Raw genomic sequence first — 71255 nt, 5'->3', positions numbered from 1 at the left:
TCCAACATTGGCCAAGGGGTGCACTGCAGTGTGTTACTCCAACATTGGCCAAGAGGTGCACTCAGTGTGTCATACTCCAAACATTGGCCAAGGGGTGCACTAGCAGTGTGTTACTCGCAACATTGGCCAAGGGGTGCACTGCAGTGTGTTACTCCAACATTGGCCAAGGGGTGCACTGCAGTGTGTTACTCCAACATTGGCCAAGGGGTGCACTTGCAGTGTGTTACTCCAACATTGGCCAAGGGGTGCACTGCAGTGGTGTTACTCCAACATTGGCCAAGGGGTGCACTGCAGTGTGTTACTCCAACATTGGCCAAGGGGTGCACTGCAGTGTGTTACTCCAACATTGGCCAAGGGGTGCACTGCAGTGTGTTACTCCAACATTGGCCAAGGGGTGCACTGCAGTGTGTTACTCCAACATTGGCCAAGGGGTGCACTGCAGTGTCGTTACTCCAACATTGGAGGCCAAGGAGGTGCACTACAGTGTGTTACTCCAACATTGGCCAAGGGGTGCACTGCAGTGTGTTACTCCAACATTGGCCAAGGGGTGCACTGCAGTGTGTTACTCCAACATCTGGCCAAGGGGTGCACTGCAGTGTGTTACTCCAACATTGGCCAAGGGGTGCCACTGCAGTGTGTTACTCCAACATTGGCCAAGGGGTGCACTGCAGTGTGTTACTCCAACATTGGCCAAGGGGTGCACTGCAGTGTGTTACTCCACATTGGCCAAGGGGTGCACTGCAGTGTGTTACTCCAAACATTGGCCAAGGGGTGCACTGCAGTGTGTTACTCCAAACATTGGCCAAGGGGTGCACTGCAGTGTGTTACTCCAACATTGGCCAAGGGGTGGCACTGCAGTGTGTCACTCCAACATTGGCCAAGGGGTGCACTGCAGTGTGTTACTCCAACATTGGCCAAGGGGTGCAACTGCAGTGTGTGTTACTCCAACATTGGCCAAGGGGTGCACTGCAGTGTGTTACTCCAACATTGGCCAAGGGGTGCACTGCAGTGTGTTACTCCAACATTGGCCAAGGGAGGGTGCACTGCAGTGTGTTACTCCAACATTGGCCAAGGGGTGCACTGCAATGTGTTACTCCAACATTGGCCAAGGGGTGCACTGCAGTGGTGTTACTCCAACATTGGCCAAGGGGGGTGACACTGCAGGTGATGTTACTCCAACATTGGCCAAGGGGTGCACTGCAGTGTGTTACTCCAACATTGGCCAAGGGATGCACTGCAGTGTGTTACTCCAACATTGGCCAAGGGTGCACTGCAGGTGTGTTACTCCAACATTGGCCAAGGGGCCGCACTGCAGTGTGTTACTCCAACATTGGCCAAGGGATGCACTGCAGTGTGTTCACTCCAACATTGGCCAAGGGGTGCACTGCAGTGTGTTACTCCAACATTGGCCAAGGGGTGCACTGCAGTGTGTTACTCCAACATTGGCCAAGGGGTGCACTGCAGTGTGTTACTCCAACATTGGCCAAGAGGTGCACTACAGTGTGTTACTCCAACATTGGCCAAGGGGTGCACTGCAGTGTGTTACTCCAACATTGGCCAAGGGGTGCACTGCAGTGTGTCACTCCAACATTGGCCAAGGGGTGCACTGCAGTGTGTTACTCCAACATTGGCCAAGGGGTGCACTGCAGTGTGTTACTCCAACATTGGCCAAGGGGTGCACTGCAGTGTGTTACTCCAACATTGGCCAAGGGGTGCACTGCAGTGTGTCACTCCAACATTGGCCAAGGGGTGCACTGCAGTGTGTTACTCCAACATTGGCCAAGGGGTGCACTGCAGTGTGTTACTCCAACATTGGCCAAGGGGTGCACTGCAGTGTGTTACTCCAACATTGGCCAAGGGGTGCACTGCAGTGTGTTACTCCAACATTGGCCAAGGGGTGCACTGCAGTGTGTTACTCCAACATTGGCCAAGGGGTGCACTGCAATGTGTTACTCCAACATTGGCCAAGGGGTGCACTGCAGTGTGTTACTCCAACATTGGCCAAGGGGTGCACTGCAGTGTGTTACTCCAACATTGGCCAAGGGGTGCACTGCAGTGTGTTACTCCAACATTGGCCAAGGGATGCACTGCAGTGTGTTACTCCAACATTGGCCAAGGGGTGCACTGCAGTGTGTTACTCCAACATTGGCCAAGGGGTGCACTGCAGTGTGTTACTCCAACATTGGCCAAGGGATGCACTGCAGTGTGTTACTCCAACATTGGCCAAGGGGTGCACTGCAGTGTGTTACTCCAACATTGGCCAAGGGGTGCACTGCAGTGTGTTACAAAGCCCCAGACCACTGGGACACCGGTAACTCAGAGGACACCAGGCTTCACAAATGTGTGGATCTGAACCCAAACTTAATAAACAGCTGACACCTGTACCACCTCACCACCCTTTATACCAATCCATATCCTCAGAGCAGCCAATCTGTTTGTTTTTTAATTAAAATGTATCCATCTTTAAGTTTGTAAGGCACTAGTTTTTCAAGAGAACAGCCAGATTAGAATTAATCTGACCAAATTTGCAGCTACTTGCAATCATTTTTACGTACTGATCTCTCCTAAATGCTATCCTTTAGACACTATTCAAAAAGTAGGTTAATAAATCTTGTTCAAAATCTTTTCAAATATGTTCTTATGGATAATATCTGAAACTGAAGTTCGGAAAACGGATCTTTTGTTGCTAGTTTTTAGAAGATGTATGACAAGTGAGGCACTTCTGGAACAAAACAGGGTTAGAGTATACAGGGTTGCAAAAACAAGACATATATCCTTTCTGCTCTCTTCAAGGGCTGGGAAAACTATATTTGTTTGTTATTTGACACCGCACTCAGCAATATTCCAGCTACATGACGGCAGTCTGTAAATAATTGAGTGTGGACCAAACAATCGAGTGATTGACATCATGAGCATTGATCCACGCAATTGGGGTAAGATGACATGCATCAACCAAGCCAGCGAGTTCGACCCCATTAGTTACCTCTTACGACAAGCATAGTCTCCTCTTATGGCAAGCATGGGTTGCTGAAGTTCTATTCTATCCCGGATCTTCACGGGTCGTGAAAACGATGCATATAATACTAGTTCGCCCATGGCAAGGATATGGTGGAATCACTAAAACATGAACCACTCGGTTCTGAGTGTGAGTTTGAGTGGCAGTAACGTCTAGCAGGAACTATATCTCAGCACACAGACCTTGAGGAGGAGGTAGAGAGTGCGTGATTACACCTGCAGTCAGACCTATCATGACGGTTTTATTGCTTAATTGCACAATTTAGTCGAGGATAGATGACTATGACAAATCATTACATGATTGTCGTAAACTGTTCCAACCATAAATTGCTGAATCAAACTGAATTCAACGTACTTCAACTACATAAATTGTTTTTTATCGTTACTTACTGTAGTGGAATTATGACACTAAGGATATATGAATACAGCGCCATATACCTCTTAAGGTTGCAACATTGTTATATCCATCGGTCAACTGGCAGCAGTGAGTGAGTGAGTGAGTCAGGTTTTATGCCACTTTCAGCAACAATTTCATCAAAATCCGATCTTAGCTCTCGCTCCGCTAAACAAAGATCTGAGAACATCCCATAACAGGTCATGTCAGAACTACCTTTCATATGACCAATCAGAACACTGCTTACCCGATCTTAAAAGAGACTGCTTTCAACAATATTCCAGCAATACCATGGCAGGATCACCACAAATGGGCTTCACCCATTGTACTCCTGTTGGGAATCAAACCCAGCCCTTTGCCATGACAACTGAACACTTTATTTGTTTGTTTGTTGCCACACTCAATAATAATCCTGCTATATGATGGTTAGGTCTGTAAAAAGTCGAGTCTGGACCAGGCAATCCAGTGATTGGTATCATGAGCATCGATCCACACAAATGGGATACAATGACATGCATCAACCAAGTCAGCAAGTCTGACCACCCGATCCCGTTAGTCGCCACTTCAGTGAACTCTTTCAACACTTGGCAACTCCAGGACTCCAGCACCCCCATCCTGCCAACTTGCAACAATATATGATTAAGTTGTCACCATCCCCAAATGGGTCCAATTCATGAAACCATTTATAGCATTACTTGAAAATATAGCATAAAACATGACTCAACCACTCTCTCCCAGAGAACCTTAACTCACAGCAGAAATTTTCATACAAGCACAAGCACAAGCACAAGCACAAGCACCAAGATTTCCAAGACCCATCTTGTGACTAGATGGTATATCCTAATGTCAGGTGGGGCCCTGGGGTCCAGTTTAACATCAGAGTTATCACATGGACCACTTAACTTTCATGCTTTGTTTCAAACACTCTCCTGCCTTATCAGTTTACACATAGAATCTCACCTTCCTTGGCAATACTACATTTATCAACAAGTGCTCGATATGGGATATAAGGCCACACTTTTAAAATTTTGTTTCACGGATATATTCCAGCTTTCGCACTCAAGGTTGGTCGCAATATAAATAAAAATAAATAGTTATATCAATCACTTATTTATTTATTTATTTATTTATTCATTTATTTATTGATTTATTCCACTCAAGGTTGGTCGCAATATAAATAAAAATAAATAGCTATGTCAATCAGGGGCGGCGGGCCCCTGAAACAAAAAATATAAAATGTGTGGCATGAGGATGAACTAATTTTATTTCCCCAAATCATCATAATTTGACATTACATAATCATATATCATCGTCTAATTCATCATTAAAGGGCCAGTATGTGTGAAGCATTGTTGGCAAACAATAACTGATAACCCCAGAGCTTACTCAGCCCTACTTGCTTTATTCCATGAGAGAAGTTTCTGCTCCAGTGACCACACCACAGGTGTAGCCTTATCACATGAACTGACTCTTTGTTTAAACAGAAGTGTATATTCTGAAATAGGACCAGACCTAATGCAAGCCTTTTGGTGCACTTTACATATTGTGCATAATTACATAGATATGCTACAACAACTGTGACAGTGAGGTGCACGATAATATACATGCAGCTGTACACATCGGTATCACGTGCGAGCTCTCCGTACAGCTTCGATTAAAACACAAATGGAAATAGTTTATCAGGGTTTAGGATATTTTCTCAATGTAAGTTAAACAGTTAATGTGTAGACAGATGAAAAACATATGCAATATCTTGGATGGACTGTGTAAGGCTGGCCTTATGGAACTCTGGGTAGGAGAGTGTTCTGCAACGTGATTGGCTTCAAACAATCAAATCAAGCTGTCAGTTAGTATTTTGTAAGAGATCCGTAAGAAACACACACAAGTTCTCTCTTCAATTTCCCTCAATAAAAAATGGATGAAGCCAGTTATTCAGCGCAGCGCTTGGGTTGTCGACCTCTCTGTATGGAGTTCTATTGTTTTGGTTTGAGAATGGAATTGTGCATGTACTAAAGCTGTGACATCACTTGGAAATCATTTCATGCATGACTTAAGTACACCCACAACCATCGACATACAGACCCTTTAAGGCCATCTTGAAATTGTTCTGTCAAATGGCAGCAAAAGAAACGAAAATATCCGCACTTCCTTAACTTGCCTGGAACCACTGAGGCCTAACCATGCTTACCACGTTACTTATTTGCAATCATGTCTGATATTATTATAAAATTGTAGTCCTAACGTACACAGTCAGAAACTTCATCGATCACATGAGGGCTTGTAGCTCGCCTCCAGTTTTCTTCAATATTTGCACGATTTGATAAAACAGGCCATAACACAAGGGTTTAGATGATTATGGAAAACAAATAATGAACGCTTTATTAACTGACATGGTAATTGTATGTACATTAATCACAAAGAGACAGTAACTACAGACTGATAAGAAGGCTAAACAAACAATTTCAACATGTTTTCATGACAGCCGCATGTGAAGAGGGGGCAATGATTGGTTTTTGATATCACAATTAAAAGGTGACATCACGCTGTAATGTTGCTACAATGTGATATTACAGACACAAGGTTTGACCTTTCTCTGAAGTAATTTCTCTGAAACCAAAGAGTATTCAACCCCTTCGCACTGTCCTAGACAAGTCTTGGTCACACCTGCTATACAACCCCACGTACTGTCCTAGACAAGATTAAAGGTCACACCTGGTTTTCAACCCCACGTACTGTCCTAGACAAGACTTGGTCACACCTGGTATACAACCCCACATACTGTCCTAGATAAGACTTGGTCACACCTGGTATACAACCCTACGTACTGTCCTAGACAAGACTTGGTCACACCTGGTTTTTCAACCCCACGTACTGTCCTAGACAAGACTTGGTCATACCTGGTATACAACCCCACGTACTGTCCTAGACAAGACTTGGTCACACCTAGTATCCAACCCTATGTAATGTCCTAGACAAGACTTGGTCACACCTGGTATACAACCCAACATACTGTCCTAGACAAGACTTATTCACACCTTGTATACAACCCCACATACTGTCCTAGATAAGACTTAGTCACACCTGGTATACAACCCTACGTACTGTCCTAGACAAGACTTGGTCACACCTGGTTTTCAACCCCACGTACTGTCCTAGACAAGACTTGGTCATACCTGGTATACAACCCCACATACTGTCCTAGATAAGACTTGGTCACACCTGGTATACAACCCCACGTACTGTCCTAGACAAGACTTGGTCACACCTGGTATACAACCCCACATACTGTCCTAGACAAGACTTGGTCACACCTGGTATACAACCCTACGTACTGTCCTAGACTAGACTTGGTCACACCAAGTATCCAACCCCACATACTGTCCTAGACAAGACTTGGTCACACCTAGTATCCAAACCCCACGTACTGTCCTAGACAAGACTTGGTCATACCTGGTATCCAACCCCACGTACTGTCCTAGACAAGACTTGGTCACACCAAGTATCCAACCCCACATACTGTCCTAGACAAGACTTGGTCACACCTAGTATCCAACCCCACGTACTGTCCTAGATAAGACTTGGTCACACCTAGTATCCAACCCCACGTACTGTCCTAGACAAGACTTGGTCACACCTAGTATCCAACCCCACGTACTGTCCTAGACAAGACTTGGTCACACCTAAGATCCAACCCCATGTACTGTCCTAGACAAGACTTGGTCACACCTGGTATACAACCCCACGTACTGTCCTAGATAAGACTTGGTCATACCTTGTATACAACCCCACGTACTGTCCTAGACAAGACTTGGTCACACCTAGTATCCAACCCCACGTACTGTCCTAGACAAGACTTGGTCACACCTAGTATCCAACCCCACATACTGTCCTAGACAAGACTTGGTCACACCTAAGATCCAACCCCATGTACTGTCCTAGACAAGACTTGGTCACACCTGGTATACAACCCCACGCATTGTCCTAGACAAGACTTGGTCACACCTAGTATCCAACCCCATGTACTGTCTTAGACAAGACTTGGTTACACCTGGTATACAACCCCCACGTACTGTCCTAGAAAAGACTTGGTCACACCTAGTATCCAACCCCACGTACTGTCCTAGACAAGACTTGGTCATACCTGGTATACAACCCCACATGCGGTCCTAGACAAGACTTGGTCACACCTAGTATCCAACCCCACGTACTGTCCTAGACAAGACTTGATCATACCTGGTATACAACCCCACGTACTGTCCTAGACAAGACTTGGTCACACCTAGTATCCAACCCCATGTCCTGTCCTAGACAAGACTTGGTTATACCTGGTATACAACCCCACGTACTGTCCTAGACAAGACTTGGTCACACCTAGTATCCAACCCCACGTACTGTCCTAGACAAGACTTGGTCATACCTGGTATACAACCCCACGTACTATCCTAGACAAGACTTGGTCACACCTAGTATCCAACCCCATGTCCTGTCCTAGACAAGACTTGGTCACACCTGGTATACAACCCCACGTACTGTCCTAGACAAGACTTGGTCATACCTGGTAAACAACCCCACGCACTGTCCTAGACATGACTTGGTCACACCTGGTATCCAACGCCATGTCCTGTCGTGGACAAGACTTGGTCATACCAGAATTCACTTCCAAGTGACTACCCCTGAGATGGTCAGTCTTCTTGAGTTGGAAGTTACATCACGTTGCAACCACTTATGGTTGTGTTGTGTTCCCTTCAGTGTTCACATTCAATAAAACGGACTCTGCTGAATAACAACAACTGTATCTGAACAACGTCTCAGTATGGAGGTGTGATTATACATTTTTCACTTGTAAAACATTCTATATAAAAATGAATCTCTTTCACTTTTCAATAACCACATTGCAGAAAGTAAGTTGTTCTTTTGTTAAACATTCACAAATAACATTTGTCCAGTTTTGTCACATAGTTCTGAAGAGGACTGTTCTGCTCCAGATGTAGAAATACCTGCATCGGACAAAGCCATCAGATTCTCTAAACCAGCTTCTCAAACTGCACCTATCTACTCGCGTCACTATTTTCTTTATCACATTCTGAGACAGGTTCTACAAGTTCTGGATTTGGCCTGGATCGGGAAATATCAGTGGTGAGAGTCATCCCTGTTGTTAAAGCACTGGCTCCCCTGGAAAACTCTGTCCTGTTCCTGGCATAAGAAAATCTTAGTCTGGTCACAACAGCTTGCTCTGCCACAACAGCATCCATCACCGGATGAATTCGATTCTGGCAGCAACAGCAGCAAATCCTCTTGAAGGTCATCCAAAACCTTTTGTTGATGGCACAATATAAAAGGAAATTGCATGAGAAGTTTAATGCTATGAGAACAGTTGTTGTGACTTGAAACTTGGTGAAGACATCCGAACCAAACTGTATACTGTAGCCAATCAGCTGCATCACCGAACTTGGTACCATGGTTGAGAAAAATAACACAATAATACCTATAAGCAAGAAAATCATACGTGTCTGTTCAAGGTTGTATTTTTTTTTGGCAATCTGGGTCGGAGTTTGAAGGTCGCGCTGAACCAGACGATGTTTCCTGAGGTAGATTATTAGTATGATATTGAATATGAACAACACAATCATTGGAATAAACTGGAAGAGTACAGCATCAAGCCATCCATAAAAAGCAAAAAATGTTGAACTTGCAAAATCAGTCTGGACAATGGATCCATTTATGCTGATGTGATACATCCAGAATGTTGGAATGTTTTCCACTGTGCAAAAAAAACCAATAAGCGAAACGGTTACTATGGCCGACTTTGTCTTTTTAACCTCAAAACGGAAATGATTGTTGAAACAAATCATGAGACAGCGTTCGATGGTGAAGACAACCGTTGTCACAACACTGGCCTTGATAAATATGTCACCAACGGGAATATAGATGTACGCCTCGTAAACACTCCAGGAGCGCTCTGCCACAGAACACACTGGGCAACGGATTGCACAAATTGGCAGAATGAAAATCAAACTCAGCATGTCATAGAATGCCAAGCCTTTTAAGTACACATACGCAGCTCCAGAGAACGGTCCCTTGTGGAGGATCAGAATATTCACAATGTTACCAATTATGCCAAAAATGCAAATAAATGGCACAAGAATGAGATAGCCCACAACCCTGGCACTGTAGTCCATACTGTCAATATTCAATGCCACAGCGTCATTCAGGCCAACACGAACTATGTCTCCTTCCTCCCCCCTAGATCCGAGGTGCTCCAAATTCTCCAGAACTACCATCGTGAAGACCTGAATCTCACTATATCAGACCAAAAAGGAATCCGACAAGCCTGTTTCCACTTGGCACAGAAACACAAACAGCGTTATCACCCTCCTAAAGTCAAGATGCTGCAGATGCCTTCCATGATCCACTGGTGACTGGCTGTAGGACACTACCGTCATGGCAGCTTAGTAACATCGTAAAAGTCAATGTGACAGTGTCCTTGGCCACTTCATGGTCCTTGGTAAGGCTTAGTACTACTTTATCTGTTTATGATATAGCGTAACCCCAACAGGGGCACGAGTGAAAACACAGACCAAGAAACAATTGACGATATTCCTCCTGTAAAGGTTCAGTCTGTGGAATTGACAATATGTCATTGTTGAAACTCACCTGATAATATAAAGGATGCATGTCCTGTTCGATCATGAGCTATCTATGAAGGGTATTAACCCTAAGTGAGTCACGACTCCAAACACATTGTGTTATCTTCATGACGAGGAGAAATAGAGCTAAGTCACAACAATCTGAAACAAAGTTGCCTCAAAATCATGGAGGTGATGATCACTTGCACATCATAAGAAGTTGGAAATGGAAATGAGTAGTTTGAAATGATATGAATCTAAATTTGTTCCCTCACACATATTAAGTTATCCTGAAGATTAGCATAATTTCAGATTTTTTAGGGGTGTCCCAATATGTAATCACTATTCAGGCAAGTGAAAATTCAGGTCAAGTTGCAACCCTGGAAATATCCATCCTCTTGACTACCATAGTACATGTATATTCCATGAGCTATTAGTCGATAATGTTAATGTGTACTGAACCACAGGCTAGTCAAAAGGCCCAGAGCAAAATGCTTGACTAGTGGGGACGGTATCTTGACATCGGATAGTATTGAGTCATGTCTTTTCAGATTGCCTGGAATAGAGACCATAAACAGAGGGATGGGCCTTGAGACCAAACGATACTTTCGTGCGAGACTGTGCAAGATTTGAAGATTTACATGCGAGATTTTCTGGACTTGACTAATCAGTTGTCCAACCCTTATTTACAAATGTTCAGTTATGTAAGTTTTCTTGATTTGTTAATGGACATCTATAACATATAAGTAACTATATGTATTCGTAGACATTCTTGTGAATTAACGAATGGAAACGGAAAATTGTTCTATCGTACAAAAGGAATATAGCGGCCTGCAAGAAATTCACAGTATATCCACTTTCCAGTACAAATAACACCATTAAATATGAAACAAAGTCCTTAGTTACTGAGTCAATCAGAAGATTTATCATATTTACTTGTAGTGGCATAATTGTTTTCGTGTTTTATTTGGTTGTGTTGTAAAGGACGTCCATTAGAATGTATGACTTAAATTATTACCTTGTTACTTCTTGTCGGGATCCTGCTACAACTTATATTGTAGCAATACAATGTTTTTGCCAATGCACTGCCCTACAGACACCATTCCTGTTTAGTCTTGTTGACTGCTGATATGGATTCCCATTACTACTGTTGGATTTGTTCACAAACAAGTATTTCATTATGAACAACCCCCCTCCCCACCCCAAAAAAAAAAGAAAAAAGAAAAAAAAGTACGAGAATCTGTACTCAACTAAGAAAGTGTTTTCCCAAATATAACATTTATTATATGTATTATAGTATTGCCCTCTTTGTGAGTCCATAAGAAAGTCACACATGGCAAATGATCGGATTGTTTTTCTTTGCTCTGTATCACTGTGCGTATCAATGTATGTACCACCGTACATATCACCTTATGTACTACTGTATAGAATAAAATATGCAGCACTGTGTGTACCATTAGGCTTAAAAAATAAGTCTTGGTTCTCAGGCACCGCTGCATCATCATAAACTCCGCTGCACATTTTGCTTGTATTTCCATTTTTTTATATAAAAATATCTTTAAACATACCGCGTCTTGAACACACGACCCGGCAGTCACTTGCGACTAGATACAATTTAATGTTATGGTATATGATAAAATTGTTCTTATATGTCAGTTTTCGTATCATACCCATATCAACCCTCAACCCACCAATCTGGCCTCCGGGGTTTAAGGCTGATTTGGGGTATGACATGAAAACTGCCATGTAATAACCACTAAGTATTACTGCATGTACCACTATGTATCTGAACGTATTACAGAACGTATCACTGTACGTATCATTTATGTACCCTGATGCTCTTGGGCTGTCAATGTCTTACGTACATGTCTGAACTTTCCCAGACACCAAATTCAGCACAAAATAGATAGCTACTGGTACACATAAACAAAAAGAACATAATATTACTTGAATTTTTGTGTGCATGCATGCGTCCGTGTACATAATGCAGGTTTTATAGTGCTAGCCCACTGAGACACAGAGTTTAACATGCATACCCCACTCAAACAGAGCATACTGACTCCAAGCCGACCAGTCCTTTTTTTACCCTCTTGATACAGAGTGCCCGGCGCGGTAACAAGAAGTACTATCTTTTAATGTCTTTTGGTATGACATGGCCTGGGATTGAACCACCGACCCTCTGCTCTCCAGGCAAACGCTTTTTCCTCCTGTCCTCTAGACCACGCTGATAGATGCTTTCTCCTCTAGACCACGGATGCAGACGCTTTATCCTCTAGACCAGAGGCAGACGCTGTGTCCTCTAGACCAGGGAGGCAGAAGCTTTATTCTCTAGACCACGGAGATAGACACTCTATCCTCTAGACCACGGCAACAGATGCTTTATCCTCTAGACCACGGAGGCAGATGCTTTATCCTCTAGACCAGAGGCAGACGCTGTGTCCTCTAGACCAGGGAGGCAGAAGCTTTATCCTCTAGACCACGGCAACAGATGCTTTATCCTCTAGACCATGGAGGCAGACGCTTTATCCTCTAGACCATGGAGGCAGATGCTTTGTCCTCTTGGCCAAGGAGGCAGACGCATTATCCTCTAGACCAGGGAGGCAGAAGCTTTATCCTCTAGACCACAGAGACAGACACTTTATCCTCTAGACCATGGCGACTGACGCTCTATCATCTAGACCACGCTGATAGATGCTTTATCCTCTAGACCAAGGAGGCAGATGCTTTATCCTCTAGACCAGAGGCACACGCTGTGTCCTCTAGACCAGGGGGGCAGAAGCTTTATCCTCTAGACCACGGAGACAGACACTTTATCCTCTAGACCACGGCAACAGATGCTTTATCCTCTAGACCATGGAGGCAGACGCTTTGTCCTCTAGGCCAAGGAGGCAGATGCATTATCCTCTAGACCAGGGAGACAGACGCTTTGTCCTCTAGGCCAAGGAGGCAGATGCGTTATCCTCTAGACCAGGGAGGCAGACGCTTTGTCCTCTAGACCACAGAGGCAGATGCTTTATCCTCTAGACCACGGAGGCAGAGGCTTTATCCTCTAGACCACAGAGGCAGATGCATTATCCTCTAGACCACAGAGACAGACGCTTTGTCCTCTAGACCACAGAGGCAGATGCTTTATCCTCTAGACCACAGAGGCAGATGCTTTGTCCTCTAGACCACAGAGGCAGACGCTTTGTCCTCTAGACCACAGAGGCAGATGCTTTATCCTCTAGACCACGGAGACAGACACTTTATCCTCTAGACCACGTCAACAGATGCTTTATCCTCTAGACCAGGGAGGCAGACGCTTTATCCTCTAGACCACAGAGGCAGACACTTTATCCTCTAGACCATGGAGGCAGACGCTTTATCCTCTAGACCACGGACACAGATGCTTTATCCTCTAGACCACAGAGACAGAAGCTTTATCCTCTAGACCATAGAGACAGACGCTTTATCCTCTAGACCATGAAGACAGACGCTTTATCCTCTAGACCACAGAGGCAGATGCTTTATCCTCTGGACTATGGAGGCAGACGCTTTATTCTCTAGACAATGGAGGCAGACACTTTGTCCTCTAGACCACAAAGGTAGAAGCTTTATCCTCTAGACCACGGACACAGATGCTTTATCCTCTAGACCACAGAGACAGAAGCTTTATCCTCTAGACCATGGAGGCAGATGCTTTATCCTCTAGACCAGGGAGGCAGACTCTTTACCCTCTAGACCACAGAGGCAGACGCTTTGTCCTCTAGACCAGGGAGGCAGAAGCTTTATCCTCTAGACCATGGAGGCAGAAGCTTTATCCTCTAGACCACGGACACAGATGCTTTATCCTCTAGACAATGAAGACAGAAGCTTTATCCTCTAGACCACGGAGGCAGATGCTTTATCCTCTAGACCACGGAGGCAGACTCTTTACCCTCTAGACCACAGAGGCAGACGCTTTGTCCTCTAGACCAGGGAGGCAGAAGCTTTATCCTCTAGACCATGGAGGCAGAAGCTTTATCCTCTAGACCACAGAGGCAGACGCTTTGTCCTCTAGACCAGGGAGGCAGAAGCTTTATCCTCTAGACCACGGAGGCAGATGCTTTATCCTCTAGACCACAGAGGCAGATGCTTTATCCTCTAGACCAGGGAGGCAGAAGCTTTGTCCTCTAGACCACAGAGGCAGATGCTTTATCCTCTAGACCACAGAGGCAGATGCTTTATCCTCTGGACTATGGAGGCAGACGCTTTATTCTCTAGACAATGGAGGCAGACACTTTGTCCTCTAGACCACAAAGGTAGAAGCTTTATCCTCTAGACCATGGAGACAGACGCTTTATTTTCTAGACCATGGCGACAGACCCTTCATCGTCTGGACCACAGAGGCAGACGCTTTGTCCTCTAGATCACGGAGGCAAACGCTTTATCCTCTAGACCACGGAGACAGTCGATCACCACTGAGATAGGGTTAACAAAAACTACCCAGGAGCCCATAAAACCCACGAAGTACTTGAAAGATTTACAACACCTCTTGCCAGCCCAGAATGCTCAGCACAGATATTGATGTGAAGTGTTTTATAGCACATCATTACTGCTAGCTGCAAAACATCATTTATGGCATAATAACATCCAAACACATTCTATATGATCAGAAATCTCCTTTAGTAACCACGGATACAAGAAACACTTAGTGTCTAACTAGCAGTGGAGATATATTGAGACAGCTTGTATTATTGACATTGTCATTGTCACATTCATCTTAATTTACTGCACTCAGCCTACAAGTACAAGAAGTTGAGAGATGTTGAAATCTTTAAGTGCAAAATCAGCTTTCCTTGTAAAAAATGAAAATAAAATGTTTCCTTTTTTACAAAACAACATTTCTTAGCATCCTGAAAGTGTAAACCTAGTTTTATTCTCCACTAAAAGGTTATCTGATATGTTAACCAAGTGTTTTTTATCGGCATGAGTACTGATGCAATATCATGTCTCAGTGCACAGCTATAGATAAGCTTTTGGTTATTTGGGTATTTTACCCAGGGGTTTGATTTGGTTTGGGTATCCATACTTTTTAGAGGGTATTCAATTGTTTTTTACCCACCTGTTTCTTGACATTTGGGTATTTTAACTTGAAAACCTGTTTTGTAACAATCCCTGTAAATCATTTAAAACTAAATGAATTGGAGCATACCTGTCTGTCTGCTTGCAGCTCCTTCTCCGAGAAGCCATTTTTGTTTGCAAAACATAGTATTGTTGGAAAGGCGCTATTTTTTAAATCACCAATCAACGACTGTTTAAGATACATTGACTAGACACAATGTGCTTTTCAATTGGCATCTATCAGTATTTGAGTTTGTTTGTCTCACAAGCTTTTCTGAATGTAACTGTCATAAGCGAATTCATTTTATCTAACAGTTGTAATTTATGTAAACGTTGTATCTAATAATTGTAATATATGCATTAGTTTTATTTCAATAGCGTATTTATAGTTTTTGTTGCGGGTTTGATTTGGTGTGTCTGTGTATTTCAGTTTCTTTAATGAATATTTTACACAAATATGCAGCTTATATCGAATTCCGTTAGTGTCTTCCTTCACAAAAATGATACTAGATTTTGCAATGGTCAGTGAAATATTTCCTAACCTTATGAAGTGAAATCAGGCAGTTTACATGTATACTTAAGATAATGGCTTTTCACTGTGTACAGTACAGTCATGCCCCGCTAATACACTTCAGATATCCGGAAACCTCGGTTCCCGGACGATTTTCATTCAAAACAAAATAAGTACTATATAAATTTACCCGTATATACGGAAATTCAGTTTCCGGAACCGGATGGTCATTTTCATACACAAAACACTGAAATGCACACAAAATTGTCTCACTTACCCAGACAATACACTTCCGCTGGTGGTAATCCTTTGATTCATGAGAAGTCAATTAACCAAGTGACAGTGAGTATGTCTTGAATAAACATTGAGTGGATGTATCTGTTTCCTCTGTCATCTGTCATGAGTTGCATAATTGAAGGGAAGTAACTCTTCCAGTAAGAAGCTGGTTTCAGTTATACGGAAATTCGTTTATACGGACGAATTGTGAAATGGCGCAAGTGTCCGTATAAACGAGGCACGACTGTACTGGCTTTGCTGATGTTCTGTATATAACTGCCAGCAGAACAAAACATTGCCCCGTTCTCTGCTACATCTCAGAGTGCAAACAGAAGGCAAGGTCACACAGAGTAATATTCAACACAACATACTTGGCCGGACTTTGCTTAATCAAGTTGGCCAGATAGGAAGTCTGAAAGACCCTCAATAAAACCTATCTGGAGTCTATATGACTGATGATACATCTTCCTGATCTGAGTGGTCAAGAGGTCAAGGTCACATCAACAAACCCTCACTACAGCAACAAGAGTGCTCTGAGAGCACAACATCCCCCGCATGAATTCTTTTGAAACTGATAGCAATGGAACATCATCGTCATATGTTTACTAACAGCATACATGCATCCAATGTATTGTTTCCAAAAAAAATTCTGGATTTCATAGAATCTTACAGTTGACAAAAATGAGGATCATAAACCAGGGTAGTAACTCTGTTAAAATAAATCAATTTTATAACGACTGCGATATGTGTATAAATAGCACATGTTGTGTGTAGAGCGGCATGTGTTTTGAGCATCAGGGATATTCCCTGAAAAATGTAGGAGTTGACATCACAAAAACAGTATACCCTCTCTCACAGTTGTGCAAATCAGGCTTCATAAACCAACTCTCTCAACATGAAAAGAAATGAAACGTGACTGTGATATGGATATATTAAACATGTGCACATTTTAACTGTAGGAGGAGTTGATTTCACAAGCTTAGTACCCTCTCTCACAATTAGGCAAATGAAGCTCCGTAAAACAGGGGCAGTAACTCTGTCAAAATTTGTCGAAATGAAAAGGGACTGCGATATGCGAATCATCAACATGTCGACATCTTTTGTAAAGAGTGTCAGGGATATTCTCTGGAAACTGTAGGAGAAGTTGATTTTACAAGCTTAGTACCCTCTCTCACAACTAGGCAAATGAAGCTCCATATAACAGGGGCAGTAACTCTGTCAAAATTAGTCGAAATGAAACGGGACTGCGATATGCGTATCATCAACATGTCGACCTCTTGTGTGTAGAGTGTCAGGGATATCCTCTGGAAACTGTAGGAGGAGTTGATTTCACAAGCTTAGTACCCTCTGTGGGATGGACAGATGGACGGACGGACAGACAGGCAGACGGACAGACGGAAGGACGGACTGCGCTACGACATAATTCCCCTTCGGCCATTCTGGCCCGGCATTAAAAACCTACCTGGAGTCTCTATAGGGCTGACCTCTGCTTTATCTGGGTGTGCAGACCGCAGGTCAGTGTAGCACAGTGTTATTCTGATAGGTACATCGTCTGCTGACTGTAGAGACATGCTCACATAGTCCACCGGGAAACTCGTCTCAATCTCACTTCGGAGAATTTCAGCCAGTTCAGTCTAAAAACAAAATAGCAAAAGGTATTGTTTTCAAATTATTCTCATGGTAAATTGTATATGGTATTTCTTCTCAGGCCTATTCAGTTATGTACATTAAACCGTATCTATTTGGATACAATTGTGATAATGAATGGTTCACAATTACCATCGAGAGAACTAAACCCGCTGTGTATCCAACAACATGATCTCATTATGATCTCATAGAACAAAAGGAATGATATTTCACAACACAATCTCATTAAAATCAGATCTCAGTTCTTGCTAGTCACGTCAGAACGACCTTTCGCAAACTGGGACAGACCAATGAAATGACTGACTAGAAGTTGACGTTATCCAGTGAGATAGCCGCTTTCTCAAGCTTTATGGTGCTTGATTCAAAATGGCGACTTCCATTCAAGACTATGCTTTTAAAAATATCGATTCAAAATTTGAAAATTTAACAAAAGAAAATAGATGTCCGATATTGTATGGCAGAACTTCTCACTGGCTATGGAAAGTCTCCTCTGTTTCAAATATCCATCCTATTGAAGCGAGAGATAGACATACAGCAAATAACTGTCGTTCGGAATATCCCATGTTAACATTTTCAAGGTTCCATGATTAGAAAACATATTCCGACTATCACTTTCCCGATCTGGCAAGCAAAGCTCTGATTGGTTGGATGAAAAGGTCGTTCTAACTGGACCCGTAAGCAAAGATCTGATTTTAATGATCAAGGCCGTAGTTAACTTTTTTTGACAGGGGGGGCAAATATTTATACAAGTATCACTTGTCCACAACTTGTATTTTCATGATTCAAATAAAACTGTTTTGTATAAAAAAATCCAGGGGGGGGCAACTGACCCCCTGCCCCCCGGCTGGCTACGGCACTGATGAGATTGTTTCACAACATAAAATAACTTTTTTTACTAAACTCACCTCCAACATCTTGACTTGGCCGCGCCGGATGACAAATGCCTGCAGATACTCCCTAACTGTGTCCACGAAGACCTTGATCTCCGTCTCCAGATGTACCTCAAGCTGGGACAAGGGTATGAAAGCTGGCAGTGTGTGGTGGGACACTTGGTAGCCATCTTGTTTCTTGCTGCGGATCAGCTCTATGTAGTGTTCATCAACATATTCATGGTTGTAACTGGTGTCAAACCGTAACATAAGCTTGTTCTCAGTCTTTTCTTGAACTGAAACACCTGCAGATATAATATTCACAGCAATGTAATCAAATGATCAATGTAAGTACAACTTGTACAATAGATAGCATATTTGCTAGATGTGTTTTACTTTATAGGGCTGAGGTGAGGTGAAATAGGGATTAACGTCATATTCCAATGTGTTTCTCTTATACAGCGACAGGGATGTGTGAATGGCTGCTTGTACAAGTCAAGAGGCGGTCGGGTAGCCTAGTGGTTAAAGCCTTCGCTTGTCAAGCCGAAGACCAGGGTTCGATTCCCGACATAGGTACAATGTATGAAGCCCATTTCTGGTGTCCCCCACCATGATATTGCTGGAATATTGCTAAAAGCGGTGTAAAACCATACTCACTCACTCACTTGTACAAGTCAAAACTTATTGCTGTTTTATAGTGCTAGCCTACTGAGATACCATGCAACAGATTAACATGAATACCCCACTCAGACACAGTATACTGACTCCGAGCCGACCAGTCCTTGTTTATGCCATAAAAGCAAGGCAGGGTAACAACAAGTACCATCTTTTAACGTCTCTTAACCAGGGTATCGAACCACCTACCTTCCTCTCTATCCACTACACCACTGAGGTGGTCACTTGATATAGGTAGACACTAACCAAAATATGTCATTAAAGTGCTTTTTGTGAAAATATCAGTTGCTAAATAAAATGACAATTATTGCTGCACTATTCATGATTTTGGAGTGAAATACTTCAAGTGTGTGTGTGTGTGTGTGTGTGTGTGTGTGTGAAATACTTCAAGTGTGTGTGTGTGTGTGTGTGTGTGTGAAAGAGAGAGAGAGAGAGAGAGAGAGAGAGAGAGAGAGAGAGAGAGAGAGAGAGAGATTCCTAAGTGCCTATAATATTGGCTGAGCAGGGTTGTGGTCTTAGGCAGGCATGCCAGAAATGAGTTTGCATTCCAAATTCATCCTTATTATGACACCAGGTAAATCAGTGCCATACCGGTGCTAATGGCTTTCACCAAAGTGACATATATCTAACTTCAGGCTTTCTTCCACATGAAGCAGATATGAGGTGCTATGATTGAAATACTGATCAAAACGGTGTTAAACCCAACACACTCGCCATAAGGTTACCAAAAGGCAAATACAACAAAGGGTTTGTGTGAGAAGTGCTGTGCATGACACATGATTTGTATGGAGCAATACATCACTGTGCAGAATACACTACAGGGAAGTTCAACTTGCTGGCACATGGAAATGAAGAGCAGTCATGCTTAGTACTAAAACAAACATTAAAAATCTAAAGAAACACATTGAATGTGGGGATAAGCTATTCCTTTATCATGTTTATTAACATTTTATAACTTTATTTGTACTTGGTTTGTTGCTGGGGATATTGCTGGACATGTTGCTTGGCATATTGCTGGGCATGATGCTGGGAATGTTGCTGGGCATGTTGCTGGGCATGATGCTGGGCATGTTGCTGGGCATGTTGCTTGGCATATTGATGGGTATGTTGCTGGGCATGTTGCTTGGCATATTGCTGGGCTTGTTACTTTGCATATTGCTGGGCATGTTGTTTGGCATGTTGCTGGTATGCTGCTAGGCATATTGCTGGGCAGATGCTGGGCATGTTGCTGGGAATGAAGCTGGACATGTTGCTTGGCATGTTGCTGGGCTTGTTACTTGGCATATTGCTGGGCATGTTGTTTGGCATGTTGCTGGGTATGCTGCTTGGCATATTGCTGGGCAGATGCTGGGCATGTTGCTGGGAATGAAGCTGGACATGTTGCTTGGCATGTTGCTTGGCATATTGCTGGGTATGTTGCTGGGCATGTTGCTGGGTATGTTGCTTGGCATGTTGCTGGGCATATTGCTGGGTATGTTGCTTGGCATGTTGCTGGGCATATTGCTGGGCATGTTGCTGGGCATATTGCTGGGCATGTTGCTGGGTTTGTTGCTGAGCATGTTGCTGGGTATGTTGCTGGGCATGTTGCTGAGCATGTTGCTGGGCATGTTGCTGGGTGTGTTGCTTGGTATGTGGCTGAGCATGTTGCTGAGCATGTTGCTCGGTATCTTGCTGGGCATATTGCTGAGCATGTTGCTGGGCATGTTGCTGGGCATGTTGCTGGGCATATCCCTGGGTATGTTGCTGGGTATGTTGCTGAGCATGTTGCTAGGTATATTGCTGGGCATGTTGCTGGGCATATTGCTGGGCATGTTGCTGGGTTTGTTGCTGAGCATGTTGCTGGGTATGTTGCTGACCATGCATGGACTCACCTGTCAGCCTGTAGAGCTTCTGGATCTCCTGTAGCTGCCGGAGTTTCTTCAGGGCAGACATCAGTTTCTTGCCCTCTTTAGTGGCGGCTTCCAGGTCAGGAGGCTGCAACAACAACAGTGATACCGAGTGTGTGCAACACACCAGCCAACAACAACAACACAACAACACTGAATAGTCAGTGTCCATATTGTAAATGTTACAAGTCCATACAACACTGATCATGAAAATCTTAACAGATTTTAATCTGTGCCAGGTGCTAAAATTCAATGAATGAAGCTATAACTAGTTTGACGTTGGTACATCACTCCACATTCTTCACCTGAGATGTAACCTGTGGCAGCTGGGTGCGGAGTTCGTTCCGACGAGCTTGTAAAGTGAGTATCTTCTGTTGCAGGTGGTGGGACTTCCTGTCCGCCAGTTCAACCTCTTTCTGACTTCGCTCCACCTCCCTTGCATTGGCCTCTAACCTATCTAGGTCAAAAAGGGCACCTGCAAACACAATTGTTTAACAAGATTAAGCATTTATGATGGTGACTATAAGTTGAATCTTAAAATAAACACACTTTCCAATACTGACTATTGTTAAGGTCTTTTGCTCACAGTGTCTGTCCATTCACAGGACCATGGAACTAATATTCTTAGTTACCATGGTTACATGTTCCTGAAGTCCACCTCACCAACCCCACCCTCCATCCTCTATATCTGCAGGGCTCACGTTTCGGTAAACATGCTTAACCCACACAAACCCCTGGATCCATTCCCATGGTTCTCACGATATTTAATCTTCAATAACCAATTCGATTTGCTACGCTACTCAGTTGAACGGACCAATCAGAATGTGTTTTGTCGACCAGTTTCAATATTGAAGCAGCCGGTCCCAATAATTACTCATACAGAGTTTGCGAAACATTAAACATTGAAAAACTGACTGACACGCAAAAGATAGCCCTAAAAAATCTGTTTGATGAAAGGAAGTCTTTGTGTCTGTAATAGGTGTCTAACGTCTCCAAATTTGGTATAATGGAACCAAATCTGTAATAGGCTCCCTCTAATAGGCGCGCAGTGACAGAACAATATGAAAAGATGGCAAATGACTGATGTTTACTGTGGTGCTTTGCGTTGTGTTCTCTTCTCCCTGAGGAGTATGTTTTTGCTTATATCTCCTGCAATGCTCCTGACCAAGTTATCCACTCTACTTATAGACATGGAAAAATAAACATAAAAAGGAATGAAGTCTAACCTGGAGTTTACTACTTCAACAGAAAACAGGGACAAACCTTATTGACCTTAATATACATGATATAGAGAAAAACCTACATACTTTCCCCACTTCCCTGCCTATGTGAAACTGTCATACAACAACTGAACTTTATATTACATCCACCCCTCTAACATACGTAATAAAATATCCTACAACAAACCTATCCAACTCCTATACTATTTCTCCCCATCCATATCTGACACTAATCTAACAATTATCCAAGACAAGAAAATACTAGATGTATGAAAGGGAAAAGGTCTTGCTGCAGGACGTGGGAGCTGACTATACTTTACCAGATATTGGATAAAGGACAACTCACGATTCCCTATGAAGGATAGGCGTATACAGCCGACACAGCGGACCATGTGACCAGGAAAACGAACACAACCAATGACCACGCTCCTTACATCCCGACTCTCTCAATAAGGACAATAAGGACTTCAAAGGTAGGTACTACGTGAGATTCCCAATTCCTCTTAAACTAACCACCTGCTACGTTTCTAAAGAAATAGGGGGCACGGGTGGCCCAGTCGTCTAAAGCGCCGCGATTCGCTGTGCAGAATGGCGTCCCTTGGGCACGCCAGAAACCTATGATTGTGGGTTCGAATCCCGGTTCGCGCCGATTATGTTTCTAAGGTTTGTCAGCACCATACCCGTGCTTGTGGGTTTCACCGAAGTGGTAAACGTCTGAGACCTGCATCACTTCAGGCTTTCCTCCCACATTAAGCTGACACGCCGCGATATAACTGGAATACTGTTAAAAGCTGCGTTAAACCCAACTCACTCACTCACTCACTCTAAAGATATAAATTAACGGCAGAATCCTGAGTCGACCACATGTCCATAAAGTCCCTCAAACATTTCCTTTTTTCCTAATCATGCTCATATCAATGTTTGATTGGTTGGTAAAATGTTAATGAAAACCAAGAGTGGGTAACTTGGGATTGCAAGAACCACGGGTTGGATCCAGGGGTTAGTGTAGGTCTACTGAAACAGAGCCCGGGAGTTAGGGAGGATTCCCCACACTCATATTTGCAATTTCAACCAATAAACAATTGGTTGAAATTGCAAATATGAGTGTGGGGAATCCTCCCTAACTGCTGGGCTCTATCAAACAGATAGACATTACTTAGAAGTTGACGGATGACAAAGTAGACACAATTTAGACACAACTTCTTTAAAAGGTCCTTAAGGTTTGCTTGACAACGGTAGAAGGGTCTATACCGAAACGTCGCCTTTTACAGTATTAAAGAAGTTGTCATCCATAAATTGTGTCTACTTTGTCAATTTCAACCAAATTACAAAATCAAAATAAGGAACTCCTCCTTACCCAATCAGTTTTGAAAAAGGTCACAAGATACAAGACTTCTTCTTTAACTGGCCTTAGTGCTGTCATAGTGTTGTATGAGATGCATTAAAGTGTACTATATAAAAAACGAGCAAACACAGTAAGACATCTACATTACTCTAATATTCCATGATGCACAGATTTATCTAGTCCTGCACCATGACCGTGGAATATATTTATTTTATGAAAAAATAATAATCTAGAAATGCACACAAAAGCAAGTCTAGCCAGCTCAAGCTAGCTCTATTCAAATCAGCATAGGGATTTTTATTTTATTTTTAGAGTCAAGAAGGATATTGTGTAATATAAGATTTCAGAGACTAAATGTTAGTCTAAGATTTATCCAGCATGCACTCATCATCACATGAACCAGAACTGAGAACTGCAACATGAACCGGTTTCGGTTTCGGGTTGAGGAATATGGACTCGTCGGCCGTTTAGGTACCGGTACGATTATGTATTCTGATTTTGGCTTGGCTACAGTTCTGTATACACAAACGTACCGTGGGTACATATCTGTAGGCCTAATACTTGTGCCAACAACGACCCCTTCAACTGTAATAATACCCAGCTGATACCATGCAATGATGTATGTCATAACTAGCGTCTTTGTTCTTCATTGACAGACTACTGTCTCATAATCATCTTTAGTCAAGGGTGGGTAAGAACCACAAATGTTGAATACTATATGACTGATGATATATTCTCTGCTCATTTGTACGCATAACTGTAGTGTTTTGTGTTTGTTGGGAATGTGTGCAACTCTGTAAAGTGTCACTGGGCGATATCGGCGTCGGTGTACAATCATCGTCCGGGGACACACACAAGCAAATGAACTAATAATAATTACCAGACATCTTTCATGAACTGTGATATCCTTGTTTCAAAACGACGCGCCAGAAATGTACTGAGAAATCGCCTTTGTAAACAAAGGGAGCTCACTCTAATCTGCTTAATGCATTGGAAAAGTGAGACGGAATCGTAAAATATTCACGAGAACAGAGTTCAAACCTGAAATCTGTCTTTTCAAAATACATTGATTTTCATACTTTTATGTCTCATTTTTTCCAAGTCATATTAACATATAACCAAGTGGTTACATATTAACCAAGTGGTTACATAATAACCATGGTTACATATCACCAAGTGGTTACATAATAAACATGGTTACATTTCAACCAAGTCATCGAGTTATTGAGTCCATATGGAACTAATTAAACCAAGGTTGTTTTGAGCTCTTGGATTTCGGATATCTGAAAAAAAAACCTGCTTTATGTGTATATGGTAAAAAAATAAATGCTTGATTTTCGTTCATGCTTGCATAGATTTTCAGTGCAGCGTTCGCCATTCTGGCGTTTATTCAAGTATTTCGTGGTGACATATAAGCTTCCACTAAGCGGAAGAAGAAAAAAGAGGTACTTTTCGGAAATTATTTTACCACTTAAAAACCATTTAAGAGAAAGGGAACCCCCGATAGATGGGTTTAACGGATTGCCCAGTTGTCTAAGGCGCCGCAATTCGCTGTGCAGATTTGCGTCCGTTGGGCACGCCAGAAACATGTATGTATGTATGTATGTATGTATGTATGTATGTATGTATGTATGTATGTATGTATGTATGTATGTATGTATGTATGTATGTATGTATGTATGTATGATCGTGGGTTCGCATCCCGATTAGCTTCCCAGGTTTGCGTCCGTTGGGCACGCCAGAAACATGTATGTATGTATGTATGTATGTATGTATGTATGTGTGTGTGTGTGTGTGTGTGTGTGTGTATGTATGTATGTATGTATGTATGTATGTATGTATGTATGTATGTATGTATGTATGTATGTATGTATGTATGTATGTATGTATGTATGTATGTATGTATGTATGTATGTATGTATGTATGTATGTATGTATGATCGTGGGTTCGCATCCCGATTAGCTTCCCAGGTTTGCGTCCGTTGGGCACGCCAGAAACATGTATGTATGTATGTATGTATGTATGTATGTATGTATGTATGTATGTATGTATGTATGTATGTATGTATGTATGTATGTATGTATGTATGTATGTATGTATGTATGTATGTATGTATGTATGTATGTATGTATGTATGTATGTATGTATGTATGTATGTATGTATGTATGTATGTATGTATGTATGTATGTATGTATGTATGTATGTATGTATGTATGTATGTATGTATGTATGTATGTATGTATGTATGTATGTATGTATGTATGTATGTATGTATGTATGTATGTATGTATGTATGTATGTATGTATGTATGTATGTATGTATGTATGTATGTATGTATGTATGTATGTATGTATGTATGTATGTATGTATGTATGTATGTATGTATGTATGTATGTATGTATGTATGTATGTATGTATGTATGTATGTATGTATGTATGTATGTATGTATGTATGTATGTATGTATGTATGTATGTATGTATGTATGTATGTATGTATGTATGTATGTATGTATGTATGTATGTATGTATGTATGTATGTATGTATGTATGTATGTATGTATGTATGTATGTATGTATGTATGTATGTATGTATGTATGTATGTATGTATGTATGTATGTATGTATGTATGTATGTATGTATGTATGTATGTATGTATGTATGTATGATCGTGGGTTCGCATCCCGATTAGCTTCCCAGGTTTGTCAGCACCATACCCGTGCTCGTGGGTTTCACCAAAGTGGTAAACATCTGATACATGCATCCCTTCTGGCTTTCCCTTCACATTAAGCTGACAAGCCGTGATTGCAATACACGAGAGTAAAAAAAAGAATATTTGTTTAAAGGATTTTGAAATATCCAAGGTACTTTCAAAAGATGTTTGTTGTTTAACGCCGCACTCAGCAGTATTCCAGTTACATGACATCGGCCTATAAATAATCGAGTCTGGACCAGACAATCCAGTGTGCAACATGAGCGCCGTTAGGCTCCATCGGGGTACGACCCCCTGCAATCAACCCAGCCTGACCACGAAATTAATTCTTGATTGAATTATTTAAAGTACAATCGCCATGACACAGCAGGGTGACCACTCACCCACACACAATAACTTAGCGCATATAATTTTTAGGAATTCCTTACACACACACACACACACACACACACACACACACACACACACACACACACACACACACACACATATATACTGATAATAACGATGATGATGATGATGATAAAAATAATAATAATAATGAGGAGGAGGAGGAGGATAATGATGATGATGATGATGATGATGATGATGATGATGATGAAAAATGAATATTTGTAATGTAGACCATCCGTTAATGTATCCAAAAGGCAAACACCATTATTATCGGGTCCATGTAATCCTTCGACGTAACTTCGCCCGATTTGTTGCCGGCACGCTGTGCACAGGATCAGGTGCCATATCGATAGACGACAACGTTATATGTGACATAAATAATTATTGTTATTGCGCGCACGTGTTCAATAAAATACTGTGAGTATTAGAACCACGTAAACTGGTTCCATTGTTGGTTCGCGCAGCAAGCTTAGCACCTTCAGCCATTTACTCACTTGTGTAGAAAAGAGCCCAGTCATAGAAAGTCATCGAACATACAACACGAGGTTGTAAAATCCATGACCTCATTACGGGTGTAATGTAAACTAAGTCAATATTAAAACAAACATAAGATAGTCCCATTGCAATACCACCACCACACCCCCCCCCCAACCCCCCACACCCCCCACCCCCACACCCCACCCCCACCCCCCCACCCCATGTCGACTATCGCTGCTGTCTCACAAACATTTGAACATGTATTGGCGACCAGGTCACCCCATATGTGGGTGTGACTGAAAGTATTTATTTATATGACTAGAGCCCTTTTAGAAGAAGGCAACGCTAGGTACTAAGTCAACACGTTAGAGACTGGAGGACACGACATCACGCTCCCTGTTGACACAGCGGAAGGCAGCTAATTGGCGTTCACTGACGTTGTCATAATATTGGGAAGTACTGCTTCATCTACTATCAGAGTATTTCAATACTATTCATCAGCCAGTGAGGTGCGTATTTGTTTCTGTATGTGGATTTTTAGCTTAATGGTAAAGAACTTGATGATAATTAGCTTGTCTTAGTGGTTGATAACTAATACAGTAAAGATAATGTCAAAATGTATGTTTTTATGTTAAATCTTGGGTAAGTATGTTTATAGGACAATAAGACATCGAGAGATATTATTTCTATCAAATACTCGTAAACAGGCCTAACTGGTGTTCTGTTTTGGACAATTGAGAGATATTATTTCTTTCAAATACTCGTAAACAGACCTAATCGCTGTACTGTATTGGACAATTTTGCAGTGAAGCTTGATTATGAAATGTAAAATCGTGAATGTAGAAGCTTAACTGGGGTTTAAACAGACCTGTGCTAAAACCACGCCCTTCCAAATGACTCACAAGCAATCGTTCTCGCTCCACCTACCCCTTTACACAGCTGCAGGAAAATTGGAGAACGTATTTTAATTTCCTATCTCTTACTCCTCCATTATCAATGACCAAGATAACCAACAATTGTCAATTCCGACTGAGCATGGATAGTAAGTGTTGAATAAAATCAGGCGCAACCTAATATAAACTAAGCGGCAAAAGAAAGTATAGGTTGGCAATTTGTAATTTTCCTAAAAACAGCGATAACTAGTGGAAAGTGGGTTTTTGGGTATATGACTGCCCAGGAACAGGTACCAAAAAACACCTCACCCGAAGGCGCCACCTTTGACGGCGCTCGTGCGGTAACAAAAAAAAGGTGAAACAGGTTTCCCGCCTATGGTATAAACTGCACGTGCAAGTTAGCTGTATAAATGCATTCGCCTGCAGGGTATAACCACACGTGATGAAAGCACACAAAAGAAATTCCACGACTGTGACAGGAGCAGAGAGAGAGCCATCGGTATGGCCAAAATGGGGGCAACACAGGTCCAAATTGGCAGAAGGTTTGGTTGTACACCATTGACAGTAGCCAGGCTGATTCAACGGTATAGGTAGACAGGGAGGACACAGAACAGGCCTAGAACTGAACGACCCTAAGTGACAACATCACTGGAGGACGGTCAGATACGGCTCATTCACCTGCGAAACAGATTCGTAACGGCGACGGCGACGACGGCAGCAACAGCGTTGGGACATCCCATTAGCCAACGTACTGTACTACGACGACTTCGTGCTGCTGGAATCCGAGCGTATCGTCCTTTCCGAGGAATGGTACTGACTGCTCAACATCGACGCCTGAGACTGCGATAGGCGAGGCAGGTTCGACGCTGGCAAGTGAGAAACAGGCGTCGAGTGCTGTTTACTGATGAAAGTCGGTTTAACTTGTTTCGAAATCACGGCAGAGAACGAGTTTATCGACGCAGAGGGGAACTTTTGGCTCCGGCGTGTATTCGACAGGTCTATCCATTCGGCGGGGGAGGTGTCATGGTGTGGGGCGGTATTTGCGGAGATCAGTAGACTGATTTAGTGATTATACAGGGAAACCTGAACGCTGTGCAGTACAGAGTCCAAGTGTTGCAGCCAGTTGTGCTTCCGTTCCTACAAAGCCAACAGCAGGGGACATTGTTTCAACACGACAATGCCAGGCCCCATACTGCATGTTTGACTCGGAACTTTCTAAACCAGCAGAACGTTGACGTTTTGCCCTGGCCTGCCCACTCAACCGATATGAATCCTATTGAACATCTGTGGGACTGTGGGACCATCTTGACAGATAGATTAGAGCACGCCATCAGCCTCCCGTCAACAGACAAGAATTGCAGCAGGCCCTGAGAGACGAGTTGCAACGGATTCCAGTCCACGTCATCAGAAGACTGACGTCATCGATGAGGCGGCGTATCACAGCATGCATTGAGGTCATACACGCTATTGAAGGCAACTGTGTCGACAATGAACTTGTAGTGTGTCTGACAATTTTTTGGTGACATTTCAGACAACTTTTGAAAATGAAATTTCTTACCCCATCATTGTTTACCTTGATCTTACATTACCTGTGATTGCACAGATTCATTCAAACTGTGGTTGATCAATCATTTGTTACCCCTCCCTAAATTATATTATAATTCACAAGAAAACTCCTTCTTGTTATTTTCTTATCGATCATGGAACTCTACCTATACTTTCTTTTGCCGCCCAGTTTATTCTCACAAGGCTATGATATCCCCTTTTTATACTTACAAACCTACGTAGTCAGTCGTAGAAATTACTAGATTTCTTGAGTGTCGCAAATGCTCCTAGTTTGTCGGTCTCTGTGCTTAATCGCTGGACCGTGAAAATCCGGGGTAGAATAGGTCTTCAGCAACCCATGCTTGCGGTAAACGGCGACTTTGCTTGATGTAAGAGGCGACCGACGGGATCGGGTGGTCAGCCTCGCTGACTTGGTTGATGCATGTCATTGTATCCCAATTGCGCAGATCGATGCTCATGATATCAATCACTGGATTATCAGATCCAGACTCGATTATTTACAGACCGCCGTCATATAGCTGGGATATTGCTGGGTGCGGCGTTAAACAACAAACAAACAAACTTAATCGCTGTTTTTTCTTCCAGCAACGGCCAGGACATGGCGACAGGTTTATCACCCATGTGGGTAAAACGGGTCGCACCCATTGACGACGACTTTGTGCCGTATGTGCCCACGAACCAGTACCAGTACAACCCAAACCTCGTCCCCACGTACCCCCAGCCCCAACCCTACCAATACGACACGCCCAGGACCACCAGGGCCGTCGCCGTCGGGTTCCAGGGAGCCAAGTCGAACCAGAGTCGCCATGGCGGCACCGTCACAGAAGGACCATACTATGCCAACAAGCTGCCCATCTCCATGTCCATGCCTACCGGCCCCGATATCCCGTACAGGGAGTACAAGTATAAGAGTTATGAGGAGATGAATAAAGTTTCCAAATCACGAAACAAGTACCATGGCAAGAATACAAACCAATTTGCTGAGAAAATCCCAATCTCAATGGGGTTGCCACTTGGCCCGGACATAAGGCACAGGGAATATAAATACAAACCCTACGACAAACCGTACGAGGAGGTGAAGTTCAAGCAGTACATCACCCCATACAGAGAGTATGAATACAAGGAGTATGGTGCAGAGAAAGCAACCCGTCCCAAGAAACGCGTGGCGAAGCCAATAGTTGCTGCTAAGACATCGAAGAGTAGCAAGAAGGTTCAGATCAAGGATAGTGCGCCCGTAGTGTACAGCAGTGGCAACAGGGAGGTAGACGCGACGACTGCAGTGACGATGGCGACGATGGCGACGATGGGGACGAACTACGACGAAGACAGCTTGAGACGGCAATACTCCAACGACTTGAGGAGATCCATGGAGGTAAACACGGTTTTTTAAAATGTAATTATTGATTAATGCTAGACATAGTGAGTGAGATGGGTTGAATGCCCCTTTTAACAGTATTCCAGTTATATCACAGCGTGTCAGCTTACTGTTGGGGGAAAGGCTAAAGTGATGCAGGTCTCAGAAGTCACTTTGGTGAAACTTATAGGTGCGTGTGTAGTGTTGAGAAACCACGAATTATACGCAGGGCGGATGTAGTTTTCGAACTCTTGATCACTGGATCTACGACGCAACTCAGATAAGATACCCGCGACGCTTTATACGAATGGGACACTCGTGTCAAAACAGTGAGTGGACTAGCAGCGATTTCGGATAGTTCCAGTCACACTCATGTAGTTACTTTATGGTTCAATCGCTCTAAACAGACGACCAGTTCTACCATCACGCCTCAGACCTTTGACAGCATGACTACAAATAGTTCGGCATATTCACCTAGATCACACCCTGGAGTGAGTGAGTAAGTTCAGTTACAAGCGGATCACGACGTGTCAGCTTAATATAGGTGGAAGCCGAAAGGGCGAATTCGTCGATGTTTATTACTTTGTTGAAACACACAAGCAGTACATAAGGGTGCAACAGACCAAGGATCATTGCGAGGCTATGCACGACCACCTACCCTGGCTTGCTAGGGGTCACGACCTGTTTCGCCTCAGACCACTAGACCACCCGAGCTCCTCAATGACAACGGGTTGGGTACAGAAAGCAGACGACAGATAATACAACACAATCTTCAATTGCGCACACATGAAAATATACACCCAATTTCTAACTTGATCAATAATGTTAGGTATGTATTTGCAACTTGGCTGTTCTTCTCGTCTCCAAAGAAGGGGTATGTCACCAAAAGCCTGACCAAATCATTGGGTCCGTTAGCAGGGTGAGTGAATTTGGTTTTACACCGCTTTTAGCAATAAACCAGCAATATCACGGCGGGGAACACCAGAAATGGGCTTTACACATTGTACCCATGTCGGGAATCGAAGCCGGGTCTTCGGCGTGACGAGCGAACGCTTTAACCACTAGGTTATCCGACCGCGCCCCGTTAGTGGAGACAAAATTGAATAATTTTGAACATTTATTTCGCTAGCAAGGGCCATGTCCTGTATTAAAGAGTAAGTGTATCGTATTATCATGTAAGATAATATTAAGATCCTAGGTAAAAATGAGAGCTCGGTTTCTGATTTAATAACTGAAGGCCAAGGGCACGTATGATGATTCACGTGTGGTTTCAGCTGGCTGGCGAGGCCGCAGTGTTGTCATGGATACGCATGTACGAGCAGTCTAGGCGTAATGGCGGCAGTTACCCAACACACTCCTTCAATCGTTATGTGATAGAGGTACCACATCAACACCTGCACTTTGCACACTAACCACAACTAAGTAGATATGCACGAGGGTACACTTCAAATCTTCACTAATTGAACTTTTACTTCAATTTTTTTTTCTTTTCTTTTTTGTCACGACACGAGATTCGTTTTACATGTATGCTAATGCAGTCGCTAGCTTAAGCTGATTTGCATTTGTACACGGATAGTCATTGCCGTAGCCAGCCTGGGGGAGCAGAGGGGGTGGGGTGGGTGGGTGTGTTTTGGGGCAGTTGCCCCCCTGGTTTTTTATAGAAAAAAAATTCCTTGTGAAAGTTAACTTGAATGTAAAATGAATAATCCTAGGTTAACTACGGCCTTGATAGTAATTTATTTATATAACTAGAGGGAAAAAGAAAGTGTATACTTGAAATTTGGATCGATCAAAACGCTATTAGGCTCAAAACAGTCGCCGAAACACTGCAAACTAAAGGCCGAAAACACAATTATAATACCCGTACACCCGAATATCTGCTTCTTGTTTGTTTCATTTTTTGCCACCACCAAACATGGGTGTATACTTTCTGTTGCCAGGCAGCTTAGTAATCGCTATATTAATATTGTCATATTCATTTGCCGTGATTATTAACCGTTATATATGATGGGGTTTTCTTTTGCTGATCAATGATTACTTTTAACCAAAGATACGAATAACGCTAATGTGATGGTACAGGTTTACATCGTGTTGATCTGGATTCCGGTTAACAATTGACTCGTGGCAATATATATTTAGATAATGAAGTCTAGAATGATTTGGTAAATCTAGATCGCCCCAGCTCTAATTAAGTGCCACTAATTACACCTCATCTACCTATAAAGGAAGTGTAACTAACGTGGCTAAACTGAGTTTCTGTATATCATTTTATCTTTTAACAGTATAACCCAACAGGAGCAAGGGAGAGCATCAGACGAACATACGGGTTCAGCCACGGAGTGGACTTCTGATCAAGGGGAGAGAACCCTTGAAGCCAAATGTAACGCAGTAGGATTTCAACCACTGACCTGAGATCGTAACCATGCGCGTCTCCCGTTCGTGTCAGGCACAGACGTGCAGAATGGAAATTGTTTCCTCACACTCACCGTCACAGTAAAACAAGACCACAGACTAGGTTTCCCTATGTTGATATTACAAGGCTTTACTACACCATTAACGTGATAAAGAAACGACTTACTACGCTTTATTAATCAATTTGAGAATTAACCCATTATCACAATGCAAAGCTACACGGAGCCCATGCATCCTGACTATCCCGAGTGTTTACATTCCTGCATTTAATCCAGGCAGGAGGCTAAAGCATGTCTTGAACCAAACTCGGTGATGAGTGCGTATAATACAACATCGCCTGTTAAAAGTGATTGAGTGAGTGAGTTTGGTTTTACGCCGCTTTTAGCAATATTCCAGCAATATCACGGCGGGGAACACCGGAAATGGGCTTCACACATTGTACCCATGTCGGGATTCGAACCCGCCCGGTCTTCGGCGTGACGAGCGAATGCTTTAACCACTAGGCTACCCGACGGCCCCGCCTGTTAATAGGAATGTCAATGGGCAATGTTTATAATTTTCCATATCTTTGAGTGTCATTTATAAGTTTGATGTGTAACTGGCAAGTTAGAATGGATGACCTTGCTACAGTTGTAATAAAGAAGCAGATTATCCACACTATCTTACCATCAGTTTAATGTGTTTGTTTCAAACACTGTGAATATTAACATTTCGGCAGGATTGCGACAGGCTGCTTTTTTGGTGTATGTGGTCAGCGAGTCATCAAAATAGATTTGCTGGTAAATGACTATTTATTTGTATATGTGTTCCCTCAAGGATAATAAACATGATTGTGTTGTCACCGTTGTCAGGGTCCCAGTATTGGATGGAACCCCAGGAGGGACATTTGACAGTATTCATTACATCGACAGTAAACACATCATTCAGTACACACTATCTGCAGTCAAATACTATTTGAATTAACTTATTTCTATGTTTCAAAAGTTTGGATAGACTTACATTTGAAAATGTCCCATCACTAAGACAGATATGGTTGTTCAACTACTTTGGTTTGAAGGTTGTTTATTTCAGTCATATAATGAGGTGAGGTCAGGTGAAATCGGGTTAAATGTTGAATTCCAGATCATTACAGTTACATAGTCATGTGCACATGTGGGGGTGTGTGCGGATACTAGTCCGGACTAGTCCACTGAGCTACCATGTCACAGTTTTAATATGGATACAGTATATTGACTAAGAACTGACCAGTGTTGTCCCGATAATGCTGAGTGCCAGGAAGGGTAACAACATGTACCACATTTTAACGCCTTTTGATATGGCAACCGGGATTGATCTCCGAACTTTCTCTTGCCGGCTCTGTCCACTTTACCTTGGAGGCAGTCAGCCATGTAATGATTGTCAGCTGCCATTGTGCCAAGCTAGAGAGAGGCAATAGACAAGCCAGCAAGGATGAGGAGAGTAGGATTTTCTTGTCCATTATACAAAATCATTTGACACCCAAATAACATGCTAGTAGAAGTTAACTATTTTCTCATTTTCTTCAGATATGCTCTGGAATTATGGTCTCAGCAAAATGACTTTCAAGTTGGGATTTGAAATAAGCCTTTTGTGTCTACTTGACATTTAGTTTCAAGGAAAGCATTTTTGTCCACAATATCTGATTACGTTTTTAATAAAATTGAGTGAATTGTTGGTACTACCAGGGGCAGGACAAGCTTTCCATTTATGCGAACACCTGGTGTCATCACTTATTGTCAGTGATCAGTTGATAAAATTGTCATCACTCTTTTACACCCTATGGAATCTGTTCCTGTAGATATTTACTACTTATTATTCCCTCTGATGTGGATTTAATGGTAAATGCAACAGTAACACAAAACTAAAACGTCAAACAATGATAACATATATTTACCTTCCAACAATACCTTAAACAAATTGAAGGTACATACATTGATATCTAACAATTAGTAGCATGATTATCATTTGTAAATAGGAGGCAAACCAGACATGATACCAAAATATCAAATCAATCTGAATAGGTTTATAATCTCTCCGATACATGCTTACTACATCTCTGATACATGCTTTCCCTCTCTCTGATACATGCTTTCCATCTCTGTTACATGCTTTCCATTTCTCTGATACATGCTTTCCACATCTCTGATACATGCTTTCATTCTCTCTGATACATGCTTTCCACATCTCTGATACATGCTTAACATATCTCTGTTACATGCTTTCCATCTCTCTGTTACATGTTTTCCATCTCTATTACATGCTTTCCATCTCTGATACATGCTTACCATCTCTCTGATACACGCTTACCATCTCTCTGATACATGCTTACCATATCTCTCATACATGCTTACCATATGTCTGATACAGGCTTACCATATCTCTGAAACATGCTTTCCCTCTCTCTGAAACATGCTTTCCACATCTCTGATACATGCTTACCATCTCTCTGTTACATGCTTTCCATCTCTGTTACATGCTTTCAATCTCTGATACATGCTTACCATATCTGTAACAGGCTTTCCATCTCTGTTAAATGCTTCCCATCTCTCTGATACATGCTTACCATCTCTCTGATACATGCCTACCATATCTCTCATACATGCTTACCATATGTCTGATACAGGCTTGCCATATGTCTGATACAGGCTTACCATATCTCTGATGCATGCTTTCCATCTCTCTGAAACATGCTTTCCCTCTCTCTTATACATTCTTACCACATCTCTGATACAGGCTTACCATATCTCCGATACATGCTTTCCATCTCTCTGAAACATGCTTTTCATCTCTCTGATACATGCTTTCCCTCTCTCTGATACATTATTACCATATCTCTGATACATGCTTTCCACATCTCTGATACATGCTTTCCCTCTCTCTGATACATGCTTTCCACATCTCTGATACATGCTTTCCCTCTCTCTGATACATGCTTTCCCTATCTCTGATACATGCTTTCCCTATCTCTGATACATGCTTTCCCTCTCTCCAATACATGCTTTCCATCTCTCTGATACATGCTTACCATATCTTTGATGAATGCTTACCATATCTCTGATACAGGCTTTCCACATCTCTGACACATGCCTAGCCTCACTCTGATACAGGCTTACCATCTCTGTTACATGATTTCCATATCTGATACTAGTACATGCTTACCATCTACGTGAGCTTTTGTATTTCTTGTGTGCTATTATCATAATATGGCTCATTTGAGTGAGTGAGTGTATATCTTGTGTGCTGTAATCATGATAATATTGGCTCATTTGAGTGAGTGAGTGAGTGTATATCTTGTGTGCTGTAATCATGACAATATGGCTCATTTATGTGCAAGTGAGTGAGTGTATATCTTGTGTGCTCATCTTTGTGTGAGGAAAGAGATGGGCTACCCATGCCAACATTCGATCTGTCTGTCTCAATATTCATATTGAAAAGCTAACAGGTGCTTTTGTTAACTTGGATATCACTGTTACCGTGGTAACCTGCCATGAAAGCAATCCTTGCAAACCAGAAACTGACAATATACCATTCCATAAGCATCATCAGTATATGCATACATACAAATAGTTCACTAGCACAGAGACATGTATTTAATAAACATAAAGCTCAAGCGACCAAGTTTGCATCCATCACCATATCAACATTACTTTATTTGGCACACATATGACCAGAATCCATCATCTGGTGGAAGAAGGTATGACGGCCAACAAATCGTTATTATCACTGTCCTGAAGCCTCGGGATAGACGTCACTTGACTGCTCTGAATCCTCAGCTTAGTGACCTTCACCTTCCAGTTGTTGTCATACCTTGGATCACCTATTAACCCAAACATTTGTTGAAAGACCCCTAGGCAATCATTACTCCTGTGAATTGTTCCACACACCATGATTATGACCAGTCCATGAGGATCAGACTTGACCTGCACCCCATCTCCAGTGACGTTAGGATTGAACAGGAGCTGCTCTTCCTTCACTAAAGCCAGGAACCTCTGTGACACCAATACACCTCCTTCATATTCCTCACTGCTCTCATGAGGAGTTCGAGTCAGCAGATACAACTTCACATCATTCCAGAAGTGATGTGGACCAAAATCCTCGGGAACCTGATTCAATGATGGATTGTGCGAGTTCAGTATCTTGTAGAACCACGACACAAACGTTTCTCCAAGCTTTTGATGTTCGGGTTGAGGCTGGAGTCTCATTGCTGCAGCAGGTGGTGGGACTACCACAGAGGATGCTTCATCTTCCTGAAGGTCGAGGACTAAAGGAACAGGTACTGGAACAGGCTGATGCTGTTGCCGCAGCTGCATCTGTGTATCTGGAGGTGTTTCTCCAGCCTGGGTTGCCATGGAGTGTTTGGCTGCAGCGTCAGGAGGCGGTGACTGGGTTCCACTGGACGTCCTGCTGGGAACATCTGTCTGACATTCTGTCGTGCTGTGACTGAAGTCTCCACCTGCACTGTTAGCCTGTGAAACCAACAAAAAACAACTTATCATTGCTCATAATAAAATCCAGCTGTCTGAATGACCAGTCGCCATCTTGTAAAAGACACCATAGCAAGGACCATACTTGCAATATTTCTGCTTCATTGTGTTCATAGGCCTTGTACAGACAAATGAATGACAATGCGCCAAGACATAAGCTCACATGAATTTCAGTCAGGTAAAAGGATTTTCAGTCTGGCTACAACAAGAAGGGAACAGCTCTGAAGCAACTATTCCCTATCTATGACTATGTCCTGTATCTGTATGAGTGAGTGAGTTTGGTTTTACACCGCTTTTAGCAATATTCCAGCAATATCACAGCGGGGGGACACCAGAAATGGGCTTCACACATTGTACCCATGACGGGAATCGAACCCGGGTCTTCGGCGTGATGAGCAAACGCTTTTAACCACTAGGCTACACGACTGCCCTGTATCTGTATGAATCAATGTTACACTTCATGACGTTATGTGTCTGACTGAAAGATTCTATGTGAAACTGAAACTAGCTAGTTGTTACCATGGTTACAGGATAAGTCAGACATATACAGCGATAAGATGCACCTGTTTCAGAAATTGTGCACCTGCACCATGTATTGATGTAAAGATGTACTGGTCACTGACTAGTTATCACCATTTATTCAATGTTATTTCTGAAATATTACATGCACAAAGTTAACTGCAAATAACTTTGATTTGTGTGGAACTATGAGGAAATGCGTGTGTTTCTGTCTGTGGAAAAAGAAAATCCGTAGATTTCTGTTTCAATGCGACAACAGGGATCAAAACCGTGGAAACAGAAATTTCCTAACGACCAACTGTACCAGTAATTGCCATCATCTAAACAGCATGTGCCACGTAATCACGTGGACAGCTTCAGTTACACAAATTACATGTCACATTCAATTTTTATATTCATTACAATTAATAAGAAATGCTTTTATCAATTTGTCGTCTGCAAACTGACGTACACCAATAGTCCTCAAATTCGATTTACACATGCTAATCCTCAACACCCTGTACTAATGATTTCACGATATAAACAGGGTTATGCATTTATGGACAAATAGTTGAAGAGGAATTGTAATTTGGGGAAGAAATGACAGATAGTAAGTTATGACAACTGAAAATGCATCATCGTGTCTGGGTTTTACTGTATGCCCGAATTAGTCATGTAACACTGTGTGCACATCTCTTCCAAAATTGTAATTGAATAAGGTGATTATATATGGTTTGGTTTTTTAATCTTTCTTCACAAGAGTTGGTTTTTTTCATCACTTTTGGACAAATATTCTTCTCTTCGAATGAAATCGAGCAAAAGTAAAACCAGATGCTATCACGTGTGCACCATGACGGTGAGTTGGCGATAATTGGTCCTCCGGGAGAATGGTCGCCAGCCAGTACACAGATTGATAAAGTGTTTGATTTAGCCAGATTCATCCTTCTCATTGATGTAACATGTTTAAGCTACAATGTTTTAACACCTAATTTGTAAACAATGTCTAAACACTTTGATTAAATACTCCTCAGAGAGCTGAGAATGAAATTTGACTGCACACTGATCCATTGACCGGACTAATATTAACATAGCACTATGAGCATCCACTTGGTGAATGGGAGTGAGTGAGTGAATTGGGTTTAACAACACTTTTAACAGCAATCCAGTTTTATCATAGTATGTCAGCTTATTTGAGAGGAAGGTCTAAAGTGATGTAGGCCTCAAGACTTTTACGAACATTGGTATTGTGCTGACACAAACTTAGAATTGGGGCGAACTGGGATTGGAACCACAATCACCCTTGGCCCCACTTGGTGACTGGAATCTGATAAATCATAAATTGGCTTATCATTATCATGATTATCAGTTGGATATTCCAGTAAAACTTCCAACATATTCTGTGGTGACAACAGAATTAATATGACAGATTCCTGGGCATCATAGTTCAAATATTAAACAGAAGATCCTGAGCATCAATACAGTTTCAAGCACACATATGCCAAGTAAATAAATTATCTATTATTTTGATGATTGTTTTCAATGCTATAACATAAAACAGCATAAAGAAGAAAATGTTTGGCTGGTAAAGAAGGTAAAATTTCATATCATTCATCTACTGACCTGTGTGTGGGGTGGAGTGACTGGTAGGTCATACCATGTATACAAAAAGTCTGTTCTGATTCATAAATCTAGCATACCTGTTTGTTTTGGGTACCATTGCTGACACTGACACCCCAGTACTCCAGTATTTTCAGGATTAACTGGTGTTTTTCAGCATTCACTGAGACGGGAACATTGTTGTCATCGAGGTACTGGAACAACAGCTCCCTGCGAATCTTCTTCCTCCTCAGCAGCTCACCCGATGTTTCACTGTATGTTATTATAGCACGAATGGCATCTGCAAATAGATTTCCATCACACGTTTCAGATTTGTTTGGTTTGTTTGTTATTTAACGCCGCACTGAGCAATATTTCGGCTATATGACGGCGGTCTGTAAATAATCAAGTCTGGACCAGACAATCCAGCGATTGACATCACGAGCATCGATCCACGCAATGGGATACGATGACATGCATCAACCACATGTTACAGAAGGCAATCTTGATGGAAAAGAAGCGTATCCTGATAATGTACTATAATCATGATAATAACCACAAAAAAACAGTGCAATCATGGTATTGATGTACATATCCAATGCCAAACTGTTAACAATAATAGCAAAAAATCTGGTTTGATCAGCAGACAACATGCCATGCCGCAAGGGAGTTAACTCAGTCGATAATTCCTTATCCTGATGACTAAGGACACTATCGTTTACAAGCCTCAGGATTAGGGTTAGGAATCTCACCCTTTTAAATGAAGTAATACATTGTAATTAAGGATTGACTGTGTATTTTGGGGGGTTCATTGAGGTAGGAGTCGAAAAACCTCAATTAACCGAAAAAAATTCACAGTTAATCCTTATAATTAAATTTGACAATGAAAACATCTCCAATAGATTAACCAAACACATTTGTATATATCAAAGCAGACAAAAATGCCGAGATTGATAAATACTCCAGGTGTAGGAATACATACTGTGGCATGACATGAATCAGGTGATTGTTTAGTTTATGCACATAACTTGACAGGTGTACAAAGTCAGTAGCCAATCAATGGAGAGTAGGATCCAAACAATGTTCATAGGAACTGTCAATCAAGGCAAGAGGTGAGAAGAACTGCAACAGTAAGACTGAACAAACCGGAACAGATATTTCCCGGGAGAAGGCGGGTGTTTCATATGACATGGTCAGTTACTGCCAGATTCAAACATTTGTTCCTGGAGAACAGGAAGACACACAAGGAAAATGCCAATTAGGAATAAAACCTGAAGACATGAAAATTGTGGAATCGAGGCGAGCGGGAAAAATAACAGTCGAGCGAGCCTGATCATTTGCTTTTTCATTCCTTCTCTGCATTCGGTCTCAAAGGGTTGTTTGGACAATGAATATGAATGAATTTCGCTATATGCCCTGTGCATGACAATACACACGAGCAGAAAGGGCATTCCCTCGACTGTAATATTAAGCGTGGCGTGGGCGTGGCTTAATCATTTACCTTCATTGGGAAATGAATGCAATAACACGTGACCAATTCAGCTTATCAGATTGTATGAGTTGCAATGAACACAACGAAAATTTAATTATTTTAAAGTAAACCCATGTCATGTAAATGAACTTTCAAGTTTGAGGAAAAAAATGGCTACCCTGCAAGTGCATCTAGGTAAACAATCAGACGCTGATCATCAGGTAGGCTATAAGTGCACTAATTATTTGTGATATCAACCATGGTAAAGTGTTGGCTAATTAGAATAACAAATTACCCTTAGTTTCAACAGGTTCATTTCAGACCCAAATCAGGAGACAATGATAAATTTGTAAATTAATTTGGATTTATTTATCGCATAACCAGCATTTGCTCCTCTGCATGGGACCACAGACACTCGTATCTTTTGCGCTATGCACGGTACATGGGAACGACAGCACCTTCCCATGTAGCCTTAGACAAGCCGGAAATTCCGATCGGTACCCGCAATGTTTCAACACTTGCAAGATATAAATAGTCCAATAAGCATGGTAAAGTGCAGTAGTCCTACATCCTATACAGTTAATGTGTAGCCTATCTTCCGTCATGACGACATGAGGCCATTTGGAGTTCTAGCCTACAAACCTGTTTTATTTTCAGCTGCAATCTGCCGCTTTGTGACAGTGTCTTTCAATGACATAACTTCTTCTTGGTCAAGTTTACGTAAGATCGCTTCACATCCCTTCTTTTCTACCCCTTTCATTATGAATTAAAACAAATGTAAATGTTTTTAAAACTCACACGTCTTTCTTACAACCGGATATGTTAAGGGGTGAAGGTCACTGCCATAAATGTTATTTTCCGTGCTGTAACGACATTAAACAATTATAACCTGAAATCTCATGTATTCACAACTCTATTTCCTTGACATGGGTTCAATCTGAAAACCACGACGACAGTGTTGACTGTTTTAGCAATATTATCTATGTTTACGCCATTAACATCGACGTGCGAAAGACGTGAAGCGCCGTAAAATAATCACTCAAAATTCACTCCAGCCTGGTCCCTGGGTATGCTGCGCTTGTTCTACATACCCAGGGAACCAGGCTGAATTCGCTGAAGTTGATGAGTTGGCTTCTCTTTATAGATAGAGGCGAGACAAGAAGAGCTACTTTCGTTGTTTAGAACTTCGAAACAAAGGAAAGCCAGTCATTTAGGATAAATGCAAATGTCTATGCAGTGCATAGATTCCCAGGTACATTTACATATAAGAGCGGAGCGATAATATTTTGTCAAGCGAAATCTACTTCGCTGTGATTAATAAAGCTGTTGTAGCAAGCATCTAAAGACATGCATGTCAAGTTGACTACTTTTTCAGTGTTATCTTATACACCACGATTGCCCTTTTTTTCGAGAGTGGTAATATGACGCATTGAGAGCGGTAGTAGAGAGAAAGTAATACCTTCCGGACAAAAGCATTCCTGTGGAGCGTGGAGCACCAACAAAAGCATTCCTGTGGAGCATAGAATTTCAACAAATTCCTGTGGAGCATGGAATTTTTCTAACAAAAGCATTTCTGTGGAGCGTAGAGTAAAGAAACAAACAAAAGCATTCCTGTGGAGCGTTAGAGTAAAGAAACAAACAAAAGCATTCTTGTGGAGCATACCACAGAGGCCAGTCAATACCTTTCACACAATAGAAGCAAATTTTGCTAAAGGAGACTAGCAGTAAGGCTGGCTCTGTATATATTCGCTCTGTTCAAACATGTAACTATGTCACCGCACATTAGTATCAATACACTAGGGGTAGCTCTCTCACCCACGCTTTACACGCAAGAGTAAATCTATTCGTGTGTGGGTTTTAGCCGCTGAACCTGTTAACCCTTTCACCGATGTCAATTCATTTATAAACATTTTTCTCTACTTCATTCACGTTTCACTAAGTGTTAAAATATTATGTTATTGTTTATAGCGGTATTCATTCACCTATATCTATTAACCTTTATCTATTAACATTTCTATCACTCTTTAACTTTTTATCTGTTTCAGTGTGCTAACGTAACATTAAGGGTTAAATGTTGCTTTCAGGCGATCACCAACTAGATAATATCGCTGTTACTTGTGTTCGCCATTATGTTAGAACTTGAGTAGAAAGTATACATTATACCCATCTGCAGATGTGTAATTCGTATGTTTTCTGCTTTATGACACAAACTAATTGATGTAATAGTAATAATGAAAATAAGTGAACTTACCTTATGACTGTACAACACTGTTTCATTAATCATTCCTCCATATATTCCGTTTGAATTAACCATTCGCTCAGTTCATATTTGGTTTAATCATATTTATTCCATCAATTGTACATGGCTGGATTTAATTTCTTCTTATATATCATCATGTAGTAAACTTAGCTGGAAAAACAACGGTCAAACCGTTCGGCTACACCGGATACCTGCAGACGAACGGCTTACCGGTGTAAGGGAGGTAATACACTATTGACAGTGAAGAAACAATGAATGCTGGCTGGCATGAATACATACACCGAAAGACGGGTGAAGCGAGCGGCCTGCCCTCGTGATCCAAGGGAGGTAACTCGTATCACACTAGTGGCTCATATCACATTGATAGACCATGAGAGCGAATAACTGCGAATTGAAACATAAAACATACACACATTCTGATTAAAAATATGCTTTTATTTTAGAAAACACAGTGAGATGCTCGCGTATGTGTCGATAATACCCGCGATGCAATCTACGCCGAAGCAGTCTTTTCCTTTCTCGTCTCACTGAGCATTGTACCCCACGATGGCTGAAAAGGAAGGATAAATTAATAATAATAATAATAATAATAATAATAGCCAAAGCACTTGAAATAGTCCTCCAAAGCAGATAGAATTTGTTCGCGATCTTCAGTCAGTTTTCTAAATACACTGCTTTTCAAGGAAATGGGTTTCCTTTCCTTTTTGCTGTTGTAGTTTGAAAGATGCACCCAAGCATCATCACGGAACAAGTTGATGGACAGCCAATGGCCAGCAGCCCACTCAAACGTAGTGTGGATGTGATTGTCAGACATTTTCGAGTAAAGTGTCTTCTCCCGAAATGAACCACTAACACGTTATATTTATATTCACTCTGCAAGAAAGGTGATTCAGCATGTTGTCACTTTCTCACGGGAAAAACTACTTCATTATGTTGCCTTGTTCTTTTCAAATGGTATCAACTGTTACACCTCGCATACACATGGTGTATACATATACTTCTGACTCACTATACTTTGCTTGTGAGTGATGGCATACGATTTTTAATTAGTACGTTTTCTAGATTTCTGTTTGACCAGACAGCAGCCCTATTGACTTAACAAGAACGAATCCACAAAGCCACCACTTGTTACTCTCTCATTTTTAATCAATATCGAGTTTTTAGTAACACACTCTCTATACGGCAGCGTCCGCCCGGAGAGCGGAAGGTCCGGGGTTTGATCCCCGGCCGCGTCATACCAAAAGACGTTAAAAGATGGTACTTGTTGTTACCCTGTCTGGCGCTCGACATTAAGGGGCTAAAACAAGGACTGGTTGGCTCGGAGTCACTATACTGTGTCTGAGTGGGGTATTCATGTTAAACTGCAGGACGGTATCTCAGTGAGCTAGCACTATAAATCGGCATCAGTCCGGACTAGTACAAGCAGCCACACATATACACACACACACACACACGTGCATGCACGTCGCTATATAAGTGCAATAATCTTGGACGCGACGTTAAACCCAATTTCACCTCACCTCACCACCTCTCTATACGGCTCTTTCATTAAGTGTATCCCTTTTATGTAGTCTTTCATAATGGAACACCTGTGCTTTTAAAGTGTCACGTTTTCAGTACCATCCCATGGTAAACATTTTCTTAAAAATATTGTATAGCTTGTGTACTCGGTCAAGGTGATTCAGCAGTTCTTAGTACTACCCTATTATACACCCGCTTGATACATCTGTCTTGAAGCAATCTGAAACTGTTTTGAATAGCAGCCACACCACTCATGTTCATTGTGTGCAGCTGTTTGCACTTAAGTTTGAACTTATATTTCTATAGAGCTCCAAAATGTATAGTTTGTGACGAGTGTATTACTCAATACTTTGATCGTGCAGTGAATGAGCTGCCCCTTCATACCATCTTGGAAAAAGCCAAGAACAGAGGGTAAGCCTTGGGCTAGAGTTTCAGGACCAGCACACTGTGCGTTACAATGACTCGGATTATATGCATAGACATTTCTTCTGTGATGACAAAAAAGAAAGACTTGAGCTGCAGCTCAGAGTCCTCATGAACATGGAAGATAGTAATAACTAAAGACGCATGTGTTAGCATTATTTTATTGCTTTACAATCAGAAAGTTACATAGAATACATGTCATGAATTCAATGTGCATGTACAGTTAGAAAGACTGTAGTTTTCTTAATTTTGCAGTAGTATTAGCACCGGGCACACCATGTTGTGCTTGTCGTTTTAGATATCAAGATGATTTTGCCTTCTTTCTTTTGTCGTTCTTTTTCTTTGCATCTGGCTTCTACAAAAGCCGCTTTGGTACATGGAGCATTTTTAAAAGTTTGAGAAAGTCACGGTAGCCTGTAGGAACAGCCCCACGATGCATCACAGTAAAACGAATGAGGTCAATAACGTTAGTTCCGATCTACACATTCTCATTATCTAACACAATTTCTAACTGATCATTCAGTCTGAAGTGAGCGTTTCTGATCTGATCCCTGATAAAGTACCATAGTTTGGTGAGTTTGCCAATCGTTTTAGTTAATGACACATCCTTAAGAAGTAGATCCAGAATCAAGTTCGTATTCGCTTTAATCTGTGCTTCATCATGGGTGATTTTTTCAGGGGTCTCATTCAGTCTCAGAGGACTCGTCTCCCGATCCGGAGTCATTATCTGTTGTTGTTGTTGTTCCTGAGTCGCTGTCTTCTCCTTTTCCTGGTTGTCTATCAGGCGTTGGTATGTGTTCCTGTTCAGGAGAACCATAGGTCTGCTCATGATGTAGGTAATCTAACAGTGCAGCAATGCAAATAGGCAAGATCGAATGATGTCTTATCAACACCTCCTTTTTAATCCGATTGGGAAAACCTTCTTTGGCAGCCAATGTTCTAATGTGAAACCTATGACGGTGCAAGCGAGTTTTATCCATCAGTGAGAGCGGAATATTCCCTTTCAAAGTGTTTAACATCATGCTATTAATAGCATGCATTTGTTCACATGACACATATTGAAGTAAAGCTTTCCTCTGCTTCACATTAGCCTGCAGTAGTGTCTGAAGAAAAGACAGATGTTTTTCCAGTAAATCACCCATATTGATGTGAAGAGATCACGATGTGAAATGATCCAACTAGGTTATTGTGACTTTTATATATGTATGCTTAGACCCTAATATTCCTCATACACAATAGCCGATGTCTCTCATTCGGTATTAGAAGCTATCACGTTTATGTAACTACACTGAGGTGATAACCTGAAATGTTCAGTTAGTGGTTCATCTTCTGGCATCCATTTATGTACACGCAATCGACACATGAAACAGTAGACTTTATCTGATTGACCCGTGTAAATGAATCCTGCTTGTGCCATAGTCTTCAGAGACTGTTTCATTTGCACGGGCCAACTGGCGAAGGACTTTAATCTCTCACAAAAGCTATCCCCATACACTTCAGCATTGGTTGAAATCAATGAACAATCGTTAGCAATATCTTCAAATCGTCCGCAAACATCCATGATGACCTCATTAAGCAACTGATGTGTTCATTGGTAAGACGGGCAACTGGTGGGTATAACTTTCAGCAGTAGCTTTTATTTGGGTTGGTACACAATACATACTTCATCTGGAAAGACACCACTGCGCAGACGCCCATACTGAGGATCGGAATAGGGTGATACGTCAATCATTAAATATTGAAATTTCTTTCCCTCCACTGCGTCACGAAATGATTCAGTAAAATATTTGGCTTGTCCTGGAAATATTTGAGATGCCAAGATTTTATATTCATGTGCAGAACGTGGGTTAGATAGCAAAATGAAGTAGTGTGTATTCAAGGAAATAGTTCGGTTACAATCCCCCTTAGGATAAGCAGACTGTTGAATATTTATAACACTGATTCCCCAATGATGAGACAATATAGTGTAGAGATTTAACATCAGTGGACTTTTACATATATCCATCATCATGTCATCCATGACCAACACCATGTTCTTTTCAGATTGCTCAGACCACATTTTCAAATCATTCTCAGTTGGAAGGGAATCCATAAAAAGAATGTTAGAAATGTTTTGCTGCATGTCACTGTAGATGTCTTGCCATACGGCATAGCAGTACACAATAAGGTTGGGAGGTTTGTCAAACATCAGATTAGCTTGCTCTAACAACCTTTTCACCCAAACTGTTTTCCCTGAGGAAGATCCACCAATCACAGATATGGCGGTAGGTGTTTGTATTGGTAAGAGACACTTACGTTCCATGATCTCACCCTGAGCACAATAATTCAACTGTGACAATACAGCTGAGTTACTTATATTTATAGAAAAACTCGAATGACTACACTAATTTTTTTATTTCATTTTGTTAATGGGTTACACAAGTACAGTATTATGTTACATGACACAGGTATGACAAGATAACAAACAATATCTAAAATAATTACAGATACAATTTGACACATGCTCATCATTGTTAAAACGGACTTGCACATCAAATATCTGCACAAGGGTTTGAAGGGTAAGTTCTGTTTTGCATTTATACAACAAATAATATAAACAATAATGACCACAAAGGTTGGATGATGAGGACTGTAACTGTCTTCTGTTGTGCTGGTATTGATTGACATATGTTTTTAAGTACAAGTCAAAAACGGAATTCACTGGCTCACCCAGACTGTCAAACAGTTCCCCTGTATTTCCTTTGAAGTACATAGCCACCCAGGGACGACCCGGTCTTCCAGATGGTTCAGTATTGACAATGAGACCCACTCCACGTGCAAGCATGACTCTAGTTAGCACAGGTAAAGTATCTTTGGCAAACACACCTAAGACATGGTACTTTAAGATGGAGTAGCTTTGAATAGCACATGCAAGGTCAGAGGCTTTCATGTTTTTTACTTCACAAACACGTTCCTGGTCTTGTCAATTTCGATGAGGGAATTTCTTTCACTCAGAACAACACAACTGAGTGTTTCGGTGAGGGCGTATTTGAACTCGATTTCTAGTCGGGTGCTACCGGATTTCAACAGATTCAGATAGTCGGATTCACTGCATACTTTATCAATGTCGAAGACGTACAGGGCACTCCCGAGCAAAAAGTCGCCCCGAGTTATTCCGTTTCTTGTATTTTCTTTCCACAGACACATCCCATCGAACATCTGCACAAAGGACTCAACGTCATCTGCCTGCATGGGTTGTCCGGGGACACTGGCACCATTGATGTACAGGCTGATGTTTTTCACCATACTAGATTGGAAGTTGTAGGGGTTACCAGTGTAAGATCCATTCAAGCTGTTGCTGAGTACAAAGCCTACGATGTAACGATTAGCAATAGGATTCGACAGATTGTCAATGGTATGTGTCAGTTGAGTGGTGGGGATGCTTGTCACCTTGACCTCACTTTTGGTGTAAGGATACAAAGCATTGCTGTCTTGAAACAAGGTGTTGTGTGCCAAAATAAGAGCTGGATTGACTTTCAGTTTACATACCTTCAGGTAGGTATCCAGAATTTCCACCTTGTAACCTTGACCTGTTTTGCCACTCATCAAACAGAACTGGGGCGAGGAGCGGTACAGCTTCCCTGTCAAATCCACTCCATTGACCAAATGTCTGTTCATGTGAAAGATATCTTCATACAATGGCCCCGACATGGTCAAGACTTTACTAGTATTAATGAAACCGCCACGAGATTGCACTCCTGTATTGAGACCAGTGTAGGGATCAGTCGATTCCACATCATTGTTGGATTCAGACACATCTTTGTAGAAGAGTTGAGATGACAGCTGTGAAGTTTTAGCTTCTGTTCCATAGTTGAGTAGAGTTTTCATCATGCTCTTGTAAGCATAATGGTTGTTTGTAGAAGATACCAACTGATTCTGCAGGTACACTGACACCTGGGAAAAGAGGGCCTGCAGAAACAAGTTGACAGGGACAATATGTTCCTTGTCATCAAGATCAGTGCCATCTGCATGTTTCACCTTGAGCTTCACATGTAGGCGGGTACGGTTCAGGTCAATGTAATCACTTCCAGCATTCATTACTTGAAATTCCAACGGTGAAGAATCATTGATTTGGCTGAGTGGTCGCACTTCATCAAAATAATGTTGATGGATGCTGGTCTGGTATGGTGGTAAAATAAACAGATTGAGAGAGGGCGGTATCAGTTCCTCAAAGTCTTTATCATTCAATAGTGACATGATTAACTGAAAACGTCGTTTTCTCGAACAGGGGTACACTGGAGAACCTTAGCGGTCTTGGATGGAATGTTATCTGTCTGACGGATCTTCTTTGAAGTGGTGATTCGATCACCTGCAGCTCGTTTTAAAGATTTCCATCGCTTTTCTTTGGCATTGGCTCTCTCAACAATATTCTGCATCTCTGATGTCACTTCCAGTTTGATCTTGGGTTCTTCGGTCTTCACTTGAAGTCGTGTCAGGATCACTTTCACCTGTGGTTTACCATTCACTAAGGCAGATGTTCCTTTCATGTGTTTCTTGAAATAGTGGGTCCATTTGACATAATCGGGAACATACAAAGGTGTGGACTCCATGGTTAATCAACGAAGGGATACCGTCTCAAGTGCAGTGTCACATATGTCACTTCCTTTAGAAATGAGGGTGACATGCCGTTACTGGCCTTTATACGCACCTCTATGTGTGGAGATTCTTTGACTTTAATCGGAATATTGTATTCATGGGCAAAGCTATAGTAAGGACCTTGTCTGAGATCAAGCCGTCTCAATAAAGGCAACTGCTGTTCACCTGCCAAAGAACTATCACACAGATTGCATAACACGTCCACATATGGATCATTCAAGTTTACCAAAATTAATCTCCGTTAAAGACACAACCCAGAATCCATCAAAATTCAACCTTTGATTTAGTTTGACACGAAAATGATAAGGCGTATTCTCGTTAAAATAAGATTGTTTGGAGTCTGAGCTTTTGAGAAATATGTACCTTTCAATCAGATATCTTTCAGTTCACTTTCCTCCGCATAAGAATCGAAGGAACTCGGCCAGCCCAACCACCTCACTAACAGGTAGGTCTTCCCTTTCACACGTTTTCTCTTTAAAATCTTCTCTACCTGCCACAAGACATTTTCCTTTTTCTCCACCTTTTGTAGCTCGTTGGCATAAAACGTACCTTCTATCAGTTTATCGTGAAAGTCTTTGATCTTATACTGTGCTATCTCTTGTCTCTTGTATCGCCTAGCCACCTTAAACAGCTCCTGAGTCCACTTCAGATCAAGTTCCTTAATGGAAGGTCTCCGGATGTATGGAATGCGAACAAGATCCCCTACTTTAAATACAAATGACTTTGACCTGTTGTGTTTGGAGCTTTTTTTAAGTAACAACGGCTTCACATACAAATGTTCCCATACTTTCAGTTCATTCTTCTTCTTGACTTGAACTGGAGAAAGGTTGGGCAAAGAAGAATGTAAGGTGTTGTTATAATTGTCCATCAACTTGGGCAGTGCATCTAAATAATACTTGGTGTTATTATGGGTCAAGTAACACGTAATAAGTGATTTCAGTGTTCTGTTGAATCGTTCCACATAATTACTTTTGATGTTTTCGTTATGTGCAACAGTCAGAGTGCTATTGTGTTTTTCTAAAAAAACTTTAAATACTCCTTTAAACTCTGAACCACCATCCACACGCACTTTCATTGGATTTCGTTCCTGAATTATTTCTTTGAAAGCTTTCAATACTGTCTCTGGTCCCTTATTTGTTAAAGGCAGGGCGAAAGCAAACCTACTCAGGTCAATAGCCACCAGTAAATAACGCACACCATTATTCTCCTTGCTGTAACGAGTCATGTCGGTCAAATCTACATCAAACATTTCATTTATAGAATATACCCGAACTCTCAGCCTTTTGAATCTCTGTTTGGGTGGCCTGTGTAAACTGTAGGCGTCCTGTTTGTTCAGAAAACGTTTCACAGTGCTCAGTCTGAGATCTGGTTGACGAGCTAATTTCAGAACGCTATGAAGTTTCTCAGGACCATAAAAAGCCCCCGGTTCAAGTGGGTTAAAATAGTAACTTTCTAACATCTTCTCCTGTTTCTTTGTTACCACCTTTCTCTGTTGTGGCTTCATGTTGAAATGAGAGAAGCTCTGACAACAGACACCTATTAAAGAACAACCATTTGATAACTATCAAAAGAAGACAAACAAAGATGTAAGCATAATTTATGTTTTATTCATAGTATGGACATTGCTAAAGTACACACACACACATTTAATTTGGTACTGATAGAATAATATGACATGGAAACAGTCTACAAGCGTTTTTGCAACTTCAACATTTTTACAACGCATTGCTTCAAACCATTCACCCATTCGGGTGATTTGAATGTATTGTCACGATAGTCCTTACACTGGTAAGGTACTAAATGGAAAGCAGGCATTGTGCACAGATCTGGATCATCAGTCACAAGTTTCATCCATTTTCCTATTACCAGTTCATTGTCCGCATCCTCAAGTGCCGCGTTGAAGTATTTATCCACCTGCTCCTGCTCCGTCATGCGACAAGAATGTTCTCCCAAAAAGATTGGATCACCTTCTTCATTAAACAGACAAGGAATACACATTTCACACACGAGTTGGCTGATTGTTTAAATCACTTCTAAAGAGTAACTCAACGTGAGAAGATCCTTTGCATGTTTCAGTTTTGTAGCCATATCCACTTCATCAGCGTTGAGTGGTAAGGTTTTAATCTTCTTGATAATGACTCTCTTTGTTGTCTTGCATTCGTCTTTAAATTTTCTCTTTGCATCTTTCGCGCATTCTTCCCTATCTTGAAACCACTCAGGCGATCTTGTTATGACTGGGTCATTTAGAGTGTGTGGCATCCGCATGACCTGCTTCCACGAGTAGAATGTAGTTTTCTTGCCTCTGTTCAAAATAGCAAGTTACATCACTGTAACACATTTAAAGTCATAAGTTTTCACTTGGCTCTGTGTTCATTATTTCATTTCTAACCATCATTAAGATCTGACCAAGTCTATAACTGCCTTTCCATTTAGATGGATTAAGAATATTAGGGTCATGCAGTGATAGACCCACACCCCACGCACGATCATACGGACTCGCTTCTAACAAGATCTTGGGAAAAGTGTCTAACAGTTGTTTCTTCAGAAAAACAGACTGTGTGGATTTAGCTGAAGATGCTGCATACACCACATTGGAACTCACAGCATCCCATTGGCGTTGATTAAAACATCTCACACTTCTACCTAAACGTTTTTGTTCGGTGGCAGAAACACACTTTAAAATCTTATGCGCAGTTTCCCAATCTCTGAACATACAAGCTTTTTTATACATGTTATACTGCTCAGCACAGTTAAATGCTATTCCTTCGATAACAATCTCAGTAGAAAAATGTTGACTAAACACTAAAGTTCTGGTGTAAAAAAATACATACTTGTCAGTTGTTCGGGTTCCCATGATCAGATTCAAGATGTATACTGGCGTGAAGATTTCGTCTTGTTGACAAGATCGCTGTTTAAGCTCGAATGAAAGCTTCAACAGTTAAACACTGCTTAACTTATAACAATAAAGTTGAATTTCATTGGTGTACTTTGACTTCCTTTAGCGTTTCATTGGTTACTGAGTATTCATCGCACCATACATTCTATGAGTGGATGAAACGTTGATCATGGAACGTTATTGTTAACTTCTATTGTGTGAAAGGTATTGACTGGCCTCTGTGGTATGCTTCACAAGAATGCTTTTGTTTGTTTCTTTACTCTACGCTCCATAGGAATGCTGCTCCACAATGCTTTTGTTGGAAATTCCATGCTCCACAGGACTGCTTTTGTTGGAATTTCCTCGCTCCACAGGAATGCTTTGTTGGAAATTCCACGCTCAACAGGACTGCTTTTGTCCAGAAGGTAACAGGAATGCTTTTGTTGGAAATTCTATGCTCCACAGGAATGCTTTTGTTGGAAATTCCATGCTCCACAGGAATTGTTGGAAATTCTATGCTCCACAGGAATGCTTTTGTCCGGAAGGTATTACTTTCTCTCTACTAGCGGTTATTTACTGACTACTGACTTGAACGGTAAATAAACTGAAACAGCTAAACATCCCATTACGGGACACGTCAGACCGACCTTGCGCGAACTTTGTCCGACTAATGGAATGACCAATCAGAAGGCAGCTTTCTCGTGCTTTATGGCACTATTTTCAAATTGGTGACAACGCTTCGAAACATATTTTGACAAATTCTCGATTAAAAATTTGAAACCTGAACAAAAGAACTTTCTGGAATGGCTAATAGATGGTCTAGATTGTATGGATTCAGTCGTTAAACCCGTAACTATCGTTCGGAACACCCCGTGTTAAAGTTTTCGAAGATGCATGATTAGAAATAACATTCCAACTGTGACTCTCATGATCTGGTAAGCGACGCTCTGATTGGTCGAATGAAAGGTCGTTCTGACGTGACCTCTACTGGGATGTCCTCAGATCTTTGTTTAGCGGTAGCGAGAACTAAGGTCTAATTTTAATGAGATTGTCAATAGATCCAACGTCTGACTGGAGGCATGAGGGCATCCGGGCACGTGGCGGTTAAACCCGCTACTGATCTGTTTCACGTGTCATGTCAAGTAGAGACCTGAAGGAACATTTTCACATGAAACATGAAACATAACTCGTTTACTTAATCCTGCAGCTCCAAACCTATTTAACGTATTGTCTAAGGTGAAAAACAATATCTGTATTACATTGCTGTTTTGTCAGTAAATTTCAATCACAACTCACCAATATCTTCTTTATTTGTTGGCAAATGTTTGTTCTATCCGATGACATTGGCATCGCACAGCTCCTGTTGTCAGTCATCCCATACCATGATTATTGCCATTTGTTATGGTTCAGAAATAGGGGTGTGCTTAACGTTTATCTTTGTGTACAGAAATAGGGGTGTGCTTAACTTTTATCTTTGTGTACAGAAATAGGGGTGTGCTTAACGTTTTTCTTTGCGAATGTCGTCGATGTTACTACTTTGTTGAATCACACAGGCAGAATGTATGGGTGACTAATCTGAAAGTGTGTCATTCTGCTTTGAAAGTGTGGATTTTCTCCCATGCTTTCTGTCACTGGCTGGCCGTTGGAATAGGTCTTCAGCAACCCATGCTTGTCGTAAAAGGTGACTATGCTTGTCATAAGAGGCAACTAACGGGATCGGGTGGTCAGGCTCGCTGACTTGGTTCATGCATGCCATCGTATCTTAATTAGGTGGATCGATGCTCATGATGTCAATCACTGGATTGCCTGGTCCAGACTTGATTATTTACAGACCGCCGTCATATAGCTTGAATATTGCTGACTGCGGCGTTAAACAACAAACAAACAAACACTCGAATGCCCGGTCCGGAATCGATCATTTACAGTAGATAATATATGGGTGACTAATCTGAATGTGTGTCATAATGCGTCACTTCTTCATATGTGACCGTGTGTCACCTTCATCTCCTAGCATATTAAATTGGAGACTTGTTTGTAAATAGGGTATGTTTCACTTGTTTCATTCCAGATTCCATTCCAGTATTCCAATCAAAACTCCATTCCATACTTTACACTATGCCAATAAAAAAATGCTGACTGCGCAACATGCGGTTGCACCGTGCACAAAACATGAACCACGTCGCCGCAGGTACACTGGGTCAACGTTTCCCGCACGTAGGCCTGTCCCAATATCTCTTGACAGGCGGGCTCGCTTCACGGAAATAGGTCGGACAGACCTAGACTTGCACCCTGTCCTTCGCCTCCTTTCTCCTAACATTTTAAAAGTTTTAAATAGAATGATATTCAAGAACATAAAACCATGTAGAGGTATTCTGTGCGTGCCGACTAAGCGCCAGTGCGGTTACTTTGCTAACATAATATCGATTTGTAATATCGATTTTATAAACCGAAAATCAAACATATGATAAAATCAACTGAGAGGTTGGCTTCTTTTCACTAGCCAACAATGACATGCATGTCAAAATTTCGCCACCAGTTAGGCCTATTTGTATGTGTGTGACAAAAAAAAAGACAGTTCGTAATTCATTCAAATCTTTGTTAGATTAATATACTCTAATGAAAGGTTTGGAAGGTTTGTTACTAGCTGTTGGGTAGAGCTACCTGACAGTGAGCTGTTTGACAAGTTGTTCAACAGGTTGTTGTGATATACTATCTAAGCCCACCTGGGGGCACGGGTGGCCCAGTCGTCTAAGGCGCCGCGATTTGGGTTGCGTCCCTTGGGCACGACAGAAACCTATGATTGTGGGTTCGAATCCCGGTTCGCCCCGATTATGTTTCTAGGTTTGTCAGCACCATGCCCGTGCTCGTGGGTTTCACTGAAGTGGTAAACGTCTGAGACCTGCATCACTTCGGGCTTTCCTCCCACATTAAGCTGACACACCGCGATATAACTGGAATACTGTTAAAATCTGCGTTAAATCCAACTCACTCACTCACTGTAAGCCCAACTCACTCACTTTATCAGGAACTACACCAATTGAAAATGGATACATATCGGCAGGCAATACCATTTAAGGCGAACGTACGAGTCTGCCTCGAGAATAGAGACCTACTTTCTCTTTCGCTTCTGTCTCTATATGAGTTCAAGGAAGTGAGTTTACAGGCTATGTTTGGTGTCACGGAGAATGAGTGAGTGAGTTGGGTTTTTAACAATATTCCAGTTATAACGCGGCGTGTCAACTTAATGTTGGATGAAAGCCCGAAGTGATGCAGGTCTCAGACGTTTACCACTACGGTGAAACTGGTGTCACGGAGAACGCCATTGTTGATTGATCACAATCAGTTTAGCCGCAGGTGCACTTTCATCTTCCCGCGGCAAAGGTGTTACCTGATTTCATAAAAGTCAAGTTTCCACTTGTAGAAAATTTATTGACTTACATCTTGATATGGAGCCATTTGTTGTATACATGGTTTGTCATTCAAGTTGATACGAAGTTTGACGGTCTTTGGTGATCTGGTTCCCGTATGGTTTTCAAAAAGCTTCTCCCGACACTCGGTTGTGTCTACATTGTCAGTCACTGTTCGACACTGATACACCTCCACCTTGCGGGCTATTTATATTCAGGGTGGGGCTTTAACACCTTTGCCGCGGGAACATGGGGTACTTTAAACATAGGATTTTCAAGCAGATACATTAACCCAATGAGCCACGTTTCAAACAAAAATACAAGCAATCTTCTCCGATGGTTCATTGAATTCATTGAATTTTTGGAGTCCGGAGAAAGGGTTGCTTGGTATAATACGCCTGGCTTCAAACTACGTTACTTACGGTTTACGTGTACAAGGGATTTGGTTTCTGTCTGGTAACATACTCGATTATCCGGTGTGTATATCACCTTATACTAAGTAACCTGGATCTATTGGAAACCCCCATGACTCGTAGTTCTGAGTCCTATCCGAATGACACCGGCGCTAAGTGATCATCCAGTGGTATTATGCTCATACGTGAGACAAATTCTGTTGGAAGTTGCTTTATAAGCTCCCAAGTTGCTGATGGAGATATGGCGTCACTTCGTATAAGAGACCACGCCGAATTTCCCTCTACGTGAGAGGAATTGTGAAACTGGGACCTCCTGGACGGAAATCGTTACAAGCAATGGATAAAGCATAGACTATAGACAACCATTCAACCTTAAAACAGCGTAGAAAAGGAAACATTCAACAGTGCGAAATGTGTTTCAAAACATGGACTCGCTGTTTAAACAATAGGGCCTTCGAGCAGCAGCAGCATGTGTATATGAGTGACTAAATAATGTTCCAGAGTGAATACTATTGTCCATTCGTATATCACGGCTTTGTATGGAACCGATTGACTCGAATCAATAAATGATACGAATGAATTGTTTGTTTTTTCTCAGTTTTCGATCATATTAGTATATAGTCTTCGTCATACTACACCCGTGAAGGTCCGGGTTATAGAATGGACCTTCAGTAAGCCATGCTTATCGGCGACTGACGGGGATCCATTGGTCAGTCTCGCCGACTCGGATGACACGTGCCATCGGTTCCTAGTTGCACAGATCGCTGCTCATGCTGTTGATCACTGGATTGTCTGGTCCAAGCTCGTTTATTGACAGACCACCGTCCTAGAGCTGGAATAATGCCGAGTGTGGCGTAAAACTAAATTCACTCACTCACTGATACCAATACATCTAAAAAGTAATGTCATCGTTTAAATGGTGAGTTTAAACGCGTATTTTACCCTTACAAGGACGAGTGCATTCCACACACCCTTCCTGTTATCAATGTGTCACTGTTTACAGTTCGGGCGAACATAACCCTATAGACATGTGTGCGGGCGAGTTCATTCATCAGAAATCTGTCATTTACGATGTGTTTATAAATATGAACTGCTAACCACGCTTATAGTCATGTTGCGTGTCGTGGTTAGAACCGTAATTGATCTATTGAAAGGTGTCATACATTCGTGTTCGGATATAGGTACAACATCTACACACACATACTTTCTTACATCATTCAAATGTATTAAATACCGGATAGGTTTAATAGACACCAACGAAAGAAAAGTTTAATGAGGGGGAATACCCATATATATCCTCTCTGAAATAACTCCCTTTTAAATTAACAAATGTACAACACATCTTCCCTAACATATCATGAATACGGGACACTGGTCACACAATTTATGAATGGGAAGCTTCAGGCGAGGCTGGTATGTTGACATTAATTGTAAGGCCGGGGTATGTAGACATTGTTATGGGCGGTCGGTCACTTAGTCTCTCTGCTATACATTAGCTATGAATAAAACTGCTTCGACATATATTTCCAATAAAACATTTTCCTTGTCAATCAATTTTCCATGATAAACTCTGTTCTCTCGTCGAATTAAGGGTGAGTATTGTAAACAACAAAATCTATTTTCATAATAGCATGTTACACGGTTAAAACTCAAACCGTAGGGCTTATTTGTCATTGCGTTAAATGGAAAAGCTAGCATTGAAACATCAACTATGCAAGTCGGGACAGGGCTGAATAATTCTTTACAAATGGTTCACAATAGTACGCAGCGTGGGTGATTCGAAATCCAGCTGCCTTCAGCGTTATAGTCAATGCAGGGTGACGTGACTACCTCGTTGTTGCGCGCTAAATGTAATTAAACGACACTGCTAGCTTGCTGATTGTGTAGTCTTATCTATTTTGTCTATATTTTTTTCTATACAGGTTGTCTAACGTTCATGGTGTACAACGTGTAGACTGTATAAGATGGATTTGATCCAGCTAAACGTACATTTTTTCCCCCTCCCCTACATTACCCGGCGTATATCATGTTGACACAACCCGTCTCTATTGCGGTATGGTTGTACTTTCAACACACACCCTGCATTCATCAAACAAGGTCGCACTGGTTCTGGACCGAGATTCAGAACACTACACGTTCTCGGACACGTACTTCCACATTACTGAAACGACAACTCATCGTGTGTGTCGAAAACAATTTACCCGATGTTTTTCAAGGTGTAAGAATTTAAACCATACACCCATGCATATTCTCTAGCATAAAATCACACAGACGAAATTCTGAACTGCAACCATGAATTCTTTATTATATTTGTTTGGGATGATCATGGATATTCAAGTCACTTATGAGTCAGAGTTCTTCATGAAACATTACAAACTGTCGTGTAGCAAATTGAAGCATACTTCCATACTTAAGATAACTTAAGTTTCAAGTCTTTCACGAAGCGCATGTACTTCGCAGATGTTTCTTGTGGGTAAATATCCCCAAAGGACGATGTTCGTAACAGCGACATGACCATCGCTGGCTTCAGGAAACTTCATGTCAAAAATGACTCCCCAACATCCTACAACACAAAACATTTATTTGATCATAGTCATAAAGTTATCAAACTCGTACATATTACATAAGACATTATTCTAACAAATGTTCGTTAGTAAACCCAAGATTACCGTGACATTTGTTTCATTATTTACAGGTTGCAAAATGTTTTGCCAAAAATGTCATTTGACTAACAAAGTTACCACTTACTTGGATAAAGGTTAGGGCAAAATATACACAAGTACCTTCTTATTTGATCTGCAAAACCTTGTGTCTTTTCCTCCTTTGTGTAGACGTGTGCCCTGTGCAATAATTTCCATGGATGGTACTGATTATCTGCAATGCACCCTGAAATAGAAACAACAAGACTGATTCTCTAAAATATTTCACATAAAATAGCCAAAACATGTCCTGTGAAGGTTTAGTTCTTTTTGTTCATTACATACTTACACTACTCTCTGCTGATTTCGATGCGTTGTCGATGCTTGCTGATCATGCCCTCGGATCCCAAATTTAGATGTTCAGAGATTTGTTGCATGTAGCCTGCTTCGAACTTTCAGGTGATTCATATAGAACCTGAAATATATATTCATTTTATTTGAACATCATTCAAATAAACGGAAACGTTCAAATAGTGACACTTGCAATTTGGATTGGAATTTCATCTCATAATTTATAAATAAAGCGCGTGGAACAATGGCAGAAATGACGGTCAAAATGGCGAGTAATATGTCGTCTCCTATGCGTTTTGTAAGGGGCCGGTTTTACTTCGCTTGCGATCAGCATATGAATATATCGCCGAAATATTACATTATTTTAGGTACGTATAAAATATGAAACAAAAGTATTCCTAGATGGATACTTACCACAGACACACCTCAGATCATAGGAAATTGTAGCGCCAAATATACTACCCATCAAAAGTTTAGACTCACCAGTGTAAATGTAGCCACTCACTATACTCAACTGTTTCAAACCAGATAATGCCAAATATTCTAAACTTTTTACAGGTACTGTTAGCACATGAACTGATGTGGCGTAAAACCAAATCTGTAACGGTGAAAAGATGAGAGTTTTTCGTTCATTAATTGATAAAACTCTGTGAAATGTCGCACATTTTTAAACAAAATTCGCACCAAAACGCAGGTGTTCACGTGCACGATAATGCACGTGTTTTAGGAGCAATTTGACGCGGGATACTCGTGCAATTCATCTTTATAAGGATTGCAGTTGGCTCTTCTGAGTTAGTGGAGAAATTCTTCTTTGATGCAAGCATGGGTAGAGGGAGAATCTCCGTATTGAGGAACGACATCAAGCCTTGGCACTGCTACAAGATGGCAGATCACAACGGTATGTTGCAAGACGTCTTGGCGTATCCCAATAGGCAGTATCCAACCTCTGGGTACGCTTTCAACAGACCACCACCGTCCAGGATCGACCCAGGTCGGGTAGGCCCAGGGTAACATCACAGCAAGATGACCGATGCGTCTTTTTGCTGTTTCTCAGGGGCAGACACATTACAGCCACAGCAGCCAATAATGCTTTCCAACAAGCTACAGGACGACGTGTATCTGTATCAACAATACGCCGCCGATTACGTCACTACGGACTGCGGGCACGTCGTCTTGCTGTAAGACCCCCTCTTACACCACGCCACCGTCAGAACAGACTGAATTGGGGAAATGGACATTTACGCTGGGGTCCCCGCAGATGGGCAAGGGTACTCTTCTCCGACGAATCAAGGTTCAATCTGCATTTCAACGATGGTCGGATCCCAGTCTACAGACGTCAGGGAGAGCGGTACGCTGACGTTGCTGTTGTGGAGCATGATCGATTTGGAGGTGGATCCGTTATCGTCTGGGGAGGTATCACCCTGACTGGAAGAACTGATTTACTGGTACAGGATGGAAATCTGACTGGCCAGAGATACAGGGACGAGATCATCATTCCTATTGTGCTTCCATTCTTAAGGGCCATGCCAGGTCACGCGGTTTTCAAAGATGATAATGCCAGGCCTCACAGAGCTCGCATCGTGTCAGCTTGTTTACAACAAAATGGGGTGAATGGAATGGATTAGCGAGCATTATCGCCCGATATGAACCCCACTGAGCATGTTTGGGATCTGCTGGGACGGCGTGTTTATGCCAGAGTTCCTCCCCCTGCTAACCTTCGCCAACTTCGCAATGCATTGTTTGAGGAGTGGCAAACATTCCCCAGCGGCAGATTGAACTGTTCTTTCGTGGTATGCAACGTCGATGCAATGTCTGTGTTAGAGCCAGGGGTGGTCATACCCGTTATTAAATTTTGCAATTTCACTTTTGTATGGTACTAGCCAATACGGCATTCTGGTTCACTAATCATCAATGCACACGTCCTTGTGAACAAGGATATGAAGACCTAAATGAATGATTTTGTTATTTTTTATCGGTAGATTTCACAAATACGATTTTCTTACGAGATATAGTGAGTGGTTTCAGTGAGTCTAAACTTTTGATGGGTAGTATACATGCGACGTCACGCCAGTTTCTCACATAACGGATGTGAATCACAGAGCATGGACAGCTTTGAATGCTTGTTAGAAAAACAGAACACCGTTGTTCTATTAATGGAACACGTGTTCTCGCATATAACATTATAGAACACAGCAGAGCACACGCGTTCTAGGAGAGAACGCAGGCGTTCAGCAAATAGACCGTATATGTTCCAGAGCACCCATTAAAGATCCAGCTCAAATTAGCCATCAGAATGCCAGTGTTCTGATACACGTAAATGTCCCCAATGCAAGCAAGTTATTTCCATGTATTAGCAATGAGATGTATTTCAGTAATGTTTCTTGTTGTATTTATTCAGGCTACATATGAGTTATTATTAACACAAAGTATGCCATGTTTATAAACTATTTATTATTCATCAAACTCAAAATATAACCATTCTTATACACATTTTCTGTTTGACATACCAATCTACCAGCCTCTCTTCTCAAAAATAAATATTCCGAAAACACAAATATGATGGTCGAATTTAAATTTGTCTAACAGCATTCAGCACATTATCTCTGCTAATGTGCATGGACTTCTCCCAGGAGAGAACACACGCGTTCTACATCAGATCACAGGCGTTCAGCAATAGAACACGTGCTGCACGAATTAGAACATTCGTATTCTGTGGCAGAACGTATGGACGCGTCCAGTGTTCTATATTAGAACACATAGATTTAGAGTGTATTCAGGGCAGCACGCCACACACATAGCTCTATTGAATACCCTTTGCTTTTGTTTACTTACGAATTCTTTTCTGCCTTATAAACACACACCTTTCATTCCCCCACACCTGTGACGTTCTGTTGATCCATGAGTCATCCTATCCGATCACGTGACTTGGATCAGCCAATCACCTTCCCTATTTTCACTCAACCTCCCTCAACCAAAAAAAGGTTTCTGCGGACTGAGACTATACTACTCACATTAAGCCATGTTAGATCATGTTTTCACTGCTGTTTTATGTATGAGAACACAAGAAAGTACGTATTTGTCAGTCATTCAAATCTCGGGTTCAACAAAGGTTTTCGTATCTATTTTTAGTAAAAACCGTTAGGAGTTTTGCGATCAGGGTGTTAGTTGTCAATTTTAGGTGCTTAAAATACACTGTAATGAATCCTTGGAGTCTGTAACCTTGAGAAACGTTGTAATGTTATTAATACAAAAATCAGTAAAAGGTAAAGCATATATTTTGTGACCGGAACTAGCAAACCTATTTTTCTTGTACTTTTTCATCATGAAAAGTATTTACCTAGTAGTTTCGGAGGCAAAACAATGAAAATATCACACGTATCAAATGTATTTTATTAATAAAATCGGTTCATATTTTTTCACATTTACAGAGAGTTCTATTTCCATAATAAACACACGATGGCTTATGCCCCTTGCAATATGACGTCATTGGTGCCAATTGATAAAGGAATGACGTCATAAGACTTTATTAGACGCGTTTCACGTGGTGTATGTAGGTGTGTGGTTCTATCTTCTCACATATGTGTGCGGAATATTAGTTAAATACAGCATAATACTATGTAACTTTATTTGTTAGATGTAACTAGATACTTCGCATTGCAGTAGGACATGTATACCTACTAACACATGTACGGTGGCCCATACCCGCCACTGGTGAGGGAACGAGGGGGTGATGGGGTTGTGGTCGGGAGCGCTAAGCCCCACATAGACAAATCAGCGTATTCACGTATTTAATAATAATATTGTTACAGAACACCTTTCGCTGTCCCCGACTAACCAACTCACATACTCATTTGTACGGTGGCCCATACCCGCCACTGGCGAGATCACTTTTCACTGTATGCCTCTATGTTTTACTGGTGAGATAAAATACAGAGGTTTACAGGGGAAAATGATCTCACCAGTGGCGGGTATGGGCCACCGTACATATGAGTATGTGAGTTGTTTAGTCTACAATGTCACCAAAGGACGGGGACAGCGAAACGTGTTCTGTATCAATTATTAAATACGTGAATACGCTGATTTGCATCAAGGCGATTATTGCTTCTTTGCTCCGACATCAAATGCCAAGTGTATTCCCTCACACAGATTAACAACTAATTAGCTGACATATATGTGTTATTTCAGTGCTCACAAAACAAGCGACAGGTCGACAGTTTGGTACAGTTTGAAAACGTGACCAACTCATGAATGAATGAACTTATAGTACTACATTTCCATATTTAGCGGCCTTAGTCTGGCAGCCCAGTAGCTGTGTATATGTGTATGTCACGTGATGCACATTATCGATTTTCTTCCTGCGAATTATTGTTCGTGCTTGTTGGCAGGTGTCGAATGAAACGCTGATCGTCAGAAAAAAACAACTTGTTTTGTGTTCAATATGTATTGTAGTTTTTGTAGACGTGGCGTAATGTTTTTGAAGGTCGTGATTAAGATCAGTGCAGTTACAAGCAAACATTAACACTGAACACTTCCATTCACTTTGACAGATAAACAAGTTCCGTGGACGCTCTCTATTTACATTTCAGTGTAGTTCAAGTATACCTATAACATGTTTTAATACTTTTAGATGGCAATTTTGATCTAACGAACCAATATTCTTAAAGGACGTCCTATTTTCGGGTACTCGAGTTTCACCCCTCGGGTACTCGAGTCCAAAAATTTGGACTCGTGGAAGCCCTACCCCCCCCCCCCCCCCCCCCCCCCCCACACACACACACACACACACACACCCCACACACACCCTATCACCCCCTCGTTCCTACGGGCTTGACACTGGCACGTGCCCCCTAGCGTGCTCCCTATATGCCAATGTAACAATACACGGACGGCATTGTATATAATAAGCATTCCATATTGTAGTTTCCTGGAACATCGATTACAAAAACCTACTTTCTTTTCGCCCGTGTATTCTGTGTAAGGCTTTGTCAGGCGGTTTCTCGGAAAGCCGTAGCAGATTGTCGTCTCTCAGTCGGCGTACAGCGTTTGCAGGTGGTATGAAGCAGTCACAGCAGGGTAAGAGCAACTCAGTGTTATTACCTATGTTTGACTATTAACCATTGAGTAGCTTGAGTCAACCTAAGTTTCCACATTTCTGGCAACCAGGGTTGACTAAATTCAACCTGAGTTGAATAACTTAGGGAAGTAGAATATATCGCATTCAATCCAACATTAGCTTTAACACAAAATGGCTGCCAGGAGGAGAAACACGAGCGATTAGATATTTTTGTCAGCTACAGCTACAAACCCAGATATTTTTTAATTTCAAACTTTGAGCCTGAACAGTCTCAAGCACTTTCTCAAGAATTTTCAGGGACAATTTTTTTTCCCGATTAACTTCGAAAGTATCATTATTTGGAGTACAAACAGGTTGAAACATAACAAAACCATCTTGTTCAGTCAAAATTGGGGCCCCCTCTGGATTATTATAGAAAACATTTTCCCTTGTGAATAAGAAATGAATAATCTTATTCGCAAAAACAGTTAACTACGGCCTTGCGTTGTTAAGGAATATAGATATATAGGCCTTTTAGATCTCTGTTGGTGAAAGGCTTCACATCGAAATAAATAGTGAAATTCATTTTCGAAAAAGACGTTTACCACCTATAGCGGTATATGCACTATGTGTGTGTGTGTGTGTGTGTGTGTGTGTGTGGCTGCTTGTACCTTTCCGAAATGATGCTATAGTGCTAGCTCACTGAGATACCATGCCGAAGTTTAACATGAATACCCCACTCAGACACAGTATACTGACTCCGACCCGACCAGTTCTTGTTTAAGCCTCTTAATGCCGAGCGCCAGACAGGGTAACAACAAGTACCGTCTGTTAACGTCTTTTAACGGTATGACGCGGCCGGAGATCGAACCTAGACCACGGAGGTATTCTGACAACTTATAAGGTCTGTGAGGTGTAAAGGTATAGCATCAACAACCATGGTACTAGATATTAAAAACGAAATTATCTCACCGACATTCATTCATAAAACCCCAGATTGTATGTCCGAAGATTCACTTAGTAAGTAAAGCGCTTTGATTCAGTCAGTTTGACAGCTAGCAGACGACACACACTAACAGAGTTACTTCCCTTCCCTCAAATTGATTGCATTCGGATAAACATTTCAGCTCGACGTTACTTAAGCCAGATATGCAAGTTAGCTAAGGTGAGTTACGGTTGTTTTCTCAACACGGTATACGACCTGGCAACACGAGCTGGCCACATGAAAGATATCTGCCCGCGCCTTAACCAATCAGAATCTAGTGTTTTGATCTAAGGTAAGATAAAGTATTTGATCAATATTACGTGAACAAATCATATCTCTTCAATCTGACATGGAGAAAATGATCAATTAATTGTATACTGAACTATTCAAATTCACCGGGCAATGTTAAGTATCGATTACAAACATTACAAACGCCCCTTGTATCTCGGTACGGCAAATATTATTATCACTGCTAGCCCCAAACTGGCATTATCACACAACATTGGATTATTAGCGAAGCGCATTCTCGGTCACATGGAAATATATATTTAAGAACGCTCGCAGTTTAATGTGTAAGTTAAATTCGTTGGAACTACTTGCTTTATAAACCAGTAGCGAATAATTATGACCCCTAGATTAATATTGTCATGTTTATACTGGCTAATATAGGAAAGCATTTACAGCAGCCACTGGCCATGAATATTTGACGATACATCTAGCCTGTATTTAGTGTATGATATAAAGATAATCTGGATATATATTCTGTGTGAGCTGTTAAAACTTTATTGCTTGCGTCTGGATGATTTTCTTTTACACTTCCTGTGCAATTTACCAGATCGTATTTTTCTGTGGCATTCGTAGTGGATTTTTTGTTGCTTTGTTTCTTAATAATAGTTATACAATTGTAACATAAAATAAGATATAGATCCTATTTACTGATATTTTATATAGAAAAAAAACATTATTTAAAGCCTTTGATATCGGATCTGTTTTCTTCATATGCCCTCGCAAAACCAGCAATGGATTTGTAGGTTTGGGTACACACGGAGCACTCGCAGACAGCCGTCGTGTTTTCTTTTCCTGTCTTTTTATTTAGTTGAAACGTTTTTGGGAGATTTAACCGACGATTGGTAGCAATAACATCACGGTCATTCTCTTCAGTCCGAAAAACACCGTAGTCTGTGAATTCTCTAAGTAAATGGTCGAAGTCGGAATCGTCCAAATGAATGAACGCGTAAGTGGCAATGCCGAATGTAAATTGAAATATATGTGCTTATAGGAGCATGTATTTCGCGTAAGACACACATGTCAAGCGAACGTTTTGCAGCCAATTGACATGGAGATTTAATTAACGAGAGATAAGATAAAGAATATCCTTATCAGCTAAGAGAAGTCCTTTTATTAGATTGTCGCTGGTGGAAGATGGGGAGAACTTGGCTGTGGGAATAAACTCCAGATATGAAGTATTATTGTTTACGTGGTAAGCAGAATAGTTAGTTGGGAATGTCTGCGGAACGGCAGCGGCACAGGGAGGTTAGCACCAGGTGTCAGGGGGTATCAGTTACATGCCAGATCGTAGCGCCGATAGCTTAACGGGTGGCCGTCCTTATATAAGCAACATAATCTCTACACACCAGACGTATTTCATGATTAATAACGCATATCGATTTAATTTTCAACAAAATCAATAAAAGCGCTTTCGTGCAACTTGATTTTCTGGTCCTTCGATCGCTCGATTGTCTGGTTTGATTACTGGCCACCGCCGCATGGCATACGTGCTGCTATGCGGCGTCACGAAGCAAACACTCCCCTTTATGCAAATTGTGTGAGTGGCGGGTATTACCGTTAGGGCGGACATGCTTACTCTTTTCATCGATCCATTCATAATAATTTCTACCGTTATTTTGCCTTTCACGTCCGATGGAATGCGTTTCGGTGGATAATCGAGACTGGTTATTCTCCGGCGTTAAGGTTACACATTTATAGTTAAAGTACAACTTTCATACTTTCTTCCCGCATACCAGGTCGACAGTTTGGTACAATTTGAAAACGTGACCAACTCATGAATGAATGAACTTATAGTACAACATTTCCATGTTAAGCGGCCTTAGTCTTGCAGCCCAGTAGCTGTGTATATGTGTATGTCACGTGATGCACATTATCGATTTTCTTCCTGCGAATTATTGTTCGTGCTTGTTGGCAGGTGTCGAATGAAACGCTGATCGTCAGAAAAAACCAACTTGTTTTGTGTTCAGTATGTATTGTAGTTTTTGTAGACGTGGCGTAATGTTTTTGAAGGTCGTGATTAAGATTAGTGCAGTTACAAGCAAACATTAACACTGAACACTTCCATTCACTTTGACAGATAAACAAGTTCCGTAGACGCTCTCTATTTACATTTCAGTGTAGTTCAATTATACCTATAACATGTTTTAATACTTTTAGATGGCAATTTTGATCTAATGAACCAATATTCTTAAAGGACGTCCTATTTTCGGGTACTCGAGTACGAGTCGAGTTTTCACTCCCCCGGAAGCCCTACCCCCCCCCCCCCCCCCCCCCCCCCCCCCCAACACACACACACACACACACAACACACACACACACACCCCATCACCCCCTCGTTCCTACGGGCTTGACACTGGCACGTGCCCCCTAGCGTGCTCCCTATATGCCAATGTAACAATAAACGGACGGCATTGTATATAGTAAGCATTCCATATTGTAGTTTCCTGGAACATCGATTACAATAACCTACTTTCGTTTCGCCCGTGTATTCTGTGTAAGGCTTTGTCAGGCGGTTTCTCGGAAAGCCGTAGCAGATTGTCGTCTCTCAGTCGGCGTACAACGTGTCCAGGTGGTATGACGCAGTCACAGCAGGGTAAGAGCGACTCAGTGTTATTACCTATGTTTGACTATTAACCATTGAGTAGCTTGAGTCAACCTAAGTTTCCACTTTTCTGGCAACCAGGGTTGACTAAATTCAACCTGAGTTAACCAAGAATAACTTAGGGAAGTAGAATATATCGCATTAAATCCAACATTAGCTTTAACACAAAATGGCTGACAGGAGGAGAAACACAAGCGAATAGATATTTTAGTCAGCTACAGCTACAAACCCAGATATTTTTTAATTTCAAACTTTGAGCCTGAACAGTCTCAAGCACTTTCTCAAGAATTTTCAGGGACAATTTTTTTTCCCATTAACTTCGAAAGTATCATTATTTGGAGTACAAACAGGTTGAAACATAACAAAAACCATCTTGTTCAGTCAAAATTGGGGCCCCCTCTGGATTTTTATAGAAAACATTTTCCCTTGTGAATAAGAAATGAATAATCTTATTTGTCCCCCCCCCCCCCCCCCCCCCCCCCCCCTCCTGTCAAAAAAAGGTTAACTACGGCCTTGCGTTGTTAAGGATATAGATATAGATAGGCCTTTTAGATCTCTGTTGGTGAAAAGCTTCACATCGAAATAAATAGTTAAATTCATTTTCGAAAAAGACGTTTACCACCTATAGCGGTATATGCCCTTGTGTGTGTGTGTGTGTGTGTGTGTGTGTGTGTGTGTGTGTGTGTGTGTGTGTGTGTGTGTGTGGCTGCTTGTTCCTTTCGAACTGATGCTATAGTGCTAGCTCACTGAGATACCATGCCGAAGTTTGACATGAATACCCCACTCAGACACAGTATACTGACTCCGACCCCGACCAGTCCTTGTTTTAGCCTCTTAATGCCGAGCGCCAGACAGGGTAACAACAAGTACCGTCTGTTAACGTCTTTTAACGGTATGACGCGGCCGGAGATCGAACCTAGACCACGGAGGCAGTCTGACAACTTATAAGGTCTGTCAGGTGTAAGGTATAAACATTTCAGCTCAACGTTACTTAAGCCAGATATGCAAGTTAGCTAAGGTGTGTTACGGTTGTCTTCTCTACACGGTATACGGACCTGGCAACACGAGCTGGCCACGTGAAAGATATCTGCCCGCTCCTTAACTAATCAGAATCTAGTGTTTTGATCTAAGGTACGATAAAGTATTTGATCAATATTACGTGAACAAATCATATCTCTTCAATCTGACATGGAGAAAATGATCAATTAATTGTATACTGAACTATTCAAATTCACCGGGCAATGTTAAGTATCGATTACAAACATTACAAACGCCCCTTGTATCTCGGTACGGCAAATATTATTATCACTGCTAGCCCCAAACTGGCATTATCAAACAACATTGGATTTTTGGCGAAGCGCATTCTGGGTCACATGGAAATATATATTTAAGAACGCTCGCAGTTTAATGTGTAAGTTAAATTCGTTGGAACTACTTGCTTTATAAACCAGTAGCGAATAATTATGACCCCTAGATTAATATTGTCATGTTTATACTGGCTAATAGGAAAGCATTTACACCAGCCACTGGCCATGAATATTTGCTGATACATCTACCCTGTATTTAGTGTATGATATAATATAATCTGGAGATATGTTCTGTGTGAGCTTTTAAAACTGTATTGCTTGCGTCTGGATGATTTTCTTTCACACTTCCTGTGCAATTTACCAGATCGTATGTTTCTGTGGCATCCGTAGTGGATTTTTGTTGCTTTGTTTCTTAATAATAGTTATACAATTGTAACATAAAATAAGATATAGATCCTATTTACTGATATTTTATATATATAAAAAAAAACATTATTTAAAGCCTTTGAAATCGGATCTGTATTTCTTCACATGCATCGCAAAACCAACAATGGATTTGTAGGTTTGGGTTCACACGGAACACTCGCAGACAGCCGTCGTTTTTCCTTTGCCTATCTTTTTGTTTAGTTGAAACGTTTTGGGAGATTTAACCGACGATTGGTAGCAATAACATCACGGTCATACTCTTTAGTCCGGAAAACACCGTAGTCTGTGAATTCTCTAAGTAAATAGTTGAAGTCGGAGTCGTCCGAATGAATGAACGCGTAAGTGGCAATGCCGTATGTAAATTGAAATATTTAAGCTTATAATTAAATTCGACTACGTAAAACATGTTTATTTACAATAGTTTAACCCAAAACGGTTGCATATATCAAAACAGACAAAAATGACGACATTGATAAACATTCCAGGTGTAGGAATACATACGAGTGGCGTGACATGAATCAGGTGATCGTTTAATTTCTGCACATAACTTGACACGCCTACACACACTCCGGCGCAGTGGTGACTCAGCATAACACCACTGCCACCGGCTAATTTGCATATTACGTGACCGGACTTCGCTCTTGTTT

At 41.5% G+C, this 71255-nt stretch overlaps 6 protein-coding genes and 1 long non-coding RNA gene across 8 annotated transcripts; 1 reads left to right on the top strand and 6 right to left on the bottom strand.

Annotated features, from left to right (window-relative positions):
* Positions 1–6579: 6579 nt before the first annotated feature.
* Positions 6580–10201, bottom strand: LOC124147238 (probable G-protein coupled receptor B0563.6). The gene has a single exon (XM_046517895.2). The coding sequence runs from the start codon at positions 9688–9690 to the stop codon at positions 8458–8460; it is 1233 nt and encodes a 410-aa protein (XP_046373851.2). The 5' UTR covers positions 9691–10201; the 3' UTR covers positions 6580–8457.
* Positions 10202–14418: 4217 nt separating this feature from the next.
* LOC124147255 (centromere protein O-like) lies at positions 14419–24508 on the bottom strand. Its single transcript, XM_048401371.1, has 6 exons — positions 24427–24508; positions 21287–21456; positions 20967–21069; positions 18457–18725; positions 17367–17538; positions 14419–14474 (listed from the first exon to the last, which is right to left on the bottom strand). The coding sequence occupies exons 1-6, from the start codon at positions 24431–24433 to the stop codon at positions 14419–14421; spliced, it is 777 nt and encodes a 258-aa protein (XP_048257328.1). The 5' UTR covers positions 24434–24508.
* A 5671-nt stretch (positions 24509–30179) lies between these two features.
* Positions 30180–34488, top strand: LOC124147264. 2 transcript variants are annotated; one of them, XM_048401368.1, is made up of 3 exons: positions 30180–30962; positions 32219–32323; positions 33227–34488. In XM_048401368.1, exons 1-3 carry the CDS (start codon positions 30189–30191, stop codon positions 33293–33295), a joined length of 948 nt encoding a protein of 315 aa, XP_048257325.1. In that variant the 5' UTR covers positions 30180–30188; the 3' UTR covers positions 33296–34488. The 2 variants fall into 2 exon arrangements, with proteins under 2 accessions (XP_048257325.1, XP_046373888.2); XM_046517932.2 differs by lacking the exon at positions 32219–32323.
* Positions 34489–35246: 758 nt separating this feature from the next.
* Positions 35247–42276, bottom strand: LOC124147249 (uncharacterized protein C3orf38 homolog). Its single transcript, XM_046517907.2, has 3 exons — positions 42066–42276; positions 40054–40253; positions 35247–37840 (listed from the first exon to the last, which is right to left on the bottom strand). Exons 1-3 carry the CDS (start codon positions 42181–42183, stop codon positions 37052–37054), a joined length of 1107 nt encoding a protein of 368 aa, XP_046373863.2. The 5' UTR covers positions 42184–42276; the 3' UTR covers positions 35247–37051.
* Positions 42277–48561: 6285 nt separating this feature from the next.
* Positions 48562–49863, bottom strand: LOC125383192 (uncharacterized protein F54H12.2-like). Its single transcript, XM_048401370.1, has one exon. The coding sequence runs from the start codon at positions 49861–49863 to the stop codon at positions 48562–48564; it is 1302 nt and encodes a 433-aa protein (XP_048257327.1).
* Positions 49864–50632: 769 nt separating this feature from the next.
* On the bottom strand, positions 50633–52194 carry LOC125383191. The gene is made up of 2 exons (XM_048401369.1): positions 52129–52194; positions 50633–51784 (listed from the first exon to the last, which is right to left on the bottom strand). The coding sequence occupies exons 1-2, from the start codon at positions 52192–52194 to the stop codon at positions 50633–50635; spliced, it is 1218 nt and encodes a 405-aa protein (XP_048257326.1).
* Positions 52195–59249: 7055 nt separating this feature from the next.
* Positions 59250–60174, bottom strand: LOC125383190. The gene is made up of 3 exons (XR_007222681.1): positions 59946–60174; positions 59741–59843; positions 59250–59520 (listed from the first exon to the last, which is right to left on the bottom strand). It is a non-coding gene; the product is annotated as an uncharacterized LOC125383190 (long non-coding RNA).
* Positions 60175–71255: the final 11081 nt, after the last annotated feature.

Source organism: Haliotis rufescens, unplaced genomic scaffold (genome assembly GCF_023055435.1).
Source record: "Haliotis rufescens isolate VD_foot unplaced genomic scaffold, xgHalRufe1.0.p SCAF_216, whole genome shotgun sequence".
In the NCBI taxonomy this organism is placed as follows: domain Eukaryota; kingdom Metazoa; phylum Mollusca; class Gastropoda; order Lepetellida; family Haliotidae; genus Haliotis; species Haliotis rufescens.
This window is presented reverse-complemented; position numbering and strand designations above follow the sequence as displayed.

Coding starts and splice junctions, on each gene's coding strand:
- LOC124147238 (XM_046517895.2), bottom strand. CDS start 9,690: ATGGTAGTTCTGGAGAATTTGGAGCACCTCGGATCTAGGGGGGAGGAA.
- LOC124147255 (XM_048401371.1), bottom strand. Junction 21,070..21,286: donor TGCCACAGGTTACATCTCAG/GTGAAGAATGTG, acceptor TTGTTGTTGCAG/CCTCCTGACCTGGAAGCCGC. Junction 17,539..18,456: donor GCCAAGTCAAGATGTTGGAG/GTGAGTTTAGTA, acceptor TTTTGTTTTTAG/ACTGAACTGGCTGAAATTCT.
- LOC124147264 (XM_048401368.1), top strand. CDS start 30,189: ATGGCGACAGGTTTATCACCCATGTGGGTAAAACGGGTCGCACCCATT. Junction 30,963..32,218: donor ACTTGAGGAGATCCATGGAG/GTAAACACGGTT, acceptor GTGTGGTTTCAG/CTGGCTGGCGAGGCCGCAGT. Junction 32,324..33,226: donor TCAATCGTTATGTGATAGAG/GTACCACATCAA, acceptor ATCTTTTAACAG/TATAACCCAACAGGAGCAAG.
- LOC124147249 (XM_046517907.2), bottom strand. CDS start 42,183: ATGAAAGGGGTAGAAAAGAAGGGATGTGAAGCGATCTTACGTAAACTT. Junction 40,254..42,065: donor TGCAGCTGAAAATAAAACAG/GTTTGTAGGCTA, acceptor ATCTATTTGCAG/ATGCCATTCGTGCTATAATA. Junction 37,841..40,053: donor ATGGTACCCAAAACAAACAG/GTATGCTAGATT, acceptor TTGGTTTCACAG/GCTAACAGTGCAGGTGGAGA.
- LOC125383192 (XM_048401370.1), bottom strand. CDS start 49,863: ATGTCACTATTGAATGATAAAGACTTTGAGGAACTGATACCGCCCTCT.
- LOC125383191 (XM_048401369.1), bottom strand. CDS start 52,194: ATGACGGAGCAGGAGCAGGTGGATAAATACTTCAACGCGGCACTTGAG. Junction 51,785..52,128: donor AGGATGCGGACAATGAACTG/GTAATAGGAAAA, acceptor GTCTGTTGTCAG/AGCTTCTCTCATTTCAACAT.